Source organism: Nomascus leucogenys, chromosome X (genome assembly GCF_006542625.1).
Source record: "Nomascus leucogenys isolate Asia chromosome X, Asia_NLE_v1, whole genome shotgun sequence".
NCBI lineage: Eukaryota > Metazoa > Chordata > Mammalia > Primates > Hylobatidae > Nomascus > Nomascus leucogenys.
In genome coordinates, this window is record NC_044406.1 from 43,958,393 (window position 1) to 44,030,481 (window position 72,089).

At 43.4% G+C, this 72,089-nt stretch overlaps 1 protein-coding gene and 2 pseudogenes across 8 annotated transcripts; 2 read left to right on the forward strand and 1 right to left on the reverse strand.

Moving 5' to 3' along the window:
* The first annotated feature begins 5,043 nt into the window (after positions 1 to 5,043).
* ZNF41 (zinc finger protein 41) lies at positions 5,044 to 49,303 on the forward strand. Of its 8 annotated transcripts, none has more exons than XM_030807112.1 (5): positions 5,044 to 5,580; positions 25,444 to 25,794; positions 37,800 to 37,966; positions 38,222 to 38,317; positions 44,712 to 49,303. In XM_030807112.1, the coding sequence occupies exons 2-5, from the start codon at positions 25,733 to 25,735 to the stop codon at positions 46,754 to 46,756; spliced, it is 2,370 nt and encodes a 789-aa protein (XP_030662972.1). In that variant the 5' UTR covers positions 5,044 to 5,580; positions 25,444 to 25,732; the 3' UTR covers positions 46,757 to 49,303. The 8 variants fall into 8 exon arrangements, with proteins under 8 accessions (XP_030662972.1, XP_030662974.1, XP_030662975.1 ...); XM_030807114.1 differs by having other exon boundaries at positions 25,534 to 25,794; XM_030807115.1 differs by having other exon boundaries at positions 25,628 to 25,794.
* LOC115833451 lies at positions 13,653 to 13,824 on the reverse strand (annotated as a pseudogene).
* Positions 49,304 to 56,772: 7,469 nt separating the features above from the next.
* On the forward strand, positions 56,773 to 57,766 carry LOC115833290 (annotated as a pseudogene).
* The last annotated feature ends 14,323 nt before the right edge of the window (positions 57,767 to 72,089 follow it).

A 72,089-nucleotide genomic window follows, 5' to 3' on the forward strand; every position in this document is an offset into this window, starting at 1 on the left:
TTGGGAGGCTGAGGCAGGAGAATCACTTGAACCCACGAGGCAGAGGTTGTAGTGAGCTGAGATCACGCCACTGCACTCTAGCCTGGGCAACAGACTGAGACTCAGTCTAAAAATAACAATAATAATAAAATAAAGAGACTGGAGGGGCAGGGTGGCTCACGCCTGTAATCCCAGGACTTTGAGAGGCCAAGATGGGAGGATTACCTGAAGCCGGAAGTTTGAGACCAGACTGGGACCTCATCTCTATAAAAATAAAAATTAGCCTGGCATGGTGATGTATATCTGTAGTCCCAGCTACTCAGGAGGCTGAAGCATGAGAATCGCTTGAACCCGGGAGGTGGAGGCTGCAGTGAGCTGAGATGGCACCACTGCACTCCAGCCTGGGCGACAGAGCGAGACTCTGTTTCAAAAAAAAAAAAAAAAAAAAGAAAACTACTTAAAATGGACAACACTATTTTCTAAAATGTGCCAGAAAACTTTATACTAAATGGTAAAATGTTTAAATCATTTCCATGAACACTGGCAACAAGATAGGGATGTTTTCTATCACATCTATTACTCAACATTATTTTGAAGGCTCTATCTCAGCATTGTCCAATACAACTGAGGCTCTATTTCAGCACTGTCCAATACAGCATTGTCCATAATTCTGCAATGATGGAAATGTTTTTATATTTAGCATCATCCAATACAGTAGCCACTAGCCATATGTGGGTACTGAGCACTTGAAATGTGGCTAGGCAACTGAGAAACCAAACTTTAAGTTTTATTTAACTTAAATTTAAACAGCAGGCTAGGCAACTTAGAAACCGAATTTTAAGTTTTATTTAACTTAAATTTAAACAGCAGGCCAGGCGTGGTGGCTCATGCCTGTAACCCCAGTGCTTTGGGAGGCCAAGGCAGGTGGATCCCTTGAGGTCAAGAGTCTGAGATCAGTCTGGGCAACATGGTGAAATCAAGTCTCTACAAATACAAAAATTAGCTGGGTATGGTGGTACATGCCTGTAGTCCCAGCTACTTAGGGGGCTGAGGTGAGGGGATCACCTGAGCCTGGGAGGTAGAGGCTGCAGTGAGTAGAGCTCGTGCCACTACATTCCAGCCTAGGTGACAGAGTGAGACCCTGTCTCAAAAAATAATAATAAAAATAATAAAATAAATAGCCAATGAGCTTAGAGGCTACCTTATTAGACAGCTAATACAGTGAAAAAAGAAATAATCATATCAAATGTCAGATGGGAAATATTATCTATATCTGATATGACTGTACAATTAGAAAACCTAGGAAAAAACTGTAATAAGAAGCTACCAGAATAGGTAGATAGTTTTGATAAGGAGTTGGATACAAGATAAAATTATCACCTGTAGTCCCAGCCATTTGGGAGGTTGAGGTGGGAAGATCACGAGTCCAGGAGCTTGACACCAGCCTGGGCAACATAGGGAGAACCTATCTCTACAGAAAAATTTAAAAATTAGCTGGGTCTGGTAGTGCACACCTGTAGTCCCAGCTACTTGGGAGGCTGAGGAAGGAGGATCATTTGAGCCTGGAAGGTTGAGGCTACAGTGAGCTGTGATCATGCCAGTGAACTTCAAGGCAAGATCCTGTCTCAAAAAATAAAAATAAAAGAGAAAATTATAAAAATAGGTTATTCCTATACTAGCAGTAACCAGATGGGACTAGCAAAAATAAGTCTTAACGACAACAAAAATATAAATATGCAAAAAATAAATTTAACCAAAAAAGATAAAAAGATGATGGATTTATAAGAAGAAAAATTATAAATATCATTGCAGCATATAAGACGTAATCAAACAGACATATAAAATCCCTAGATACAAAGAAAGGCTTAATATAATAAAAACATTAAATCTCCCCAACTATTATATTAATGTAAATATAATTCCAATCAAAATCATAATAGTTTATTTATTTATTTTTTTGAGACAGTCTTACTCTGTCACCCAGGCTGGAGTGCAGTGGCACGATCTTAGCTCATTGCAACCTCTGCCTCCCGGGTTCAAGCAGTTCTCCTGCCTTAGCCTCCCGAGTAGCTGGGATTACAGGCATGCGTCACTGTGCCAATTTTTGTATTATTAGTAGAGATGGGGTTTCACCATGTTGGCCAGGCTGGTCTTAATCTCCTGACCTCAAGTGATCTGCCTGCCTGGGCCTCCCAAAGTGCTGGGATTACAGGTGTGAGCCACCTTACCCAGCAATAGTTGAGGTTTTTTTTTTTTTTTTTTGAGACAGTCTTACTCTGTTGCCCAGGCTGGAGTGCAGTGGCGTGATCTCTACTCATTGCAACCTCCACCTCCTGGGTTCAAGCAATTCTCCTGCCTCAGCCTCCCAAGTAGCTGGGATTACAGGTGCCTGCCACCACAGGTGGCTAATTTTTTTATTTTTTAGTAAAGGCAGGGTTTCGCCATGTTGGCCAGGCTGGTCTTGAACTCCTGGCCTCAAGTTATTTGCCCACCTTGGGCTCCCAAAATGCTGGGATTATAGGCATGAGCCACCTCGCCCAGTCACAACAATTTAGTTTTGTTGTGTTTTTTTGTTTTTTTTTTTTTTTTTGGGGGGGTGGGGGATGGGTTGGTAGCATTCATTCTGAAACTTGATTAAAAGATTTAAACTTCAGAGAATTCCTAGAAAATAAATTTGCAAGAACAAAAATCCCTTGAAATCAAATAGATTACAGACACAAAATAGAGTTCAGGTCAAGCTAAGTATATTTGTGACCTTATATGACAGAAGCAATATTTAATTCAGTGGTTACAAGGTGGTGTATTTCATAAATGGTGCCAACTGGCAATACTGAATTTTACCTCATCCTGGTGAGCAGTGCAGGTCAAGAAATCCTCTTACTCTAAAGGGAAAATGGCTTTTCTGGAAAATGGCTTACTGCAAAGAACCATCCTTCCCCATATGACTGAGAAGTCATGGATGTCCCCTGTTTACCTATGAGAAGGCCAGACACCCACTCTCCAAATTCTCATTCTTTGCCTCATAGATGACAAGCCTAACTGCTTGTCTCCACTAATCAATCGGAATAAAATGCTCTTTAGCCAAACTTGAACCAGGTTTCTTTCCTACAAGCTCCTAACTCTGCTTGCCCCCAAGCCTGGGCAAGCATCAAAAAAAGTCGAAATTCCTCCCCTCCCAACGGACCCTGCTTCTCAGCTTCTCCTGGGAATGGGCGCATCACTGTGGGATAATTTCCTGGCCGACCCCACTGGCCATTCCCCCTTGTTTGTGCAGCTTCCTTTCCACAAATTCTGCTTATCTCTGCCTGCCTCCTTATCCTCTACAAGAAAAGCCTTTTTCTGTTTGGTTTCAAGATGCTCTGAGGTTTGAGATGGGAGCATTCTCCCTTTTGCAATAGTCTGTCTTTCTAATTAAAGTCTCTTTTTATTTGACACAGAAAAAAGTGTGACACAGGCTTCTTGTTCAAGCTTGATCTTGATTTCATACCATATACCAGAGTAAATTCCAACTAGATTAAAGTAGAAAAAAATTAAAGCAATAAAAACACTGAAATACATGTTAAGATTATCTTTCTATCTGGAATAGGGAAGGGAAACTAGGCAAGATGGGATATACAAAAGCCATAAAACAAAGTTTAGACATATCTGATCAGAGGCTACATTTCACTAGTTACATATTACACCTAAAATTTTATTCTCTTTTTTTTTTTTGAGATGAAGTCTTGCTCTATCACCCAGGCTGGAGTGCAGTGGCCTGAGCTCAGCTCACTGCACTCTCCACTTCCCAAGTTCAAGCGATTCTCCTGCCTCAACCTCCTGAGTAGCTGGGATTACAAGCGCCCAACACCATGCCCGGCTATTTTTTTTTTTTTTAGTAGAGATACCACGCCCGGCTATTTTTTTTTTTTTATTTTTAGTAGAGATGGGTGCTGGGATTACTGTGCCCAGCCCACATAAAATTTTTCTAATTGCACATTTAAAAAAAAACATAAAATGCAAAAGACAAAAAGAGTTTGGGGAAAAATACTGCAATGTAACTGACAGATGGTTAATATCCTTAATGGACAAAGATGTTAATATCTCTAATGTAATATCCCTAATGTACAGTGTAACTGACAGACTGTTAATATCCCTAATGTACAATGTAATTTGTACACTGTTTACAAATTGATAAGAAAAGGAAAAATCACCGCAAAGAAAACTGGACAAAGGATATGAACATTTGCAAAAGAGAAAAGCCAAATGGCCAACAGACCAAAACAATCCTCAATTGCACAAGTAGTCAGAAAAATACAAAATTAAAGACAGCAGCAACATCAAGCGCTGGAGGGGATTTGCCTTAATGAACTTAATGATTTTGCTGGTAGGACTAGGAAACTTTATAATCTTTTGGGGGAAGGAATTTGGCTATATCTATTCAGTAATGAAACACTGTTACCTGCAGTTAATAATAAAACTTCAAAACATAGGAAGCAAAACATTGAATAGCACGAGGAAAACCTGCCAATACAGTCTCTCTCTCTCCTCTCTCTGTTTCTCCCCCCCTCACATCACCCCCAGTTGACAAGCTGAAGGGAATTATCAGGAAACACACATTTTAAAAGGCCCAACGCACAAGCTTGAACCAATAGAGCCGTACAGTACAATAAATCCAACAACTAGAAGATACAGTGTTTTCAATCAAGGCACAAAACCATTTTTGAAAGCCGGCCTCGTACTTGAGCCTTAAGGCAAGTTTCATCAAATTTCAAGCTCAACGTTCTTGGGCCACTAGGCAAATGGGCTTAGAAATCACTAACACAGGGATTAACTTCTTGTTCGTTTGCGGAAATGCAAAATGGTGTTAAGACCTGTAACATTTTCTGCAGTCCCTCTAAACTCCTTCTTTGAATAATCGATTCCTAGAACAGGACGCGACGGACCAAGCTGGGTCAAACTGTCGACAGCTCCATTGGGCAGCATGTCCATCCCTGATGACCAAATCTCACCAAACGTGCAGCTGGCACTCGGCCGCCTTTGTTTCCTTCCCCTAGAATAAAACTCCGCTGCTTTCCCACGTTCCTGGAGCAGCAGCCAGAATAAAGCGCCCATGGCCTTGCCCTTTGAGTCTCGGAGGATGTTTGCCACTCCGACAATGGACTTTTAAATAATTCAGGGGTCAAAAGGCGTGTGTGTGGGGGGGAGAAGAGTTACAAATCAGCACTTGAAACCGAACACAAACAAAAATCAAACAAATCCGAACTAATACAACAAATCAAAACTTGGATCTTTAGAAGAAAACTTCAACCTTAATGCTTCCAGGAGGAAAGCAGAAAGGATAATGACTGAATTGTGAAAACGAGCCAAAATGCTCCACCACTGATGTCACACACACCTATGACTCCCTGCACAGATCCGCGGTCCCGGGCGCTGAATCCCCGCAACCCTCCGCGCCCACAGAGGTTAAACTCTCGCTGCCGGCGACTTCCGCTTCCTGGCCTAAATCTGACACGCACGACTCCCCCCGCGGCAACTGCACAGGTTCGGTGACAGCCGAGACGCCGAGCGTTTCCCGCAGCCGGCCGGGGCCCAGGTCGGAGCTGTAGCCAGCGGGGCCGCCAGGTGGGCTCCAGACGGGGCGGACACGGGGTCCCGGCCGCCGCGGGAGAGGGGTCGCCGCGTCCCACAGAGCAGTGCGGCGGCGGGTGCGGGGGCGGGGCCGGGTGCGTCTCGCGACCTGCTCCTGGGGGTGGGGGGCTGGGCGATATTTAAAGAGGCGGAGGCTCCCCGGTGGGGACGGCCTGAGGCCGAGGGCGCCCTGAGGGCGGAAGAGGCAAAGCGCCTCGCCCACCGGGGCCTCGGAGGTGACTGACTCCTAAAGGCTGCGGCGGAGGGGAGAAGCCTGGTGGTACATTCCATGGCCCAGTGCCTCGGCCACTGGAAAATCCCACAGGGGTATATCAAGTAGGGGACCGCGGGCTCAGCGGCAGAAATGACCGCCCTTCCAAGATGGCGGCTCCCGTAGAGACACTCCCAAGGGGACAGCCATGTTCCTTGCCTGACAGTCACTGAAGGAAATTGGAAAGCCCGCCTCTCCTTCGACGCACACGCGCACGCGCACGCACGCACCGGCGCAGTGTAAGGGCACCAGGTGTAATTGAGGGCGAGCGGCCGCTTCAGAGCTGACACTAAGCATGTGCAGATCAAGTCCAGAAGCGCCGGGGTCCCTCGAAGCAGTTTTCAGGACTTAAGGCTCTGGGAGTGAGTTTAACAGACGGACTTAGGGCCACTTAAGCATTGAGATAAATATGGAGATGTTATGACATGGATCAAGCATTGAGATAATTATGGGGATGTTATGACATGGATTTTGTACTCGATGATGCTCAGTAGGGTGAGTAAGGAGGCTTCTCTGGGGTCATTTAGAGGGAGGTGCAGAATGAGTGATTGGGGTTTGTGGGTGAGTGATGAATCACTAGAGAAAGTTGATGGGTAGCCTGTGGGATGAGTGTTGGGGACACCGGAGTGAATGATAAGGAGGTCTGTGGGGTGAGTGATACAGGGTCTCTAGGGTGAGTGATAAGGTGTATGTGAGATGAGTGATGAGAAGTCCGTGGGGGTGAGAAGGGGCTGTGCGGGGTGACTACTGGAGGTCTGTGAGGTGTGGGATGGGGTTTATTGGGTGATTGACCAAGGTTTCTGCTGGGTGAGTGATGCGTTTATTTGGGACTAGTGATGGGGGGCTGTGGAATCAGATATGCAGCTTCCTGGGGTCAGTGATAGGTGGTCTTTAGGTCTGAGATGAGGTTATTTCAAAAAACTACTTTTGACTTTGTTGGTCCTCCTGTATCTTTGTTTCTCTGTCATTAATATCTGACCTTAACTTCATTATTTCTTTTCTGTTTTTTTCTTTTGTTCTCATTTTTAAAGTCCTGAATTTAATGCTTATCTCTTACTATCCAGTCATTTAATTTTACAATATAAACATTCAGTTTATAAATTTTTCTCTAAGAACACTTTAGCTCCATGTCACATGTTTTGTTGTTGTTGCTGCTGTTCGGTTTTATTTTGTTTTGAGACAGGGTCTCCCTCTGTCGCCCAGAGATGGAGTGCAGTGGCACGATCATGGCTCACTGCATCCTCAACCTCCTGTGCTCAGTCGATCCTCCCAACTTAGCCTCCCAAGTACCTGGAACTATAGGCATGTGCTGCCACACCCACTAATTTTTTATTTTGTGTAGACACGGGATCTCACTATGTTGCCCAGGCTGATTTTTTTTTAAGATACAAGAATCTCTCTCTGTTGCCTAGGCTGGAGTGCAGTGGAGCCATCATGGCTCATTGCAGCCTCAACCTTCTGGGCTCAAGTGACCCTCCCACCTCGGCCTCCCAAGTTGCTGGGACTACAGGCAGGCTTGCCCAGCTAATTTTTAAAATTTGTAGAGATTGGGGTCTTGCTATGTTGCCCAGGCTGGTCTTGAACTCCTTGGCCTCAAGCAATCCTCAAGTAGTCCTCCCACCTCATCCTCCCAAAGTGCTGGAACTACAGGCGTGAGCATCCGACCCACAAGTTTTGATATGTAGCATCTCCACTATAGTTTCCTTCTAATGTTTTCTAATTGCAGTTGCAATGTTCACTCTTACCACTGGGTTATTTAGATTTGAGATTTTGATTTCTCAAAACGTTGACATTTTTGTTATTGATTTCTAAATTGTGGTTAGAGGCTGTCACCTAAGTGATCATTACGTGCAGGAATGATGCTTTTAAGTTCAATACATACCACCAAACTACTTTCCAAAACTTTTGTAAAATTGGAACTCCCACCAGCAACATATAAAAAGACTTCTACCAAAATCCTGTTCCACACTGGATTTTTTTTTTAATTTACCCCATTCTGAGGGCCAAACACAAGGGTATCTAGTTTGCCTTGATGTGCTTTTTCCTGACAACTAGTGGCTGAACATTATTTCATTCTTATTGGCCATTGAAATATATATTTAAACTTTTTCATATCCTTTGCCCTTTTTTTCCTTTAGATGGTTTGTCTTTCTTACTAATTTGTGAATATTAACCTGTATTGTAACTATATTTCCTCTATCTCTATATTTTGACTTCTGAAAGATGTCTTCACATTTGATTTTTAAAAAATCATCTATTAAGATATATCTGCCTTTTTCCTTTACAGGTTCTGAGTGTCTTGTCTTGCCTAGTGACTTCCTCATTTCATGTTCAAACAAATACGCCTTAAATTTATTTTTAATATATTTATTGTTTCAATTTTTTAAAGTTAAATTTTAATCTAACTGGAATTTATTTTGGTGTATGGTATGAGATGGAATCAGTTCGTATATTCCATTTGGATAGCTAATTTGCCAGCACCAGTCGTTAAATGAATACCCTTTTCTAATTCAATTAAATGTCATTTTTGTCACATAAGTTCCCAAATGTGTATTGTTTTATTTCTGAACTCTGTTTAGTTCTTCTGATATATGTATCTACTCCTTTGTAAAAAATCATATTAACTTTAGAAATAGTTTTAATATCATGTAGAACTAGTCCCCCTTGCTTTCTTTTTGGTTGCTTTAATTAATTTTCTTGTGCGTTTCTTCTTTTTTTTTTTTTCTGAGACGGAGTCTTGCTCTGCTGTCGCCTAGGCTGGAGTGCAGTGGCGCAATCTTGGCTCACTGCGACCTCCACCTCCCGGGTTCAAGCAATTCTCCTGCCTCGGCCTCCCGAGTAGCTGAGACTATAGGTGCGTGTCACCCTGCCCAGCTAATTTTTGTATTTTTAGTAGAGACGAGGTTTCACCATATTGGCCAGACTGGTCTCAAACTCCTGACCTCGTGATCTGCCTGCCTCGGCCTCCCAAAGTGCTGGGATTACAGGCATGAGCCACCGTGCCCGGCCTTATTCTTCCATGTAAATAAAACTATTTTATCTAGTTTCAAAAATAACCATTAAAACTATAATATTTGATAGTTTTCTTATGGGTTCAGCACCTTTTTTTTTTGAACAGTTCATTCTTAGATATTTTACCTTTGTTTTTATCATCATTGTGAATAGCATATTTTTTTCTATTTTCATAGGGAAAATCTATTTTTATAATTTTATTTCGTATTCAATCCAATTATCAAATTATTGTATGAATCTAGTTGCTTTTTACAGTCTCTTACTTTTCCTAGCTATCATATTCCATCCAATTAAAAATGATACTGTCTCTTCCTTTCAAATATTTATTCTGATCACCTCATCTTCTGTTGCACTAGTTAGAGCTTTCAGAACAATGTTGAGTGACATTTAATAGAGGGTATTGCTATCTTGTTGCTAATGTTAATGAAAATAACTTGGGCATTTTTTATTTGAATGTGAAAGGTGTTTATTCATTAATCTATTCAATAAACATTTATTGAATACCTACCCCTTGCCAGATATTGACTTTGCAACCCTGCTTGGCACTTACTAGCTATGATTTTTTTTTCTAACAGCTTTATTGTATCATTCATCTACCATAAAATTCACCCATTTAAAGCTTACAGTTCAGCAGTTCTTAGCATATTCACCGAATTGTGCAACCATCATCACAATCTAATTTTAGAGTATTTTATCATCTCAAAAGGAAACATCGTACCCATTAGCAATCATTCCTCATTCCCAACCCTCACCCTTAGCCACAGGCAACCACTAATTTACTTCCTGTCTCTATAGATTGGTCTATTCTAGACATTGTATATAAATGGAATCATAAAACATGTGGTCTTTTATGATTGTCTTATTTATTTATTTTAGACAGAGTCTCACTCTGTCGCCCAGGCTGGAGTGCAGTGGCCGGATCTCAGTTCACTGCAGCTGCCGCCTCCCGGGTTCAAGCAATTCTCCCTGCCTCAGCCTCCCAAGTAGCTGGGATTACAGGCACCTGCCACCACGCCTGGCTAGCTTTTGTATTTTTAGTAGAGACATTGGCCAGGCTGGTCTTGAACTCCTGACCTCAGGTGATCCGCCCACCTCGGCCTCCCAAAGTACTGGGACTACAGGCATGATCCACTGTGTCCGGCCATGATTGTTTTCTTTAACTTAGCCTAATGTTTTCAAAGCTCATCCATGTTATAGTATGTATTAGGACCTCATTCCTTTTATTATTTTGTTTGTTGTGGTATGAACACTTAACATGAAAGCTACCCTCTTAAATTTTGTTTTTTTGTTTGTTTGTTTTGTTTCGTTTTTTTGAGACAGAGTCTCACTCTGTCACCCAGGCTGGAGTGCAGTGGCATGATCTCGGCTCACTGCAACCTCCACCTCCCAGGTTCAAGCAATTCTCCTGCCTCAGCCTCCTGCGTAGCTGGGACTATAGGTGCGTGCCACCACACCTGGCTAATTTTTTGTATTTTTAGTAGAGACAGGATTTCAACATATTGGTCAGGCTGGTCTCGAACTCCTGACCTCAGGTAATCTACCTGCCTCGGCTTCCCAAAGTGCTGGGATTACAGGTGTGAGCCACCGCATGTGGCGTATTCTCTTGAATTTTTAAGTGCACAATACAGTACTGTTAACTATAGGTGCAATGTACAGCCAATCTCTAGAACTTCCCTCTTGTATACCTGAAATTTTATACCCGTTGAATAGCAACTTCTTATCACCCCCTCCTCTCAGCCCCTGGCAACCACCATTCTACTATCTGTTTCTATCAGTTTATTTTAGAAGTACTTCATGTCTTTTTATTCCTGAATGATATTTCATTGTATGGATACACCACATTTTGTTTATCCATTCATCAGTCGATGGACATTTGGGTTGTTTCCACTTTTTAGCTATTATGAATAATGCTGCTATGAGCATTTGCGTACAAGTTTTTGTATGGACATATGTTTTCATTTCTCTTGGGTGGATACCCAGGAGTGGAATGACTGGTATAAGGAGTGAGGTAGAAATTTACCTCTTCCCTTTTAGGATTTCTTTTTGTCTGGGCCTGAAAGTTAAATTGACATAAGACAGATCAACAGAGAAAAGTGTACAGATTTATTTAATACAAGTTTTATGTGGCACAGGAGCCTTCATAAAGAAATGAAGACCCAAAGTAGTAGTTAAAGTCAATCACTTATATACTGGATTGGACAAAGAATACTTAAGTTGTGAAAAAGCAACTCAGTTATGTGGGGAGGCTTAAAACATAAGAGTTTTAAAAAATTTTTTTGGCTTATTTCTCTAAGAAAAAAAGTTATTTTTCATAAGATCTGTACACAATTCTCTTGCTCTCAATTTCCTGGCCTTGATAGTAAGAATGTGGCATTCCACCTGGGCACGGTGGCTCCGGCCTGTAATCCCAGCACTTTGGGAGGCCGAGGTGGGTGGATCACCTGAGGTCAGGAGTTTGAGACCAGCCTGGCCAACATGGTGAAACACCATCTCTATTAAAAATACAAAAACTAGCTGGGCGTGGCGGCGGGCGCCAGTAATCCCAGCTACTTGGGAGGCTGAGGCAGGAGAATCGCTTGAGCCCGGGAGGCAGAGGTTGCAGTGAGCAGAGATCGTGCCACTGCACTCCAGCCTGGGTGACAGAGCGAGACTCAGTCTCCAAAAAAAGGCCAGGTGCGGTGGCTCACGCCTGTAATCCCAACACTTTGGGAGGCCGAGGCGTGCAGATCATGAGGTCAGGAGATCGAGACCAGCCTGGCCAACATGGTGAAACCCCATCTCTACTAAAAATACAAAAATTAGCTGGGTGTGCTGGCGCGCGCCTGTAGTGAGGCAGGAGAATCACTTGAACCCGGGAAGTAGAGGCTGCAGTGAGCTGAGATTGCGCCACTGCACTCCAGCCTGGGCGACAGAGCAAGACTTTGTATCAAAAACAAAAACAAAAACAAAAAAAGAATGTGGCATTCCTTCTAGTAGAGGGAGGGCATCTTTCACGTGGGAATTTCATCTCCCACTTTTAAGAAACAGAGGGAAGGTCAGTATGATCTTCCTGCACCTGCTGCTTTTCAAGCGCCTGTAAATCAAAATAGCCAGTATTCCAGAGTGGTGTGTGTGTGTGTGTATTTTTTTTTTTTTTTTTAGATGGAGTTTCGTTCTTATTGCCCAGGCTGGAGTGCAATGGTGCGATCGTGGCTCACCACAACCTCCACCTCCTGGATTCAAGCGATTCTCCTGCCTCAGCCTCCCGAGTAGCTGGGATTATAGGCATGCACCACCACGCCTGGCTAATTTTGTATTTTTAGTAGAGATGGGGTTTCTCTATGTTGGTCAGGCTGGTCTTGAACTCCCGACCTCAGGTGATCCACCCGCCTCGGCCTTCCAAAATGCTGGGATTACAGGCTTGAGCCACCACACCCAGCCAGAGTGGTATATTTTTAACTCCTTCACTGGATCACATGGCATACCCATATGTTTAACGTTTTTTTGTTTGTTTGTTTGTTTTTTTGAGACAGAGTCTCACTCTGTCACCCAGGCTGGAGTGCAGTGGTGCTAACTCCGCTTACTGCAAGCTCCACCTCCCAGGTTCAAGCGATTCTTCTGCCTCAGTCTCCCAAGTAGCTAGGATTACAGGCACCCACCACCATGCCCAGCTAATTTTTGTACTTTTAGTAGAGACAGGGTTTCACCATGTTGGCCAGGCTGGTCTCGAACTCCTGACCTCAAGCGATCCACCCGCCTCAGCCTCCCAAAGTGCTAGGATTACAGGCATGAGCCACTGCGCCCAGCCTTCTATGTTTAACATTTTGAAGAATTGCCAAACCATTTTCCAAAACGGCTGCATCACTTTATATCCCAGCAGCAATGTATGAGGGTTCCAGTTTATCACATCCTTGCTAATGCTTATTGTCTTTTTAATTCTAGCCTTCCTAGTAGGTGTGAAGTGGTATCTTGTGGTTTTGATTTCCATTTCTCTAGTGGCCACTGATGTTGAGCATATTTTCCTGTACTTATTGCCCATCTGTATATCTTCTTTGAAGAAATAGCTATTCAAATCCTTGGCCTATTTTTAAATTGAATTGTCTTTGTATTATCAAGTTGTAAGAGCTCTTTAGATAATCTCGATAGAAGTCCCTTGTCACATATGTGATTTGCATGTATTTCCTGTCATTCTGTGGGTGTTTGTTGTTGTTGTTGTTGTTGTTGTTTTGTTTTTTTTCTGAGACAGAGTCTCACTCTGTTGCCTAGGCTGGAGCGCAGTGGTGCCATCTCGGCTCACTGCAACCTCTGCCTCCCGGGTTCAAGCAATTCTCATGCCTCAGCCTCCCAAGTAGCTGGGATTACAGGTGTGCATCACCACACGCAGCTAATTTTTGTATTTTTAGTAGAGACAGGGTTTCACCATTTCAGCCAGGCTGGTCTGGAACTCCTGGCCTCAAGTGATCCGCCTGCCTCGACCTCCCAAAGTACTGGGATTACAGATGTGAGCCACCGTGCCCAGCCTCTGTGTCTTTTCACTTTCCTGATGGTGTCCTTATAGTTTTCATGTTCCTATCTTGATTTGTATTTTTCTTAGGAATAGCTCTTGAATTATGTCAGATGCCTTTTTGATGTAATAGCCTAATGGTGTTATTTTCCTAAATTGGTTGTTGTAATGAATGATATTGATATATAATGTGGATCCATCCTTGCCTTCCTGGGATAATTCTGTTGGTCAAGGGCAATTTTTCTTATGAGTCATGGTCGGATTTGAGTTAGTAATGTATTTTTTTCTTTTTCCTCAACTCCATGTCCCCCCATTCACAATTCAGACCAGGACTAGGGCCTGGGCAGAGGTATATATAGGGTAGGAGCTCTTCTCTTTCTATACAGTCAGTATAAGAACAGAGAAGGCAGGCCCAATTCTTTTTCCATACAGTCAGTGTAAGAACACAGCCTATGGTAAGCACCAGGAGGCCTGAGTTAGTAATATTTTATTTAGAATTTTTGCAACTATAAAAAATTTGCTTACAGTTTTCTTGTTTTTACTATATTTAACAAGTGTTGGTATTAAGGTTATGCCAGTTATTAAAAGGAAATCAGGAGATTTCCTTTTTTTTTTTTTTTTTTTTTGAGACGGAGTCTCGCTCTGTCGCCCAGGCTGGAGTGCAGTGGCGCAATCTCCGCTCACTGCAAGCTCCGCCTCCCGGGTTCACGCCATTCTCCTGCCTCAGCCTCTCCGAGTAGCTGGGACTACAGGCGCCCGCCATTACACCCGGCTAATTTTTTGTATTTTTAGTAGAGACGGAGTTTCACCGTGTTAGCCAGGATGGTCTCGATCTCCTGACCTAGTGATCCACCCGCCTCGGCCTCCCAGAGTGCTGGGATTACAGGCATGAGCCACCGCGCCCGGCCGAGATTTCCGTTTTTTATCTGTTAAAATAGCATAGACATTCTCTTAAGTTCAACTATATACACATTTAGAACTGATGCCTTTTTTAAAATGCCAAATTTTAACTATTTTATTTTCTCTGATTATTGCTCTACAGATTTCTGGTGGGGGGGATTAATTTTGGTAGTGTATGTTGGCTAGGGATGTTATGTTTTTGTGCATCTGTGCATAATGCTTCATTAATTTACCTTGATCATTTCCATACCTGTGGCAATAGCTTCTTTTTTCACTCATGTGTGTGGATGTATATATACATATATATATATATTTTTTTTTTCCTTTCTCTTTTACCTTGATCAGGGTTCTCATGAATATTGTGTTATCTTCTTTTAATTTCTTTTTTTTTTCAGCCTCCCAAGTAGCTGGGATTACAGGCGCACACCACCACACTCAGCTAATTTTTTGTATTTTTAGTAGAGACGGGGTTTCACTATGTTGGCCAGACTGGTCTCGAACTTCTGACCTCGTGATCTGCCCGCCTTGGCCTCCCAAAGTGCTGAGATTACAGGCATGAGCTACTGCGCCCTGACTTTTCTTTTCCTTTTTTTGAGACAAGGTCTCCCTCTGTCATCCAGGCTAGAGTGCAGTGGTGCGATTTCGGCTCACTGCAACCTGCACCTCCTGGGCTCAAGCAATCCAGCTAATTTTTGTTGTTGTTGTCTGTTTGTTTGTTTGTTTTTTGAGATGGAGTCTCGCTCTGTTGCCCAGGCTGGAATGCAGTGGTGCGATCTCGGCTCACCTCAACCTCTGCCTCACAATTTCAAGCGATTCTTCCACCTTAGCCTCCCGAGTAGCTGAGATTGCAGGTGTGTGCCACCATGCCTGGCTAATTTTTGTATTTTTAGTAGAGACAGGGTTTCACCATGTTGGCCAGGCTGGTCTGGAATTCCTGAACTCAGGTGATCCATCCACCTCGGCCTCCCAAAGTGCTGGGATTACAGGCGTGAGCTACTGCACCTGGCCTTTTTTTTTTTTTTTTTTTAATTTCTTGGATTGAACAGCTAGTTCATTTACCTTTAGCTTTTATTTTTAAACATTAAAAATAATTAGGCCAAAATATTCTTTTTTCCTCTGCAACTCTAGCCAAAGATAAAATATTCTTTAAATATAGCTTTAGCTATGTCTCCAAATTTGTTATGAAGTCTAAAATTTTGTTATCAAATGCCATCTTCAATCTGTATATGTTTAGAGAATATTTCTTAATTGAAATCTGGATTTGGTAGTTTATCTCTTTATTACCTATTTATGACTTTACAGGATTATAGTCAATGTAGCCTGCCAAAACTCTAATTTTTAGATGTATCAAGATTTTTTGAGTCCAAATTACATAATTTTTAAAAATTTTTGTAAACTATGCCATGGGTCTAAGAGAAGAGAGTATATTCATTGGGTAAAGTTAAGTTATGTGTCTTAAGCCTAGCTTGTTGATTATATTTCTCAAATCTACTTTACTTGTTTTCTGTTTGTTTGTTTGTTTACTTGATCCATTATATCATAGAAGAGATACAATAAAATCTCCTGGCATAATTATGATTTTTCTTAAACTTTTTATTTTGAAATAATTATAAATTCATAGGAAGTTGCAAACATAGCACAGAGCCCTGTATACGCTCACCCAGTTTTCTCCAATGATTACATCTTATAAAATCACAATACAATATAAAAATGTAGAATTTGACATTGGTACAAGGTGTGTGCATAGTTCTTCTTTGTTTTTTGTGGGGTTTTTTGTTTGTTTGTTTGTTTTTTTGAGACAGAGTCTTGCTCTGTTACCCAGGCTGGAGTGCAATGCCACAATCTCTGCTCGCTGCAACCTCCGCTCACTGCAACCTCTGCCTCCCGGGTTCAAGCAGTTCTCCTGCCTCGGCCTCCCAAATAGCTGGAATTACAAGCACGCGCCACCACGCCCAGCTAATTTTTGTATTTTTAGTAGAGATGGGGTTTCACCGTGTTGGCCAGGCTGGTCTCGAACTCCTGACCTCATGATCCACCTGCTTTGGCCTCCCAAAGTGCTGGGATTACAGGTGTGAGTCACTGCACCCGGCCTAGTGTGTGCATAGTTCTATGTCGTTTTGTCATGTGCATAGATTCATGTAACAGCCACCACAATCAAGATACAGAACTACTACTCCTTTATAGTCTTCTTTTTTTTTTTTTTTTTCTGTGAGACAGAGTCTCGCTCTGTCGCCCAGGCTGGAGTGCAGTGGCGCGATCTTGGCTCACTACAAGCTCCACCTCCCGGGTTCACGCCATTCTCCTGCCTCAGCCTCCCGAGTAGCTGGGACTACAGGTACCTGCCACCACCACACCCGGCTAAATTTTTGTATTTTTAATAGACACGGGGTTTCACCGTGTTAGCCAGGATGGTCTCAATCTCCTGACCTCGTGATCTGCCCGCCTCGGCCTCCCAAAGTGCTGGGATTACAGGCATGAGCCACCGTGCCCGGCCTAGTCTTTTTTTTTTTTTTAGACAGGTTCTCACTGTGTTGCTCAGGCTGAAGTACAGTAGGGCCATCATCACTCACTGCAGCCTCAAACTCTTGGGTTCAAGTGATCCTCCCGCCTTGGCCTCCTGAGTATCTGAGACTACAGGAGCATGCCACCATGCCTGGCTACTTTCTAAATTTTTTGTAGAGATGGGGGTCTCACCATGTTGCCCAGGCTGGTCTCAAACTCCTGGCCTCAAGCGATCCGCCCACCTTGGCCTCCCAAAGTGCTGGGGTTACAGGCACAAACCACTGTGCCCAGACCTTTTATAGTCTTTACTCCCACCACCATCCCTAACCCCTGGCAACCAACCATCTGCTTCTCATTTCTCTAGTTTTGCCATTTTGAGAATGTTATATAAATGGAACCATACAGTCTGTGATTTTTTTTTTTTTTTTTTTGAGATGGAGTTTCACTCTGTCACCCAGGCTGGAGTGCAGTGGCACAATCTTGGCTCACTGCAACCTCCTCCTGGGTTCAAGTGGTTCTCCTGCCTCAGCATCCTGAGTAGCTGGGATTACAGGTGCCTGCCACCATGCCCAGCTAATTTTTGTATTTTTAGTAGAGATGGGGTTTCACCATGTTGGCCAGGCTGGTCTCAAACTCCTGATCTCAGGTGATCCGCACACCTTGGCCTCCCAAAGTGCTGGGATTACAGGCGTGAGCCACTGCGCCTGGCCCAATGTGTGTGATCTTTTGAGGCTGGTTTTTTCACTCAGCATAATGTCCTTGAAAACCATCCAAACTGTTGCTAGAACGATAATTCATTTCTTTTTGTTGCTGAATAGTATTCCATATTATAGATTTACTACAGTTTGTTTAGTCATTCACCTATTGAGGGCCATTTTGCTTGTTTCCAGTCTGAGGCTATTACATATCAAGCTGTAATGAACAATCTTGTACAGGTTTTTGTATACACATAAGATTTCCTTTCTCTGGGATGAATGCCCAGAAGTGCAATTGCTGGATCAAGTCATAAGTATTTTAGTTTTTAAAGAAGCTGCCAAACTATTTTCCAGAGTGGCTGTACCACTTTACATTCCTGCTGGCAATATGTTAGAGATCTAGTTTATCTGCATCCTCTCCAACATTTGGTAAAGACCAAAATTCGAAGAAAGGAAAATAGTTAAAATGTACCATTTTTAAAAGGCACCAGTTCTAAATGTGTTTATAGCTGAACTTTAAAGAAGATAATAGCGATGCCATTTTAACACATAAAAATAAATTTCCTGAGTTCCTTTTAAAAACTGGCATAACCTTAATAGCAACACTTGTTAAATATAATACAAAAACAATTATGATTTTTAAGATTTCATGTGGTTTAATGCATTTGTGCTGGTTTTGTTTGTATGCCTTGAATGATCCTGAAGGTTTATGCCAGTTAGTACTTCTTTGTTTCTTTTATTATTAAAAGATTTTCCCCTTTTTTGTTAATCTGTTGAATGCTTTGGACCTTAATTTCCCCCACGATAATTGTATTTTCAGACCTCCTTTCATTTTCTTGGTATTTGCCTAGTAAATTGTATAGTTTTAAATCCTCATTGAAATATAACATAATACAGAAAAGTACACACATTGTGCATATTTAGCTTGATGATTTTTTAACAGACCAGACAAACCTGCATAGCCACCACCTAGATGAAGACATGTTTCTAGCTCTCAAGAAGTCATGTTTTTTAGCTGGGTGTGGTGGCATGCACCTGTAGTCCCAGCGACTTAGGAGGCTGAGGCAGGACGATTACTTGAGCTCAGGAGTTTGAGGCTGCGGTGAGTTATGATCATGCCACTGCACTCCTGGCTGGGTGACAGAGCAGGACCCTGTCTCTGAAAAAAGATTTTTTTTTGTAGGCCAGGCGCAGTGGCTTATGCCTGTATTCCCAGCACTTTGGGGGGCCGAGGCGGATGGATCACAAGGTCAGGAGTTTGAGACCGGCCTGACAAATATGGTGAAACCCCGTGTCTACTAAAAATGTAAAAATTAGCCGGGTGTGGTGGTGGACGCCTGTAATCCCAGCTACTCAGGAGGCTGAGGCAGGAGAATTGCTTGAACTCGGGAGGCAGATGTTGCAGTGAGCCAAGATCGTGCCACTGCACTCCAGCCTGGGCGACAGAGCAAGACGCTGTCTCAAAAAAAAAAAAAAAGTTTTAAAGAAGCCATGTTTCTTTCTTTGGAGGCTGAGGCAGGCAGATCATGAGGTCGAGAGATTGAGACCATCCTGCCCAACATGGTGAAACCCCATCTCTACTAAAAATACAAACATTAGCTGGGCATGGTGGCGCAAGCCTATAGTCCCAGCTACTCAGGAGGCTGAGGCAGGAGAATCGCTTGAACCCTGGAGGTGGAGGTTGCAGTGAGCCGAGATCTCACCACTGCATGCCAGGCTGGAGACAGAGCAAGACTCTGTCTCAAAAAAAAAAAAAGAAGCCATGTTTTCTTTGAAATGTATATAAACATAATCATATGGCATTGCTTCATTGCTCTTTTGAGTCTGGCTTCTTTAGTTTAACAGAGTGTTCATGGGATGAGACTCACGCGTGTTGAGTATAGCAATTTATTCTTTCTCATTGCTGTGTGGTGTTTCCTTGTATAAATATAACACAACTTGTCTATCCATTCTGATGTTGATGGGCATTTACATAATTTTTAGTTTTGAATAAAGCTACCATGAACATTATCATCTCTTTTAGTAAACATATATTTGCATTTCTCTTGAGTGAGAGAGAACTGGAGTCAAATAGCAGGGTCATAGGATGTTGCATGTATTCACCATTAATAGATACTACCAAACAGTTTTTCAAAGTGTATGTACTAGTTTATGATCCTAACAAGCAATCTATGAGTTTTAGCTGCTCCACATCCTTGACCACTCTTGTTTATTTCCCATCTTTTTCATTTTGGCAATTTCTGGTGGGATTATCTTATTGTAGATATGGAGGATTATGTGGAGGATTATCTTATTGTAGTTTAACTTCTATTTCCTTGCCAACTGGTGAAGTCGAGCATCTTTTTATAAACTTATTTGCTGTTTGGATATTTTCTTTGTGAAACGCCTGTTCCTTTTGCCCTTTTTCTGTGGCTCTTAGTGATTTCTAGACATTCTTGATATATTTGAGATATTAATCATTTGTCAAATATAGGTATTACGATTACCTTCTGCCACTGTAGGATTTGCCTTTACATTTTTAATTTTATCCTCTGATGAACAGAAGTCCTTAATTTTAATGTAGTCCAATTTAGGTATCCTTTATCAGGACTTAATATAAAGCACATTAATTAAGACTATAACACTGGTCCAAGAATAGACAAATAAACCAATGGAAATACAGAGTTCAGGAATGGCCCCCACATATATGATCACAAGGGGACACTACAGAGCAGTGGAGAAAGGATAGTCTTTTCTTTTTTTTTCTTTTTTGGAGACAGAGTCTCACTCTATCCCCCCAGGCTGGAGTGCAGTGGTGAGATCTCGGCTCACTGTAACCCCCGCCTCCTGGGTTCAAGCAATTCTTCTGCCTCAGCCTCCCGAGTAGCTGCAATTACAGGTGTCTGCCACCATGCCTGGCTAATTTTTGTATTTTCAGTAGAGATAGGGTTTTACCGTATTGGCCAGGCTGACCTTGAACTCCTGAGCTCAGGTGATCCGCCCACCTCAGCCTCCCAAAGTGTTGGGATTACAGACATGAGCCACTGTGCCCGGCCATGGGTAGGCTTTTCAATAAATGGTGCTGGATCATCTTGCTTCCATATGAAAGAAATGAATCTTGACTCTAACACATACCACACGCTAAAATCCTTCCCAGATGCACTGTGGACCTACATGTGAAAGCTAAAATGATAAAACTTTCACATGACCCTGAGGTAGGTGAAGGTTTCCTAACAAGCCAACCATAAAGGAAAGAATGATCAACGATATGGTGTGTTTCTATCAAATGCTTCATTTCACATCTTCATCATTTTGTTTTAGACATGTTGCAACTATATTTTGTTTTTTAGCCCAGTCCCATAATCTTTGTCTTTTATAGCAGAATTCAACTCATTTCAATTTCTTTGCATTATAACATACTTGATTTTATGCCTCCTATTATTTTTTTTCCTTTTTTTCTCCTATTATTTTTTGTTTGCTTTTTTTTTTTTTGAAACAGAGTCTCACTCTGTCCCCCCAGGCTGGAGTGCAGTGGCACGATCTCGGCTCACTGCAACCTCCGCCTCCTGGGTTCAAGCAATTCTCATGCCTTAGCCTCCCGAGTAGCTGGGATTACAGGCGCCTGCCACCACGCCCGGCTAATTTTTGTATTTTTAGTAGAGATAGAGTTTCACCATGTTGACCAGGCTGGTGTCAAACTCCTGACCTCAGGTGATCTGCCTGCCTCAGCCTCCCAAAGTGCTGGGATTACAAGTGTGAGCCACTGCGCCCGGCCGGTCGTGTTTCTCTTTTTTTTTTTGAGACGGAGTTTCGCTCTGTCACCCAGGCTGGAGTGCAGTGGCACAATCTCAGCTCACTGCAACCTCCGCCTCCCGGGTTCAAGCAATTCCCCTGCCTCAACCTGCTGAGTAGCTGGGATTACAGGCACACACCACCACACGCAGCTAATTTTTGTAATTTTAGTAGAGATGGGGTTTCGCCATGTTGGCCAGGATGGTCTTGAACTCCTGACCTCGTGATTCACCTGTCTCGACCTCCCAATGTGCTGGGATTACAGGTGTGAGCCACTGCACCCGTCCTCGGTCATGTTTCTCTTAATCTCCTTTTAGGTTTTTATTACTTTTGAATTTTGATTGTTTGGAATTTTGATTATTTTTTAATCAATTTCTGCTAGTAGTTGCCTTTACCTTCCTTACAAATATGATTGTATATATTTTCTATATTACTAAATCCAAATAATATGGTACCAATATCTGCCCATGGAAATTTGTAATTTGCCTTCTCCTCATTTCACTCAGTAAATTTTCCCAGGGAATTTGTTTGTTTGTTTGTGTTTTTTTTATTATTATTATACCTTAAGTTTTAGGGTACATGTGCACAATGTGCAGGTTTGTTATGTATGTATACATGCGCCATGTTGGTGTGCTGCACCCATTAACTCGTCATTTAGCATTAGGTGTATCTCCAAATGCTATCCCTCCCCCCTCCCCCCACCCCACAACAGTCCCCGGAGTGTGTGTGATGTTCCCCTTCCTATGTCCACGTGTTCTCATTGTTCAGTTCCCACCTATGAGTGAGAACATGTGGTGTTTGGTTTTTTGTCCTTGAGATAGTTTGCTGAGAATGATGGTTTCCAGTTTCATCCATGTCCCTACAGAGGACATGAACTGATCATTTTTTATGGCTGCATAGTATTCCATGCTGTATATGTGCCACATTTTCTTAATCCAGGCTATCGTTGTTGGACATTTGGGTTGGTTCCAAGTCTTTGCTATTGTGAATAGTGCCACAATAAACGTACGTGTGCATGTGTCTTTAGAGCAGCATGATTTATAATCCTTTGGGTATATACCCAGTAATGGGATGGCTGGGTCAAATGGTATTTCTAGTTCTAGATCCCTGAGGAATTGCCACACTGACTTCCACAATGGTTGAACTAGTTTACAGTCCCACCAACAATGTAAAAGTGTTCCTATTTCTCCACATCCTCTCCAGCACCTGTTGTTTCCTGACTTTTTAATGATTGCCATTCTAACTGGTGTGAGATGGTATCTCATTGTGGTTTTGATTTGCATTTCTCTGATAAGCAACTTCAGCAAAGTCTCAGGATACAAAATCAATGTGCAAAAATCACAAGCATTCTTATACACCGGTAACAGACAGAGAGCCAAATCATGAGTGAACTCCCATTCACAATTCCTTCAAAGAGAATAAAATACTTAGGAATCCAACTTACAAGGGACGTGAAGGACCTCTTCAAGGAGAACTACAAACCACTGCTCAATGAAATAAAAGAGGATACAAACAAATGGAAGAACATTCCATGCTCATGGGTTGGAAGAATCAATATCATGAAAATGGCCATACTGCCCAAGGTAATTTATAGATTCAATGCTATCCCCATCAAGCTACCAATGACTTTCTTCACAGAATTGGAAAAAACTACTTTAATGTTCATATGGAACCAAAAAAGAGCCCGCATCGCCAAGTCAATCCTAAGCCAAAAGAACGAAGCTGGAGGCATCACACTACCTGACTTCAAACTATACTACAAGGCTACAGTAACCAAAACAGCATGGTACTGGTACCAAAACAGAGATATAGATCAATGGAACAGAAAAGAGCCCTCAGAAATAATGCCACATATCTACAACCATCTGATCTTTGACAAACCTGACAAAAACAAGCAATGGGGAAAGGATTCCCTATTTAATAAATGGTGCTGGGAAAACTGGCTAGCCATATATAGAAAGCTGAAACTGGATCCCTTCCTTACACCTTATACAAAAATTAATTCAAGATGGATTAAAGACTTACATGTTAGACCTAAAACCATAAAAACCCTAGAAGAAAACCTAGGCAATACCATTCAGGACATAGGCATGGGCAAGGACTTCATGTCTAAAACACCAAAAGCAATGGCAACAAAAGCCAAAATTGACAAATGGGATCTAATTAAACCAAAGAGCTTCTGCACAGCAAAAGAAGCTACCATCAGAGTGAACAGGCAACCTACAGAATGGGAGAAAATTTTCACAACCTACTCATCTGACAAAGGGCTAATATCCAGAATCTACAATGAACTCAAACAAATTTACAAGAGAAAAACAAACAACCCCATCAAAAAGTGGGCAAAGGACATGAACAGACACTTCTCAAAAGAAGACATTTATGCAGCCAAAAAACACATGAAAAAATGCTCATCATCACTGGCCATCAGAGAAATGCAAATCAAAACCACAATGTTTGTGTTTTTTTTGAGACAGTCTCTCTCTGTCACCCAGGCTGGAGTGCAGTGGTGCGAACCTCCGCCTCCCGGGTTCAAGCAATTCTCCTACCTCAGCCTCCCGAGTAGCTGGGACTACAGGTGCGTGCCACCACGCCCAGCTAATTTTTTATATTTTTAGTGTTTCACAGTGTTAGCCAGAATGGTCTTGATCTCCTGACTTCGTGATCCACTCACCTTGGCCTCCCAAAGTGCTGGAATTACAGGTGTGAGCCACGGCACCCGGCCAGGGAATTTTTAAATTTCCACATAGTTAATAGTAACAGCCTTATTTACTACAAATGCCCAGTTACATTGTTTTTCTTTATCCAGATATAATTATATATCAATTGCAAGAATCCTTTCTCAAAACTGCTTTCCTGTTTTGAGGTTTCTGTTTCTATTCCATTTACCATTGTTTAGACTATTCCCTTGAGTGTTCTCCTGAGATTGGAATATTGGCATGAAATGCTAAAATGCTTTTATGTCTAAAATTGTCTTTCTTTTGCTCTGACAAAAGAATGGTATCTAGCTAGGGCAGGTTTAGAATTCTTGGATCTCAGTCCTTCTGTCTCAATAATTTGTAGAGTTTTCTTCTAACATGGCTTCTGTTGTTGCAAATAAATCTAGTGCCATTGTGATCCCTTTTCCTTGTAAATGACGTGTTGGTTCTGCCTGGAAGTGTTGGAAATGTCAGTATCTGAGGTCATCGATTCAGTCCATGAGAGTTTATTGATTGGGGTGCTAAGGTGGTGAATGATTGCAAGTCTGGGATTCACAGGGATTACAAGTCAGTTTTGGGGGGCCTGGATTGGGACCTATGGACATTGGTTATTATAGTACTGTGTGAGTTGCTTTGTCATGGACTAGAACTTCTATTACTGAGGGTTTTATGGGAGTCATTGATCCTATTGATGGTGTGCTGCCTGGGTTGGTGATAATTTGAGGAGCCTGTGGAAACCAGTTGATGACACCATTTGGGACACAGTTTTTTGTCAACAGTGTGGGCTATAGGGATTTGGGAGCCTGTGCAGACCTGCAGGTTTTCAGGGCCTGATGGGAAGGGATAAGTATGAGTTTTCATCTTTGACAGAAGAGGATGGGCTCTATCCTTTGCATAGAATGTACACTGAATTACACAGAAGCTCAGTTTATACTCAAGTGGCATGGTCACCCCTCAGCCAGAGCACTTTGAAGCTAGCAGGAACCACAGTGTTTATTGTGATTCCGCCATGTATAGATAGAGTACCAAATGGCTCAGTAGTTAAGAAAGTATGCTTTGGAGCCAGGCATACCTGGGTTTGAATCCTTGTCCTTCCCCCTCATCTGAGTGATCCTTGGGCAAATTTCTTAATATTTCTGAACAGCTCTATCTGATGGTAAATGGGATTAGTAATAATAGTAATGCCTAGTCCACAGGATGAGTGTGAAAATTAAATGAGGTACCTAATAAAACATGCCTTGCACCTTGTAATAATAGCACTATTTAATATGAGTTGAGCATGTTCCAGGTACCAAGTAGGTGTGCGTAGAAGCATCATTTCATTTAATTCTAACAACCCTATGAGATAGGTATTTTCATCCTGTTATAAGATGAAACTTCACATAAAGTGACTTCCCCAAATCCTAGCTAGAACATAGAAGAGCTTAAATATAAACCCTCATTCATTTTACACCAGATCTTGCGAATTTTCCCCATGTTTTGCTTTAATACTTGGTGTGGGTTTTACCAAACTTTTCTCTTCCGCAGCATCCAGCACAGTGAGCGGCCCCTGGGCACCACCAGAAAACATTTGTGGGTGAACATGGAGTGATGACCATGTGGACACTGTCTTTCCAGGGTTTCTTGGAGCCTCTGCAGAGTCCAGGGGCCAGGCTTCTTAGTGGAAACTGCAGGATCTTGCTTCTGACCACTGCTTGCCTCGCCCCAGCAGCTCCGGTTGAGTCCACAGATTCCAGCTCAGCTTCCAGCTTGGGGAAGAGTGGGGTTGTCAGCAGGAGAGCCTGAGGGCTGAGGCCCAGCGTGAACATGGCAGCTAATGGGGACTCTCCCCCATGGTCCCCGGCCCTGGCTGCAGAGGGACGTGGCAGCTCATGTGAGGTGAGGAGGGGGAGGACCCCAGAGGCAAGAATTCATTCAGTGAGGAGATACCCTGACCTGTCCCCAGGGCCTCAGGGCAGAAGCAGGTGAGTCAGAGGAAGTGGCAGATTCCGGACCTGCCACCCTGGAGGCAGATCAGGGTCCTCCCACTGAGAGTGAGCACCACTTGGCTGATGCGGCCACATCCAGAGCCCCGTGTGTTTCAGTGGACAGTGTAACGTGGCTGATTACACTAGAGGAGAGGGAGGATGTGGAAGGTGAGCCCTACAGCCTAGGGAGTGGGGACAGCTCCCTGCAGGACAAATGAGGGTGAGGTCCAGGTAGAAGCAGCCACTATCCATAGCCAGGGAGACTCCATCCCCCACCCCAGCACCAACCCTTCCCTCTCCATCGGCTCTTTACAGATGTCAGCTGATCCCCAGCAGTGCCCCCTTCCCCCAGGTCTCTGGGGATCTGGTGATTTCTCCTCTATCCTGATTTAGGTAGAGAAAAATCCTTTTTCTTTGGAACTTAGAGACTGGCAGGGTAGTAGGGCCACCACAGTCTCTGGGGCCTTTCTGGCTGTCCCTTCTTTCAAAGATGAATAAAATGGCTGGGCACGGTGGCTCATGCCTGTAATCCCAGCACCTTTGGGAGGCCGAGGCAGGTGGATTGCTTGCAGTCAGGAGTTCAAGACCAGCCTGACCAACATGGCGAACCCCCGTCTCTACTAAAAATACAAGAAGTTAGCTGAGCGTGGTGGTGCATGCCTGTAATCCCAGCTACTTGGGAGGCTGAGGCAGGAGAATCGCTTGAACTTGGGAGGTGGAGGTTGCAGTGAGCTGAGATCATGCCACTGCATTCCAGCCTGAGTGAGACTCAAAAAAAAAAAAAAAAATGAATAAAATGCCCGAGAAGACACATGACTCGCGCAGGCCTCTCAGGTTGGCGGTGACAACACTAGACTGGAGCCAGGTCTCCTGACTGTGTCTTCCACCCTCACTGCACCACAGCTGAGATCAAGTTTCCCGCTCAGAGCTCTTTTTCAGATCAGAGTTCCCATTGAGATTCTGTAAGCCGAGGAGGACCATGAGCAAGCCAGACCCTGCCCGACAGCTCCCTCCTTTCAGACCTACCTGTGGATGCTGTTGGCTCTGGAAGGGTTCATTATCTCAGGGACTCAGGGTCATGCAGTCATTAGGATAATATTAAACTTTTAAATTTTTTTGATCATTTTATAACTTCACAATAAAATACTAGAAAGTATAGGTTAGTAAATAGAAGAAACTAAAAAATTACTTGTCATTCCAACATTATCCAAAGTTAACCAGTGTTAACATTTAGCTGTATTTCCTTTCAGTTGTTTTTTTCCTTTGTATGTGCATGTGTGTGAGTATACGTGTGGGGCCACAGTGTGCATACATACTATACACATACACATATATAGCTAAAGTTTTAAAACAGAATCATACTCTTTGGTTACCTCATTTTTAACTGGGCAGTTTAACATAATTTGCTAAGCAGCAAGTATTTTTCTTCATACACTTATGATGTCCATAATTTAGCCAGTTCACTATTTTTTCAATTTTATTTATTTATTTTAATGTTTTTTCTCTGAGGCAGTCTCCCTCTGTTGCCCAGGCTGGAGTGCAGTGGCGCCATCTCAGCTTACTGCAGCCTCAACCTCCTGGGCTCAGGCGATCCTCCCACCTTAGCCTCCCAAGTAGCTGGGACTACAGGCACATGGGACCACACCCAGCTGGTATCAAACTCCTGGGGTCAAGTGATCTTCCTGCCTTGGCCTCCCCAAGTGCTGGAATTACAGGCGTGAGTCACCACCATGCCCTGCATATTTTATTTTTAATTGACAAATAATAATTATGTATATTTATGGGGTACAATGTGATGTTTTGATATTTGTATACATTGTAGAATATTTAAATCAACCTAATTAACATATCCATTACCTCAAAGACTTATTTCTTTGGTGATGTGAACATTTAAAATCTGTTCTCTTTGCAATTTGAAGTAACATTACATCATTATTAACTGTAGCCACCAAACTGCAATAGATCTCAAAAACTTATTCCCTCTAACAAAAACTTTGTATACTTTGACCAATGTCTCCCCATCTCCCCACAACCAGTCCACTAATAATGTGCACTTAGGGTATTTCAGGTTTTCTATTGTGATTAAAACTGCTATGATAAAATTCCTACATTTAAATCTTTCTGCCAGCTGGGCATCGTGGCTCATGCCTGTAATCTCAGCACTTTGGGAGGCCAAGGCGGGCGGATCGCTTGAGCTCAGGAGTTTGAGACCAGCCTGGGCAACATAGTAAGACCCTGTCTCAACAAAAATACAAAAATTAGCCAGGTGTGGTGGTGTGCACCTGTAGTCGCAGCTACTTGAGGCTGAGGTCGGAGAATCATTTGAGTCCAGGAGGTTGAGGCTACAGTGAGCCGAGATCACACCACTGTGCTCCAGCCTGGGTGACAGAATGAGATTCCGTCTCTAAATAAATAAATAAATAAATAAATACATCTTTCTTCAAGTCATTGAAATTATGTTTTTGAGTCAAAGGTATAGGGGCATTAAATAGCAAGTGAATCAATGCTTGATGGTAGTACACTTCCACCTTGTCTAAGCTCTACTCAATCACGTCAGTCACGGACCCACAGGTTAGGGCCATGACAATGTGGTCCTCCCCACTCCTGCACATGGCCTCTTGCCCAGCCAATAGTGGGGATTTCTAGATGAATGATTCTGGGCTCTGCAAGGCACATTTCTCCATTCATCTCTTCTTTCCCAACCACAGATCTCTGACCCACCTCAAGAGATGGAAATGACCGAGACCCTGGGGGGAATATTATTTATTGACTTATTTATTTGTTAGGTTCTTGGTTTTTTCATTAACATCAGGGAGCAGGGTATAGGCAGAGATACCTAGGAACCAATAAAAATATCCCCAGGGTTTGAGGAGCAGCCAGTTGTACCAAGAAACAGTGGCTGAAGATGGAGAAGAAGCAGAGGGATCAGTAAGGTAAAGAGGGCTGGGAGGAGCCACAAGGGAATAAGGAACAGGGACCATGGTGCACTTACTAGAGATGAAGAATAGCCAAGGGGTCCAGGGTATAGGTGGAAGAATAATGAAACAAACAGGACATGAGTCAGACGCTGGAGCCAGAGACCAAGAAACAGTTTCTGAGGCTGGAGAAGTGGTGATCACTGAGGAGCAGGGAAGAGCCGAGGGTTAAAGAACAGTGAGAAGGATCGTGAAATAGGAGGAGGTACCAGGAAATAGAGGAACCAAATAGCAGCCAGACGGAGCAGTCAGTATCCAGAGGGGTGAGGAAGCAGAAGAATCAGATAAAATGGAAAAGGCAAACATATCCAAGGAACTGGGTATGAGCCTGAGGGACAAGCAACTTCCCGAGGAACCAGGAAGCAGTTCCTTGGTTTAGAAGAGAGCTTGAGGGTGTAGGCAAAAGACAGCGATACCAGGGAACAAGAAATGGGAAATACGACCCAGAGAATGGATTGCAGCCAGAGGAACCAGGAGACAATTGCTGAGGCTGTAGAATGGGCAGAGGGATCAGGGAAGGGACAGAGCCCATGGAACAGGTGGAAAGATGAGAGAAGAGCCTCTGAAGCTGCAGAATGGCCTAGAGTACTGTGGAACACCTGGAGCAAGGAACGGTCACTGAGGCTGGGGGGCAGCCAGAGGGAGCAGCCAAAATGTGCTTGGGGCTGAGGGTCCACCAGAGGCCCCAGGAAGTAACCAGAGGAACTAGGGAACAGGTCAGGTGAGCATTAAATATGTATCCAGTGTGGGGTAGCAGCCTGATTGACCAGTGGCCAGCTAGAGAGAATAGAGGAGAGCCAGAAAGAATGGTATAACTGAAGCAAGTTAACAGCCCGAGGGCCCACGCAGTAGTTACTGGGGTGAAGGCACAGTTGGAGAGGCTAGGAAACAGCCAGAGTTCCCAGGACCATCCTGGTTTGCCTGTGACTGAGGGGACATGGGACTTCCAGTGCTAAAACAGGAACATTCCTCGGCAAACTGAGACACTTGGTCACCCTACCCAGGAAGCAATCAGAGGAACCAGCCAATAGTTAGATGTAATGTGAGTAATGGAGGCAGTGGAAGTACAGAATCCAGCCATGGCATAGAACACGCAGTAGTGCACTTTAGTGGGTAAGGGCGTAAGCTAGCTAGTTAGGTACTACTCAAAGTGTGGTCCACAGACCAGATGCATGAACATCACAGGAGAGCATAGTAGAAATGTATTCAATGGCCAGGCATGGTGGTTCGCACCTGTAATCCCAACACTTTGGGAGGCCAAAGCGGGAGGATTGTTTGAGGCCAGGAGTTCAAGACCAGCCTGGGCAACATGGTGAAACCCCATGTCTACAAAATAAACAAATAAATAAATAAATAAATATGTGTGTGTGTGTGTGTATATATATATATACACACATATATATATATATACACATATATATACATACACACACACACACACACACACACACACATATATATATATACATACAAAAAAAATCAGCCGGGTAGGGTGGTACTGAGGTGGGAGGATCATCTGAGCCTGGGAGGTGGAGGCTGCAGTGAGCCATGATTGTGCCACTGCACTCCAGCCTGGGTGGCAGAGTGACGCCCTGTCTCAGAAACAGGAAGGGAGGAAGAAAAGGAAGGAAAGAATGGAGAGAAAGAAATGTACTCATGGAACTGTCCAAGGACAGGGAAGAATCAGGAGACTAGAGATTAGTCAGCAGAATCCAACAGCAGTCTGTGTGAGCCAGGAACAGCTGGAAGGAACAAGAAAGGCCCTTAGGGACCAGGGAACAGTCAGGTAGACTAGCACACAATCAGAATGGTGCCACAGAACAAGCATCAGCTGGAGGGACAACAAAGGGAGCACAGGGCAGTCAGAACAGGAAACAGGAGGCATGAATAGTTAGAGCGATCCAGGTAGAGTCAAAGAAAGCGATAAAAGAATGGGGGTACTCGGAAGGAACAAGAGACATTTAGAGGGAATAGGAAACAGAGGGACCAATGAAAAGTCAGAGGGAACAAGGACCAGCAGAGGGAGCAGGGACAGATCTGGGCAGGCAGCGAACAGCTGTACAGGAAGCAGCAAGGGAAGCACGGAAAGCCAGAGGGAGGGAAGAGCAGTTGTAGGGCTACAGAGAACAGTCCCGGGAAACAGGAAACACTCAGATGTACAGGGAGGAGTAAAAGTAAAAATACAATTTAAAAATTTAAAAATTAGCTGGGCATGGTGGGGTGCACCTATAGTCTCAGCTATTCAGGAGGCTGAGGCCAGAAGGATCCCTTGAGCCCGGGAGTTTGAGGCTGCAGAGAGCCATGATTGCACCACTGCCCTCCAGCCTGGGCAACAGAGCAAGACCCTGTCTCAAAAAAGTAAAAAAAAGAAAATATCCTTCATGTTTTTTTCACAAAGACCGAAGCAGGGTCCCTGCGTACTAGCTACCAGCTTGTCTACGTCCCATGAGACAGAAACACCCATGCATACAAGTTACATGGAGCAGGCTTATTATTTACAGGTAGGCAGCCAGGGGACAGCAGAAGCCTACGATTCATTGCAAGCTGGTCCCCCAAGGCTTAGGAAAGCTGTTTCGTGCAGCTGGAGTCTCATCTGCACATGCCCCACTTGCACCACAGCTGAGGGATCCCAGAAAGCAGCCCACCTTGGGTTTTATACCCTAGGACACCCCAACGCACACCCAACGTGCGGGGCTAAAGCACTGGACATCCTGTTCGCAGGAGAGCCCCCGGCTCTCTCTCCTGTTTGGGCCAGTCCCTCCACAGCTCAGGATGTTCCATTTCCAGCACATTCTACAGTTATTCTTGAGAACTACAAGCAAGAAAGAGGGGACAACTGGGTTGGTCCAAGGCCACCCAGAAAATTATCCTGCAAAGACCAGGGCACCTCCAGCCCAGGGGGAACCTGCAGAGCAGCTGGATCCCTCGGCCCAGGCTCACTACCAGCCATGCTCCTACGTGCCCTGGAAGCCTTTCTTAGGCCTGGGGCAGAGTGGAAAGGCAAGATCACACCAGGAGGTGACAGAAGTGTGCTGAGGCAGGAGTGAGAGCAGCCCTGAAGCAGGAGGCCTGAGCCCCCAACCAGCTGCAGGGCGGGACAGAGCAGGTGGCTAAGGGATCAGGGACAGAATGGGCAGTTGGCAGCCAGTCCTGGCAGCAGAGTATACCCCCAGGGGTGAGGGTGCAGAATGTGCTGGGACTGAGATGACCCTGAATGGAGACATTGCTGTGTGACTAGTGGAGAGCCATGAGGGACTGGGATGGGGGCCGTTACCTAGGATGAGGAAGTCCTTGTAGGAGTCCTTGTGTTGGTAGGGACACACGCCATCCTCCATGGTAGATACTGCCCAGAAAAATGACACCTTTTCATATGTGGCAGGTGAGGCTGGAATCTGGGCATGTCTGTGTTATCAGCTTTCTACCCAAATCTCTCCAGAGCCCTCTTTCACCACCCTACACATTCCTTCCCAGCCATGGTGGAGTCCAAAGCTTCTATTTTGGTGGGGGAAGAGACCAAACAGGGACATCTCTGGGCAGTGTACCTTGTCTGTATTTCTCTTGCATCTGTCAATGCTTGCAATGCCTGGCATGGTGTTTGTGCATGTGAATGTGGCATTGTTAATGTGACCTTCATGACTTCAGGGAGGGATAGACAGGTGAGGGTGGTTTTTTTGTCTACCAGCTCCCAGTGCATATAATAAAAGTTTTTACAGCCGGGTGCTGTGGCTCATGCCTGTAATCCAACTACTTACGAGGTGAAAGGGTTGCTTGAGCCTAGGAGTTTGAGGTCAGCCTGGGCAACACTGTGAGACACCCTCCCGCACCACCATCTCTACAAAAAAGTAAAAATAAAATTTAAAAATTAGCTGGGCATGGTGGTGTGCACCTGTAGTCTCAGCTACTAAGGAGGCTGAGGTGGGAAGGATCCCTCGAGCCCAGGAGTTTGAGGCTGCAGTGAGCCGTGATTGCACCACTGCATTCCAGCCTGGGCAACAGAGCAAGATCCTATCTCAAAAAAGTAAAAAAAGAGGCCAGGCACGGTGGCTCACACCTGTAATCCCAGAACTTTGGGAGGCCGAGTGGGCAGATCACTTGAGGCCAGGAATTCTAAACGAGCCTGACCAACATGGTGAAACCCCATCTCTACTAAAAATACAAAATTAGCCAGGCACTGTGGCAGGCGTCTATAATCCCAGCTACTCAGGAGGCTGAGGCATGAGAACTGCTTGAACCTGGGAGGCAGAGGTTGCAGTGAGCCAAGATTGCACCACTGCACTCCAGCCTGGTTAACAGAGTGAGATTCTGTCTCGAAAAAACAAAAAAAGGAAAAAAAGAAAGTATCCTGGCCAGGCGCAGTGGCTCAAGCCTGTAATCCCAGCACTTTGGGAGGCCAAGCCGGGTGGATCAACTGAGGTCAGGAGTTCAAGACCAGCCTGGCCAACATGGTGAAACCCTGTCTCTACTAAAAATACAAAAATTGGTTAGGCGCGATGGTGGGTGCCTGTAATCCCAGCTACTAGGGAGGCTGAGGCAGGAGGTGGAACCCAGGAGGTGGAGGTTGCAGTGAGCCAAGATCAAGCTACTGCACTCCAGCCTGGGCGACAGAGTTAAGATCCTGTCTCAAAAAAAAAAAAAAAAAAAAAGAAAAGGAAAATATCCTTAATTTTTTTTTATGAAGACAGTTGATACTGTACATATATGGAATACTGATTTTTTTGAATACTGTTTTTTTAAATCACTGTTTTTAAACCTTTTTATCATGAAATATTATACATATTTTGAATAATGCCACTATAAATATTCTCGAATGCATCTCCTGTTGTACATGTGCACATATTCCACGTGGGCATATATATTTCCATGAGTGGACTCACTGTGTCATATTGCCTGCATGTCTTCAACATTATACTTTAGGGCCAAAATACTTTCCAGCATGGTTGTAGCAATTCCCACCTCCTCCATCAGCAGTATGAGAGTTCTTGCACCATATTCTCTTCAACACTTGGTATTATCTTTTTTTTTCATTTAAGACTTTCTAGGGGTTGTGTACTGGTATCCATTGTGGTTTTAATTTGTATTCCCTGGCTACTAAGAAGGTTAAACCTTTTTTTATGTTTATTAAAGCCTTGGATTTCCTCTTTTGTAAAATGAATGCTTCACCCATTTTTCTACTAGGTGGTCTCTTTTTTTCTTATTGGTTTGTACAAGTTCTCTACATCTTCTAGCTGAGCCCTTTGTTGATAATGTATGTTGGAGATATCTTCTCCTACTCTGTGGCTTTCCCTTTGTTCTCTTTTAATGCTGTGTTTTAAATGAATAGTAGTTCTAAGCTTTGTTGTAGAAACACTTATCAGTTTTCATGGTTCATGTTTGAGAACTATTTTCCTAATTCAAGGTCATGAAGATAGCCATCTGTATTATTTTCTAAAGGCTTTATAGTTTTTGCCTTTCACATTTAAGTCTATAATACATCTGGAATTTATATATACTTTTGAAATGGGATCTCACTCTGTCACCCAGACTGGAGTACAGTGACACAAACATGGTTCACTGCAGCCTCCACCTTCCAGGCTCAAGAGATCTTCCAGCCTAGCCTCCTGAGTATCTGAGACTGCAGGCGCTTGCCACCCCACTCAGCTAATTTTTATATGTGTGCTATATCTATATATATATTTTTTTTTGTAGAGACCGACTCTCACCATATTGCCCAGGCTGGTTTTAAACCTGGACTCAAGCAATCCTCCTGCCTTGGCCTTGGCCTCCCAAAGTGCTGGGATTACAGGCATGAGCCACTGCACCTGGCCTTGGAATTGATTTTTTTTTTTTTTTTTTTTTGAGATGGAGTCTCGCTTTTGTCACCCAGGCTGGAGTGCAATGGCGTGATCTCAGCTTATTGCAACCTCCGCCTCCCAGGTTCAAACGATTTGTTATTGTTTTGGCATGTGATGTGAAATAGAGCTCAGATTTCATTTTATTTTTTCTATACACAACCTTGTCTTCTTTTCTTTCTTTCTTTCTTTTTTTTTTTTTTTTTTAGATAGGGTCTTGCTCTGTCACCCAGGCTGGAGTGCAGTGGCACAGTCATGGCTCACTGCAGCCTCAGCTTCCTGGGTTCAGGTGATTCTCCCACCTCAGCCTCCTGAGTAGCTGGGACTACAGGCACACGCAACCATGCCTGGCTAATTTTTTGTGTTTTTTGTAGAGATGGGGTTTTGCCATGTTGTCCAGGCTGGTCTCAAACTCCTGAGCTCAAGCGATCCACCTGCCTCAGCCTCCCAAAGTGCTGGGATTACAGGTGTGAGCCACTGCACCCGGCCTGTACTCTATATTCTGTTGCAATGGACTATTTGTCTATCCTAGCACCAGGACAACAATGTCTTAAATTTCCATTGCTTTGTAAGTCTTGAGGTCTTGTAAAGCATGTCCTCCCACATCGCTTTAACTATTCAAGAGCGTCTTGGCAGGCCGGGCACAGTGGCTCATGCCTGCCATCCCAGTGCTTTACGAGGCTGAGGCAGGAGGATCACTTGAGGCCAGGAGTTCTAGACCAGCCTAGGCAACATAGGGAGACCGCTGTCTCTACAAAATACAAAAAAAAAAAAAAAACCAAGCAGGGTATGGTGACGTATGCCTGTGGTTGAGGCTGCAGTGGGCTGTGGTTGCGCCACTGCACCCTTGCCTGCGTGACAAAGCGAGACCATGTCTCTGAAAATAAGATACAAAATAATTGTAAAAAAAAATGCCTTGGCTATTCCTGGCCATTTGCACTTCCACAGAAATTTTAGAATTGGTTTGTCAGATTTTACAAAAATCCTGTTGTGATTTCAGTTGGGACGGCATTGAATGTATTGATTTCTGCTTTTTAAAGATTTTTTCTCTTGGGCTTTACTCTATTGTTATTTTTATAATGTCTTTATTTTGATGCTTAATGCATGGAATTTTGGACTTTATTCTTTTGTAATATGAGCACTGAAGACCCCAATTTCCACTTTAGTCACCATTTCTTAATCCAATAAATTCTTACATGTATTGATTACATTGATATTTAGTGTATCTTCTTAGACAATCAGTTATTTCGAACTGTATTTTTAAACTTTAAAATGATTATTTCTGAAAAGTTTCGTCTTATTACTGATTTCTGACTTAAATACACTTGGTTTAGAGATGGCCTGTAAGAGATGGTTTCTGTATGGTCTCTATCTGTGTGCCCTTCCTGGTTCGTCTCATCTGTTTCCCAGCTCTATATGAGAACTCCCAAATCTTACCTCTACAATAGCCCCAAAACTCATTGTATAACTCCCTGCATGTTTTACCACCTTTATTTCAACATGGACAAAATGTAACATTATGTTTCATTCTCTTCCCCACTCCCTTCCTAATCTACTAGCCCCTCTCAGTATATAACACCACCGTCTGCATGGTTGTACAAAACCGATAACTGAGAATTGCCCTAGAATTCTTTCTTTTTCTCACTCCCATAATTCAGGCTCTTTAAAACACAGCATGAACACCTTCTTTTTGTTTGTTTGTTTGTTTGTTTGTTTTTGAGATGGAGTCTCGTTCTGTCGCCCAGGCTGGAGTGCAGTGGCGTGATCTCAGCTCACTGCAACCTCCGCCTCCTGAGTTCAAGCAATTCTCCTGCCTCAGCCTCCCAAGTAGCTGGGACTACAGACGCCCGCCATGCCCGGCTAATTTTTGTATTTTTGGTAGAGACGGGGTTTTTGTCATGTTGGCCAGGCTGGTCTCGAACTCCTGACCTCAGGTGATCCGCCTGCCTCAGCCTCCCAAAGGGCTGGGATTATAGGCATGAGCCACCGCGCCTGGCCAACACCTTCTTTTACTTGCCCATGACAACCACTGCCTTAAGTCCAGATTGTCTTATTCTGTCATGTAAACTCTGTAGAGCATCTCCAGACTGATCTGGACTCACGCATTTCAAACATTCCTCGTGATCAATCCTTTTTTTTTTTTTTTTAGACGGAGTCTCACTCTGTATCACCCAGGCTGAAGTGCAGTGATACAATCTCGGCTCACTGCAACCTCTGCCTCCTGGGTTCAAGCAATTCTCCTGTCTCAGCCTCTCAAGTAGCTGGGATTACGGGCGTGCGCCACCGCGCCCAGCTAACTTTTGTATTTTTAGTAGAGACGGGGCTTTACCATATTGGTCAGGCTGGTCTCGAACTCCTGACCTCAGGTGATCCACCCGCCTCGGCCTCTCAAAGGGCTGAGATTACAGGAGTGAGCCACCGTGCCCAGCCTGATGTATGCTGAATACTGTTTGAAATCACACAATTACAATCATGTCTTTTCCTGCATATAAATTGCAGTCCATTCTCTATTAGAAAAAAGACTTGTTCCTTTTTCTGATGCTAGTATATCTCTACTGGATTTTCCTCATAGTCACCTTCTCAATATACTACACAGACTCCTTTCCTTTATATGGTACTACTTGGAGTTCCCAGTATCCACCATGTATTTTTCTATTTTCCTTTCTCCACACTGTTGCTCATGCTTCTCCCTTCTAGATAACTCTCGCCCCACTCTGTATGAATTCTAACCTTATACCTCCTATACTTTCTTCCAAATTCCTAAAGCTCTCTTTGTGTCTTCTGTTGGTTATCCAAGTCTTTAAGTTGCTTTATATTTTATTCAACTCTTTATCACCATTGCCTAGCACATCATCTGACATAATCGGCCAGTATCTTGTTTTTAAGTTAGCTGGAGGACTTAAAGAGAGCCCATTTAAAATCCTCATTTTGAAAAGAGAATGAACGAATAAATGAATTAATGTAGTACACAACAAATGTCAAGATACTTTAATAAGTTTTTTTGCTCTCACAAAATAAAATACAAAACTAAGTACTTAGTGAAGACCCTACATGATACATTATGGTAAAAAGCATTAAAAACAACTTGCTATCTACCTTCTTCCATCCCCCAGTGCTGACCACGCTGCCTTGAACAGGATTGTGTCGTTACAGGCTTCAGTGTCATTTGAGGACGTGACTGTGGACTTCAGCAGGGAGGAGTGGCAGCACTTGGACCCTGCCCAGAGACGCCTGTACTGGGATGTGACACTAGAGAACTACAGCCACCTGCTCTCAGTGGGTAAGCACAGCCGCCCTATGCATCTGCTAATGAGGGTATTTCCATTCTCGGCTGCTGAGTGCTGCCCGACACCTAACCTATATGATGGTGTCATCCTGGATTTGTCTGGGATTCAGTTCCTTTTCACCTCTGTGATTATTACTCTGTTCCCAGTGAAATGTGTTTACTTTTCTGAAAAGCAAAGGGAAAGTGTCACTGAAAGGTCCCTGAAACCCAATCAGCTGGACCCAATCGTGTATCATGTCCTATTAACAGGGTACCAAGTTCCCAAGTCAGAGGCCACCTTCAAGTTGGAGCAAGGAGAGGGGCCATGGACGCTGGAGGGGGAAGCCCCACATCAGAGCTGTTCAGGTGAGTGAGCATGACCCAGACAGATGGGGACATGGAAGTCAGTGTCACTTTCCCTAGGAAAGCCCGATGCCTTTGAAACACTCTGAAGATAACCCATCTTGAAAGTTCTAAACTTTTGGAGTCAGTTGGAGATAGTTCACAATAGCCCTCAAATACCTAAATGCCATTTCCATGTATGACCCTTGCCACATTATTGTCTTCTTTGATTGGCCTTTTGGCAAGAGAGCTGTCTCTAGTCTCTGTACTCTGTATCACATACCACCCTGTCTTATCTAGGACCTTTTTATTCTTCCTACTGTACCCCTGCCCCCCATCTTAGTCTTTTCTTGTACATCCAAGTGTTTTAAAATTTCTGTGGCCCAGGCTGGAGTGCAGTGACATGATCTCGGCTCAGTGCAACCTCCACCTCCCAGGTTCAAGCGATCCTCCCACCTCAGCCTCCCAAATAGTGGGGACTACATGCACACGCCACCATGCCCAGCTAATTTTTGTATTTTTTGTAGAGACGTGATTTCACCATGTTGGCCAGGCTGAACTCGAACTCCTGGGCTCAACTGATCTGCCTGACTCGGCCTCCCAGAGTGCTGAGATTACAGATCTTTGCTGGGATTACAGGTCTTTTTATTTTTATTTATTTTTTTTTTTGAGACGAAGTTTCGCTGTTGTTGCCCAGGCTGGAGTGCAATGGCGTGATCTCGTTTCACTGCAACTTCCACCTCCCAGTTTCAAGCAATTCTCCTGCCTCAGCCTCCCTAGTAGCTGGGATTACAGGCATGCACCACCACGCCCAGCTAATTTTGTATTTTTAGTAGAGATGGGGTTTCTCCATGTTGGTCAGGCTGGTCTCGAACTCCTAACCTCAGGTGATCTGCCCGCCTCGGCCTGCCAAAGTGCTGGGATTACAAGCATGAACCACCGCACCCGGCCAGGTCTTTTCTTTTGTTCCAATTCTCCATATCCATTCTTTATGCCTCCTTCCATGGGCAGCTGATCTAATGTGTTTGAACCTTGAAATTGTGTGATATTCTCTTAAAGCCTGAAGTATTGGTTTATGAGTATGTATTTTTATTATATATAAAACATATTGTATTATGTTTCTCAATTCTGTTCCTTTTTTTTCACTCATTCCTATGGTCTCTCCATATTTTAGTGTGTTTGTCTGGCTTTGTTCTTCAAATTGCTACATAGTATTTCACAATGTCCCCAGCACCACATCATACTTAACCACTCACCTAGTCATGGACGCTGAGCATTGTGTCCAAGTCCCATCTAATACAAACAATTCTGCAATCAACTTCTACATAAATGTTTCCTTACAAGGTATGAGAATTTCTCAGGGATGTGTAGAGAAGAGAGGATTTGCGCCTAATCATGGAGTATCTCATCCAGAATAGGACTGAGTACCACCATATTATTCTCAGATTAGCTGCACTGTACAAGTGTTCTGGCTTCCCCAGTGTTTCTGCTAACAATTAGTAGTACCAGAGTTTCTCATTTTTTGGTCAATAGTGGGTATAAAGGGGTATCTCTCTTTTTTTTTTTAACCTCGTGATGCAACAGTAGGGTATCTCATTTTTAATTTGGACATTTCATGATTTACCTGATACCTCTTTGAGCTTCCCTCCTATGAATTACCTTGTTCATAACATTGCCCTGGTTTCTATTGTGCCTCCTCAATTGTCTGTTTCTTACTGATCTGCATCCCATTTATTATTTGCCCCTTTTTCAGCCTTCTCTTCCTCATTTTCCCCATAAGCAAGGTTTCCCTAGGGAACTTTTCTCCTGTTCAGTCTTTTTCTTTTCCTTTTTTGTTTTTTGAGACAGAGTCTCACTCTGCCACCCAGGCTGGAATGCAGTGGTGCCATTTCGGCTTACTGCAGCATATGTCTCCTGGGTTCAAGCGATTCTCCTGCCTCAGCCTCCTGAGTAGCTGGGATTACAGATGTGCACCACCATACTCTGCTAATTCTTGTATATTTAGTAGAGATGGGGTTTTGCCATGTTGGCCAGGCTGGTCTCAATCTCCTGACCTCAAGTGATCTGCCTGCCTCAGCCTCCCAAAGTGCTGGGATTATAAGTGTGACTCACCACGCCTGGCCAGTTCCATGTTTTCTGCTGCCTGAATTGTAATTATTTTATTCCTGATTTGATTTGCTGATTCCATTGTTTTTACTATTTCATATAATGCTAATGACCGATATCTTTACCTAAAACATTCTATTTCTCTCTCATGAGCATTATGAAACAAACCTACAATTGTTCTCCATTACCTAGTATATGACAATTAAACTCTTATTTCAAAGAGATAAACAACATGGCCACATATTTCCAATTCAACTCGTATCTGTATATTTTCTGTAACCTCTGCTCAACTCCATTTTTAATATTTTCTTAATGTTAACTGTATCTGATAGTCCTCCCTGAATCTGACTGTTTATTCTGTTCTCTGTCTATTCAGATGAGACATTTTCCACCTTGTGATCAGTTCTCACCTGTCTCACAAAATGGCTCTTAATTATTCCAGCCTGTATGGCTCTTTCCTTTTTCTTGTCCTCCATCCCACAAGAATTCTGAGAAAATCACAGGATTTTAGCGTATACGGTAACTGAGGCTTTTACCTCTATGTTTTTAGAAAGTCTCCGGAATTAAGAGCCTGTTTCAGGCTGAGTGTGGTAGCTCATGTCTGTAAACCCAGAACTTTGGGAGGCCAAGGCGGGAGGATCACTTGAGGCCAGGAGTTCAAGACCAGCCTGGGCAACACAACAAGATTCCATCTCTATTTCAAAAACAGAATTTAAGAAAAAAGAGCCTATTTCTTTTTATAGAAAAATCTTAATTTGACAAATAAGAATTGTATGTATTTATCACGTACAACATGGTGTTTTGAAATATGTATACATGAAGAGCCTATTTCTTATAGTATAACTCAGGGTCTTACCGAGGGAGAAACCACAGACTAATGTGAACGGAGAATGGTTAACATAAAGATTCTTTGCAGCCGGGCGTGGTGGCTCACACCTATAATCCCAGCACTTTGGGAGGATAAGGCAGGTGGATCACCTGAGGTCAAGAGTTCAAGACCAGCCTGGCCAACATGGTGAAACCCCATCTCTACTAAAAATACAAAAATTAGCTGGGTGTGGTGGCCCACGCCTGTAATCCCAGTTACTCAAGTGGCTGAAGCAGGAGAATCGCTTGAACCCAGGAGGCGGAGGTTGCAGTGAGCCATGGGACTGGAATAATGAGGGATTTGCTAGCAAAAAAAGAAACTCTGAAGAATAAAGGAATAGCAGATAGAAAGCACAGCAGGTTCTTCTAGGGTTGTGAGCGAGCATCCAAGGAAGAGGCTCCCTACTTCCCAGGGATGAAATTCAGACCTTATAGGGAGGGCACAACCATGGCTCGAGGCAGGTAGAATACTTGCTGTGGTGCTGTGCTGGTGGAACTTGCTGGAAACCTGCCCTCTAGGATTCCAGGGAAAGCTGTTGATGCGGAGGTGACTCACTGGAGCTATTCCACTACAAATCGTCTGAGAGTAAACTGGGGGGTTTTGGGTGCTGCTGACTGTGCAGCACTGTGGGGGCCTGCAGGAACTAGGTGCTTGGGAAGCCATATGAGCTGCAGGAGCTGGGTGCTGGAGAAGTCACCCACACTGCAGGAGCTGAGCTCTAGAGAAGACCGTGAGATCTGGGTACTGGGGACACTACATGTGCGTCAGGAGCCAGATATTGGCAAAGATGCCCACACTACATGAGCCTGGTGCTAGACAGCCTGCCCCTGCTGGATGAGCCCCCTAGAACCAGGAAGCAAACCCTCCTCCTCCTGCAGTGTCTCTCTAGCATCTTACACTGACAAAGTTTAATATTGTGCCAGCTGGCAGAAGAAAAAAATATTTAAAGAGATCAAGATCCACTTTTTAAATTTTTAATTTTTATGGGTACATAAGTATATATATTTATGAGGTACATGGGATATTTGGGGGTTTTGGAGTTTTTTATTTTTGAGACAGAGTCTCACTCTGTCACCTAGGCTGGAGTGCAGTGGTGCAATCTTGGCTCACTGCAACCTCCACCTCCCGGATTCAAGCGATTCTCCTGCCTCAGCCTCCCAAGTGGCTGGGATTACAGGTGCATGCCACCATGCCTGGCTAATTTTTGTATTTTTAGTAGAGATGGGGTTTTGCCATGTTGACCAGGCTGGTCTCTAACTCCTGACCTCAGGTGATCCACCCGCCTTGGCCTCCCAAAGTGCTGGGATTACAGGCACATGCCACCATGCCCAGCTAATTTTTGTATCTTTAGTAGAGACGGGATTTTGCCATGTCTCAAACTCCTGGCCTCAAGTGATCCACCCCCCTTGGCCTCCCAAAGTGCTAGGATTACAGACATGAGCCACCACACCCAGCCTGCATGGGATATTTTGATACAGGCATACGATGTGTAATAATCACATCAGGGTAACTGGGGCCAGATCCGTTTTTGTTGAGCAGGCAAAGAAGGGTGAATTTGGAACTGAGAGGCAAAACATTGATAACCAGCACACTTATTCTTCAGTTTTCTGAAGTGGAGCATGTAGAAAATATTTAGTAAATGAATTTATTGAATTTGGGGATATAGGCAAAGAAGGAGATTTTTCCTCTTTCAGATGAAATTTTCAAGTGTCTGCTCGGAGGAATTCAAAGGAACATACATTATATTTGGAAAGGGAGGATGACTGCATGAAATATTAACACTCTCACCCTTTGTGTATTTGTCCTTTCTGTTATAAAACTGTGCCAAACTGAGTATCAATATGAATGGTACAGTGTCTGCTTTACAAATTCATAGCAAACATAAGCTCCCTAGAGGTATACCAAAATTAGAGCTAATATTTAGAAAGACAATACATTTTGGATATGCATGGAGGAACAAAACAAGAGGCTAAATACAGATGTATGTCTTCCCCTACATGATAATTCTGAGGTGAATGGGTCCAGTTCAACAAGTCAGCTCTAATCCTGACGGGTCATTCAGGGACCATGTTCTAAGTCACTCCTCTGGCATCTCCTGGGGCATTGTTGTCACCTGCCTGGTTAATGATGGGTCACTGTGGAGTCCAGTGGGAAGAGGGAAGAGGAAATAGAGGAGATTTGCCCACTGTCTTAAGGCTGGCCTGCAAGTAGCATATATCACTTCTGCTCATATTCCACTGGTGAGAACACAGCGAGGCCAGTGGATGTAAGGCCCAGCTACATTCTATTCCTGTGAAAGAAGGAGAGAATAGATCTCAGGGGAGGGCCTGCAGATTCTGCCCCAGATAGCTTTCCCTTTCCTCTTTTACACGCCTTGTTATAAGCATGTATTCCTGGAACCAACAGAAACTGCAGCTGGGGCTGGCACAGTGGCTCACACCTGTAATCCCAGCACTTTGGGAGCCCAAGGTGGGCAGATCACTTGAGGTCAGGAGTTCAAGACCAGCCTGGCCAACATGGTGAAACCCCGTCTCTACTAAAAATACAAAAATTAGCTGGGCGTGGTGATGCATGCCTGTAATCCCAGCTACTTGGGAGGCTGAAGCAGGAGAACCGCTTGAACCTGGGAGGTGGAGGTTGCAGTGAGCCGAGATCACACCACCGCACTCCAGCCTGGGTGACAAAGCAAGACTCCATTTCAAAAAAAAAAAGAAAGAAAGAAAAGAAACTTGCAGCTGGTTGTAAAGTTGGAGTGCAGATGTCTATTTACTGTTTGTCTATGTCAGGATGGCGTGTTGAAACTAGTTTTCCTATAGATATAAAGGAATTGGTGTTTGAGGCATATAGATTTAATGTTCAAATTAACATTAAATTTGAAGGGCTCCACTCATAATGGTATAGAGGGAAAAGCAAGAAGAAGCAGAGAGCTTAGTAAAGTGGTGGAGCTGATATGTATTAAGAACATACATTCTGAAATATTTCTTCCATGCCAGGCTTCCCCCTCACAGGCTGCAGTTTCTTCTGGTTACTCTACTCACAATCCAGGCCTCTTACATAGTGGAGCTGGACTCCCAGGGTTCAAATCCCATCTCTCCCACTTATTTAGCTATTCGATATTCAGCAAGTTGCATGACTTCTCTGTGCCTCTGTTTTCTCAATTGTAAAACAAATGATAATCGTAGCTACCTCATAGGGTTTAGTGAGGATTAAATGGGCTGTTTCGTGTAAAGCACTTGTAACAGTCTCTCTGCATCATAAATGGTATACAGTTGTTTTGCATTTATTAAGTGTTCTATAAGAATATTGTGTTGCTACATTATTGCTACTATATTGTCCTATGGGCTCTTCCATTTATCTGTGTTCATCCTGTCTGAACTACATGTCCCCTCTAGCCTCTGCTAATTGTTCTTTGTGTCGTTTTCATTTCTTTCTTTTTCTTTTTAGGTGGGGCTATTGGGAAAATGCAGCAACAGGGAATTCCTGGAGGAATTTTCTTCCACTGTGAGAGATTTGATCAACCCATAGGAGAAGATTCATTGTGTTCTATTTTAGAAGAACTGTGGCAAGATAATAACCAGCTAGAGCAACGTCAGGAAAACCAGAATAACCTTTTAAGTCATGTGAAAGTATTGATTAAGGAGAGGGGCTATGAACCTAAAAACATTGAAAAAATAATTCATGTGACTACCAAGCTTGTTCCTTCAATTAAAGGACTCCATAACTGTGACACAATTTTGAAGCATACTTTAAACTCACATAATCATAATAGAAACAGTGCAACAAAGAACCTTGGCAAGATTTTTGGAAATAGTAACAATTTCCCCCGTAGCCCTTCCTCTACTAAGAATGAGAATTCTAAGACAGGAGCAAATTCCTGTGAACATGATCACTATGAAAAACATCTCAGCCACAAACAAGCTCCCACCCACCATCAGAAAATTCATCCTGAGGAGAAGCTTTATGTGTGTACTGAATGTGTAATGGGCTTCACTCAGAAGTCACATCTGTTTGAGCATCAGAGAATTCATGCTGGAGAAAAGTCCCATGAATGTGACAAAAGCAACAAAGTCTTCCCCCAGAAACCCCAGGTTGATGTACATCCGAGTGTTTATACAGGAGAAAAACCCTATCTGTGTACTCAATGTGGGAAAGTCTTTACCCTCAAATCAAACCTCATTACACATCAAAAAATTCATACTGGGCAGAAACCCTACAAATGCAGTGAATGTGGAAAAGCCTTTTTCCAGAGATCAGACCTCTTTAGACATCTGAGAATTCATACAGGAGAAAAACCTTATGAATGCAGTGAATGTGGAAAAGGCTTCTCCCAGAACTCAGACCTCAGTATACATCAGAAAACTCATACTGGAGAGAAACACTATGAATGCAATGAATGTGGGAAGGCTTTCACAAGAAAATCAGCACTCAGGATGCATCAGAGAATCCACACAGGAGAGAAACCTTATGTATGCGCTGACTGTGGGAAGGCCTTCATCCAGAAATCACATTTCAACACACATCAGAGAATTCATACTGGAGAAAAACCGTATGAATGCAGTGACTGCGGGAAATCCTTCACTAAGAAGTCACAACTCCATGTGCATCAAAGAATTCACACCGGAGAGAAACCCTATATATGTACGGAATGTGGAAAGGTCTTCACTCACAGGACAAACCTCACCACACATCAGAAAACTCATACTGGGGAAAAACCCTATATGTGTGCTGAATGTGGAAAGGCTTTTACTGACCAGTCAAATCTCATTAAACACCAGAAAACTCACACTGGAGAGAAACCCTATAAGTGCAACGGCTGTGGAAAAGCCTTCATATGGAAGTCACGCCTCAAAATACATCAGAAATCTCATATTGGAGAGAGACACTATGAATGCAAGGACTGCGGGAAAGCCTTCATCCAGAAATCAACACTAAGCGTGCATCAGAGAATCCATACAGGAGAGAAACCCTACGTTTGTCCTGAATGCGGGAAGGCTTTTATCCAGAAATCGCACTTCATTGCGCATCATAGAATCCATACTGGAGAGAAGCCTTATGAATGCAGCGACTGTGGGAAATGCTTCACTAAGAAGTCACAACTCCGTGTGCATCAGAAAATCCACACAGGTGAAAAGCCCAATATATGTGCTGAATGTGGAAAGGCCTTCACTGACCGATCAAACCTCATAACGCATCAGAAAATCCACGCTAGGGAGAAACCCTATGAATGCAGTGACTGCGGGAAAACCTTCACCTGGAAGTCACGCCTCAATATACATCAGAAGTCTCATACTGGAGAAAGACACTATGAATGTAGTAAATGTGGGAAAGCTTTCATCCAGAAAGCCACACTAAGTATGCATCAGATAATTCATACAGGAAAGAAACCTTATGCTTGTACAGAATGTCAGAAGGCCTTTACTGACAGATCGAATCTCATTAAACACCAGAAAACACATAGTGGAGAAAAACGCTATAAAGCCAGTGACTGAGAAAGTCTTCACCTGGAAATCACAACTGGGTATGCATCAGGTATCTAATAGTAGGGAGGAGGAAGGCCTGTTGCTGCAATCGTTGTGCAGGGGGAAATGGATATGAGAGACTGAGGCTTGAGTGAGCTGAAGGCAAACAGAGCCAAGTATCCTTCAGTCCACTGGAAAGACAAGTTCCTGCATCACCACAGTGTATATGCAATTCTATGCATGGGAAGAGCCTTTAGAGAAAGCATTTGAGTGAAAGTCATGTTTGGTGACATGATTCATACAGACCTCTTGAGCTCCTGGAAATAGTAGAATTAAGACCTGAGGAGATGACTTGTCATCTCTTATGCTTCACTTTTTGGATAAATAACTTTTTAAATTCAGTACTGATTAGTTCAGCGTATCCTGGGACATAAAAGTACTCACTACTGGGAAAAACTTTTTCAAATTTCTAGGTTGAGGAGAAGAGTTTTCATTGTCCAAACACTGGCAGGGCACTGACATCAAGGCAGAAAACCTACTTGGGAATGCAGATATCTGTTTTTGTGATCATTGGCACTTAAGACACAGAAAAGATTTCCCATGAAAAACTGTTTTTTCTCTTCCCTTGGGAAGTCCTCATGGTATATATATTTTAAGTGCAACAGAATTTTTAAATTTAAAGGTATAACTTTATGAATTGAGAAATTAGGCCTAGCTCTAGCCTATGTTACAGAAATATAGTCATTGAATGATACAGACATATAAAGGTAGTAGTTGTCTCATTATTAATTCCCTGCTGGGAGAGCAGGTGAGTCATACCGTATAAGAGGTATGCATGCCTTCTAACCTATGTCCCCAAAGCTGTCATTTGCATAAGCTGCAGGCCATAGATTCCTGATCCCCTCAGTAACTGACCCTACGACAATGGAACTGATCCACAGCACTCTAGATTTTCAGGCTAAACCACCAACACCCCTGCTTTCCTTGGGATTCCTGTTTGAAAAAGAATGGTTGAAAAATTGAGTTTCACTTCCTAATATTTTGTTTTTCTTCCTATTTGGTTAAGGTATATTCATTTCCTACATGCACATTAAGGGTGGTTTTGTGTAGACTGCTATGGGATAAAGTCATGTTGCATTGCAATTAGTTATTCTAAGACATAATTACAGTTTATCATAGTTGAATAACTGGAAGACTTCTCAAGAAAGAGCACTGCTCTTTTTTAACACTGATATATACACACGTTCTCATTTTCTCTTAAACATTTTTTACAATACTCATAAAAAGGAACTTTGTAGCATGTAATTGTATTTTATTTTATTTTAAAATCTTTTTATTAAACTATAATGTATACAGAAAATGCATATATCATAAACATACAGCTCAGTGCATTCTCAAAAACTGAACATACTCAGATCAAGAAACGGAATGTGACCAGCACCCCAGAAGCCTTCCCCACTTTCCCTTCCAGGCAAGTGCCCAAGGGTATACACTATCCTGGCTTCTCACAGCATAGATTCATTTTGCCTGTTTTGTATTTTATATAAATTGAGTCAATTATGTATCATATAATTGAGCAGTATACTCTTTAGCATCTGTCTTCTGTCATTCACATTATGTATGTGAGAGTCATCCATATGTTGCATATAGTTGTAGATAATTCATTCTCATTGTCATGTTGTATCCCATTCTGTGAATATGCTGCAATATAATTTATCCATTCTACTGTTTGTAGACATTTGGGTTGTTTGCAGCTTAGGCTATTAGGAATTGTGCTGCTGTGTATTGGTGAACATATGTATGTATTCCTGTTAGGTATGTACCTAAGTGTATCCATATGTTCAGCTATATGTTATAAAACCAGTTTTCAGGTGGTTGTACCAATGTACACTCCCGCCAACCCAGTATGCGAGTTCTAGTGCTCCACATACTTGCCACCATTTGGCATTTTCCATATTTTTTACTATAGCCATTAGTGGTGGGCATATAGTGATATGTCAGTTTTAGTTTTCGTTTTTATTTTCTTGTCCTCCAAACCATTGTAGTATCTCCCCAGGATAGATGAGTGATGGCTGAGACCTGAGACTAGGCCTGTTCCTCACATGACTGCACCATTTTACATTCTATCAATGTATGAGGGTTCCAGTTTCTCCACATCCTTACCAACTCTTATTATTATCAGTCTTTTTTATTATAGCTATCCTAGTACATGTGAAGTGATATTGTGATATTAATTTACATTGCCCTAATGATTAATAATATTGATCATCTTTTATTGAGAATCTTTGATGAAGTGTCTGTTTAAATCTTTCGCCCATTATCAATTGGGTTTGTTTTTTTTTATTGTTAAGCACTGAGAGTTTTTAAAAATATATTCTGGGTGGAACTTCACTATCAGTCCATTATCCTTGCAAAGGTTTTCTCCCAGTCTCTGGATTGTCTTTTCATTCTCTTAAGAGTGTCTTTTGAAGAACAGAACTGCTTATTTTGATGAAGTCCATTCTTTCCATTTGTTCACTTCTGGGTTGTGCTTTGAGTGCTGTATCTAAGAAATCCTTGCCTAACCAAAGATTACAATGATTTTTTCCTGTGTTTTCTTCTAAAGGTTTAAGTTTTACATCTAGATCTAGTATCTATTTTGATTTATATGGTGTGAAATATGGATCCAAGTTCTTTTTTGTTTTTGTTTTGTTTTGTTTTTGCTTATGGATATTCAAATGTTTCCACACCATTTGTTTAAAAATACTACCCTCTCTCAATATTTTGACTTTTGTCAAAAGTCACTTGTCCAGACCAGACATGGTGGCTCATGCCCTGTAATCCCAGTGTTTTGCAAGACTGACGTGGGGGGATCACTTGAGGCCAGGAGTTCAAGACCAGCTTGGGCAACATGGCAATATCCTGTCTCTAAAAATATATATTTTTTTTACATTAGCCAGGTGTAGTGGTTCATGCCTGTAGTCCCAGTTACTCAGAAGGCTGGGGTGGGAGGATTGATTGAGTCCAGGAGCTAGAGGCTGCAGGGAGCTGTGATCCACACCACTGCACTCCAGCCTGGGTGACAGAGTGAGACCCAGTCTCTTAAAAAAGAAAAAACAATCACTTGTCCAGAGGGGGAGCTTCTGGAATGGTAAGGTGAGGAGCTCTTCAAAACCCCTCCCCCAAAAGCTTTTTTTGAATGGTCAAAAACTACCAAACCTTGATAAGAATAGTGTGGTCTATGGCATTTAGACTTGGAGCTGCTCCCATCCGCAGCTCTGTGGGCATGGAAGCCTCACTGTAAATGGAGGGAGCTGACCTGACTCTGAGCTCCAGAGAAAAGCTCCATGCCTAGAGGTATTGTCATTCTCAGTAAACTATCGCAAGGACAAAAAACCAAACACCGCATGTTCTCACTCATAGGTGGGAATTGAACAATGAGAACTCATGGACACAGGAAGGGGAACATCATACTCCGGGGACTGTTGTGGGGTGAGGGGAGGGGGGAGGGACAGCATTAGGAGATATACCTAATGCTAAATGACGAGTTAATGGGTGCAGCAAACCAACATGGCACACGGATGCATATGTAACAAACCTGCACATTGTGCACATGTACCCTAAAACCTAAAGTATAATTTAAAAAAACAGCGATGTTGGTAGCAAGTAATTGAGGAAGGCCAACCTCACAGCTGTCTGAGGCTGCAACATCGTTTGAGTGAGCAGCAGACCGGACAAAAAATTAAAGGGATATGGAAAATAAGACAGCAGTAGGGGGAATTGATAAGCCCACGCATATGCATGAGGATGTGGAAGGCTGTGTACATGACCACAAAATATCAGGTACCTAGATGAATGCGAGACCCTATACAAGCCGAAATGAATGCCAGCACAGACTTACAAGCAGACCGAACTTAATATGTGTACTCAGACTCACACATTTATCCCCTTAGCAGAAGCCATACTGGTTTGAGGTGTATAATCACAACTTCTAAGCAATCATTGGATAAAAATAAGCTATGCAGACCCACAGGTGACCCCAAGGAAGCCAGGCATAAAAACGGAAAGAATTATTTAAAAACTGTGTGGTGGCTCACACCTGTAATCTCAGCACTTTGGGAGGCTGAGGCAGGCGGATCACCTGAGGTCAGGAGTTCAAGACCAGCCTGGCCAACATGGTAAAACCCCATCTCTACTAAAAATACAAAATTAGCCAGGTGTGGTGGCACATGTCTGTAATTCTAGCTACTTGGGAGGCTCAGGCAGGAGAATCACTTGAACCTGGGAGGTGGAGGTTGCAGTGAGCTGAAATCGCACCACTGCACGCCAGCCTAGGCAACAAGGGTGAAACTCCGTCTCAAAAAAAAAAAAAACTAAGCAGAGACATCAGTAACTGCACACTGAGGGATGAAAAACTCTACAGAATTAGTCCCCACGAGTCCCTAAACAAACAAAAAACAACAGCAACAATAATAACTGTGGAGGGTGGGGTCATAATCCAGAATTACTAAAATATATATTATCTACAGTGTCAACTTTTTAACAATTATGAGACATGCAAAACAAACTGCACACACGGAGAATTCTGGTCCATACACAGGGAAAAAAACATACCAGTCCACTGTCTCTGAGGATGTCCACATGTTGCATTTAACAGTTAAAGACTTGGTGTCTTTATATATTAAATAGTCACGTGTGGTGGTACATGCCTGTGGTCCCAGCTAATCAGGAGGCTGAAGCAAAAGGATCGCTTGAGCCCAGGAATTGGAGACTGCAGTAAGCCATGATAGTGTCACTGTACTCTAGCCTGGGCTACAGAGCAAGACACTGTCTCAAAAATAAAAAATAAAAAAAAATATCTAGTTAACCAAAAAAAAAAAAAGGGAGAGAGAAAAAACAAAAAAGATATGAAAGCTAAGGAAAACAAATCTCAAAATGGCAGATGTAAATCTAACCATATCAATAATTATATTGGAAATAAATGGACTAAATTCCCCAATCAAAAGGCAGAGACTGTCAGATTAGGATGAAGACAGGATCCAACCATATGCTGTCTATAAAAGCCACACTTTAGATTCAAAGTTACAAATACACTGAAAGTAAAATGATGGAAAAATATCTAACATGCAAAGAGTAACATAAATGAGCTGGAGTGGCTATACTGATTTCTGGCAAAATAGAAATTTAGTTGGAAAATGTTACTAAACACAAAAGGGTCATTTTATAATGATACTATGGTCAATTCATCAGAAAAATATTTTTTTAATTTTATATAAATTTATAAAATTGTATATCAATGTATATTTTATAAAAAATATATATTTAATAATATATATTTATAAAACTATATATATATATCTGTCTCTAACAAAGGAGCCTCGAAACACGTGGAGCAAAAAACTGACAGAAGCAAAGGGAAAAATAGACAATTCAGAAATAGCAGTTGGAGAATTCAATAACCCATTCTCAGGAATTAATAGAACAACTAGAAATAAAATCATCAAGGATATGGAAGACTTGAACAACACCATAAACCTGATGTGACCTAATTGACATCAATAGAACACTGCACTCAACAACAGCAGAATACACATTATTTTCAAATACATATGGAACACACTCCAGGATAGATCTATGCTAGACCATAAAACATGTTTCAAAACATTTTAAAGGGCTTAAATTCTACAAAATATGTTTTCTGACTATAACAGCTAGAAATCCACAAGAGAAGGAAATTGGAGAAACCCACAAATGTTTAGAAATTAACACTTTTTTTATTATACTTTAAGTTTTAGGGTACATGTGCACAATGTGCAGGTTTGTTACATATGTATACATGTGCCATGTTGGTGTGCTGCACCCATTAACTTGTCATTTAGCATTAGGTATATCTCCTAATGCTGTCCCTCCCCCGTCCCCCCACCCCACAACAGTCCCCGGAGTGTGATGTTCCCCTTCCTGTGTCCATGTGTTCTCATTGTTCAATTCCCACCTATGAGTGAGAACATGCGGTGTTTGGTTTTTTGTCCTTGCGATAGTTTACTGAGAATGATGATTTCCTGTTTCATCCATGTCCCTACAAAGGACATGAACTCATCATTTTTTATGGCTGCATAGTATTCCATGGTTTATATGTGCCACATTTTCTTAATCCAGTCTATCGTTGTTGGACATTTGGGTTGGTTCCAACTCTTTGCTATTGTGAATAGTGCTGCAATAAACATACATGTGCATGTGTCTTTATAGCAGCATGATTTATAGTCCTTTGGGTATATACCCAGTAATGGGATGGCTGGGTCAAATGGTATTTCTAGTTCTAGATCCCTGAGGAATCGCCACACCGACTTCCACAATGGTTGAACTAGTTTACAGTCCCACCAACAGTGTAAAAGTGTTCCTATTTCTCCACATCCTCTCCAGCACCTGTTGTTTCCTGACTTTTTAATGATCGCCATTCTAACTGGTGTGAGATGGTAGCTCATTGTGGTTTTGATTTGCATTTCTCTGATGGCCAGTGATGATGAGCATTTTTTCGTGTGTTTTTTGGCTGCATAAATGTCTTCTTTTGAGAAGTGTCTGTTCATGTCCTTCACCCACTTTTTGATGGGGTTGTTTGTTTTTTTCTTGTAAATTTGTTCGAGTTCATTGTAGATTCTGGATATTAGCCCTTTGTCAGATGAGTAGGTTGCAAAAATTTTCTCCTATTTTGTAGGTTGCCTGTTCACTCTGATGGTAGTTTCTTTTGCTGTGCAGAAGCTCTTTAGTTTAATTAGATCCCATTTGTCAATTTTGGCTTTTGTTGCCATTGCTTTTGGTGTTTTAGACATGAAGTCCTTGCCCATGCCTATGTCCTGAATGGTAATGCCTAGGTTTTCTTCTAGGGTTTTTATGGTTTTAGGTCTAACATGTAAGTCTTTAGTCCATCTTGAATTAATTTTTGTATAAGGTGTAAGGAAGGGATCCAGTTTCAGCTTTCTACATATGGCTAGCCAGTTTTCCCAGCACCATTTATTAAATAGGGAATCCTTTCCCCATTGCTTATTTTTGTCGGGTTTGTCTAAGATCAAATAGTTGTAGATATGCAGCGTTATTTCTGAGGGCTCTGTTCTGTTCCATTGATCTATGTCTCTGTTGTGGTACCAGTACCATGCTGTTTTGGTTACTGTAGCCTTGTAGTATAGTTTGAAGTCAGGTAGCATGATGCCTCCAGCTTTGTTCTTTTGGCTTAGGATTGACTTGGCGATGCGGGCTCTTTTTTGGTTCCATATGAACTTTAAAGTAGTTTTTTCCAATTCTGTGAAGAAAGTCATTGGTAGCTTGATGGGGATGGCATTGAATCTATAAATTACCTTGGGCAGTATGGCCATTTTCACAATATTGATTCTTCCAACCCATGAGCATGGAATGTTCTTCCATTTGTTTGTATCCTCTTTTATTTCATTGAGCAGTGGTTTGTAGTTCTCCTTGAAGAGGTCCTTCACATCCCTTGTAAGTTGGATTCTTAGGTGTTTTATTCTCTTTGAAGCAATTGTGAATGGGAGTTCACTTATGATTTTGCTCTCTGTTTGTCTGTTATTGGTGTATAAGAATGCTTGTGATTTTTGCACATTGATTTTGTATCCTGAGACTTTGCTGAAGTTGCTAATCAGTTTAAGGAGATTTTGGACTGAGACAATGGCATTTTCTAGATATACAATCATGTCATCTGCAAACAGGGACAATTTGACTTCCTCTTTTCCTAATTGAATACCCTTTATTTCCTTCTCCTGCCTAATTGCCTTGGCCAGAACTTCCAACACTATGTTGAATAGGAGTGGTGAGAGAGGGCATCCCTGTCTTGTGCCAGTTTTCAAAGGGAATGCTTCCAGTTTTTGCCCATTCAGTATGATATTGGCTGTGGGTCATTTTTGTTTTGTTTTGTTTTTTGTTTTTGAGACAGAGTGTCGCTCTGTCAGCCAGGCTGGAGTGCAGTGGCATGATCCTGGCTCACTGCAACCTCCACCACCTGGGCTCAAGCAATTCTCCTGCCCAGCCTCCTGAGTAACTGGGATTACAGGCGCCTGCCACCACACCCGGCTTATTTTTGTATTTTTATTAGAGATGAGGTTTCACCATGTTGGCCAGGCTGGTCTTGAACTCCTGATCTCAGGTGATCCACCCGCCTCGGCCTCCCAAGTAGCTGGGATTACAGGCAGCCACCGGGCCTGGCCAGAAATTAACACATTTCTAAATAAGCCATGAATGGGAAATTAGAAAGTACTGCATGAAAATGAAAACACAACATACCACAATTTATGGGATGCGACTAAAGCAGTGCTTAAAGGGAAATGTATAGCTTTAAATGCCTATATTAGAAAAGGAGAGGGTGGCACGGTAGCTCATGCCTGTAATCCCAGGACTTTGGGAGGTCAAGGCGGGCAGATTGCTCAGGAGTTCGAGATGAGCCTGGCAAGAATGGCAAAACCCCGTATCTACAAAAATTAGCCAGGTGTGGTGGCACATGCCTGTAGTCCCAGCTACTTGGGTTGCTGAAGCGGGAGGATCTCTAGAGCCCGGGAGGTGGAAGTTGCAGTGAGCTGAGATTGTGCCACTGCACTCCAGCCTGGGTGACAGAGCGAGACTCCCTCTCAAAAAGAAAGAAAAGAAAAACGGAGAAAGATTTCAAACCAATAATCTAAGCTCCCACCTTAAAAATGTAGAAATGTAGCAATCTACACTTAAAGCAAGCAGAGGTAAGGAAATGATAAAGATTTGGATGGAAATCATTGCAATGGATAAATTTAAAAAACAATAAGGAAAATTCGTGAAACCAAAAGTTGATTCTTTGAAAAGATCAACACAATTGACAAATATTTAGATGGACCAAGAAGAGAGAAGACACATCACCAAAATTAGGAGGCAAGACCACTGACCCTACAGAAAGGAAAAGAAGGACAAGATACTTCTATAAAAACCTTATGCTAATAAATTAGACAACTTGGACAAAATGGACAAATTTGTAAAAATGCACCGATTATCAAAACTGACTCAAGAAGTCATAGGAAATATGAATAGAGCCAGGCACGGTGGCTCATGCCTGTAATCTCAGCACTTTGGGAGGCTGAGGTGGGCAGATCACGAGGTCAGGAGATTGAAACCATCCTGGCCAACATGGTGAAACCCCGTCTCTACTAAAAATACAAAAATTAGCTGGGCGTGGTGGCGGGCGCCTGTAATCCCTACTACTCAGGAGGCTGAGGCAGGAGAATCGCTTGAACCCGGGAGGCAGAGGTTGCAGTGAGCCGAGATCTCGCCACTGCACACCAGCCTAGCAACAGAGCGAGACTCCATCTCAGAAAATAAAAAAAAAAGACAAAAAGAAAGAAAATATGACAAGAGTTGTAATAAGTAAGTTAAAATCTGTTCACACAAGAAAAACCCAAAGCCAGATAGTTTAACTGATTAATTTTATTAAACATTTACAGGAGAAATAATACCAACACTCTACAAAATCTTTCAGAAGATAGAGGAGGCATGAACACTCTCCAACCCTATGAAGCCAGTATTGAGACCTAAGAGACCTCTGAGATGTAAGCCAAACAAACACATCACGAGAAAACTATATAGCAAATTAAATTTAGCAACCTATCGAGAATTATGCATCATGACCAAGTGGGGTTTACTCCAGTGATTCAAGGCTGTTTGAATTTTTTTTTTTTTTTTTTTTGAGACAGGATCTCCTTCTGTCGCTCAGGCTGGAGTGCAGTGGGGTGATCACTAGGCTTACTGCAGCCTCATCTTCCTGGGTTCAAGTAATCCACCTCAGCCTCCCAAGTAGCTGGGACCACAGGCGCATGCAACCACACTCAGCTGATTTTTGTATTTTTTGTAGAGACAGGGTTTCACCATGTTGTCCAGGCTGGTCTGAATTCCTGAGCTCAATCCACCTGCCTCAGCCTCCCAAAGTGCTGGGATTACAGGTGTGCGCACCCGGCCAACCTTCAAAATTGAATAAAAGTAGCTTTCACCGATGTGATTCTGTGTAGCTGTTCTCTGGAACAGTAGTCGTTTAGCTCCATCCACCTTCCCTCCCATCTAAGTGCATGCCACCACCCCATGGAAGATTCAGTGGACATGGATATGAGCCCCCTGAGCTCCCAGAAGTATCTTTTTGGTTGCAAACTAAAGGCAGACAAAGATTGATCACTTTAAAGTGGATAATGATGAAAATGAGCACCAGTTATCTTTCAGAAAGGACAGTTTAGGGGCGGGTGCAAAGGGTGAATTGCACGTTGCTGAAGCAGAGGCAATGGATATGAAAGCAGTCCAATTGAAAGTAACACTGGTTGGCCAGGCACAATGGCTCACACGTGTAATCCCAGCACTTTGGAAGGCCGAGGCGGATGGATCACCTGAGGTGAGGAGTTCGAGACCAGCCTGGCCAACATGGTGAAACCCATCTCTACTAATAATACAAAAATTAGCCAGGCGTAGTGGCGGGTGACTGTAATCCCAGCTACTCGGGAGGTTGAGGCAGGAGAATCGCTTGCACCTGGGAGTCAGAGGTTGTAGTGAGCCAAGGTCATGCCACTGCACTCCAGTCTGGGCAGCAGAGCAAGACTGTCTCTTAAAAAAAAAAAAAGTAACACTGCAACTTCACAAATGTTGGTACAGCCAAAAGCTTCTCTTGGGGGCTTGGAAATAACACTGGCTATTGTCTTACAATTGAAGTGTGGTTTAGGGCCTATGCATATTAGTAGCACTTAGCAGCTGTGGAGGAGTCAGATGAAGAGGAGGATGCCAAATCCCTAAGTCTATCTGGAAAGCAATCTGCCCCTGGAAGCAGCAGCAAGTTTCCACATAAAAAAACTAAAACTTGCTACTGATGAAGATGAATATGTTGAGGAAGATGATGAAGATGGTGACATAATGAGGAAACCGAAGAAAAAGCCCCAGTGGAGAAATCTATACGAGGTACTCCAGCCAAAAATGCACAAAAATCAAACGAGATGAAAATGACTCACTACCATCAACATCAAGATCAGAAGTCAAGAATCCTTTCAAAAACAGGAAAAAACCTCCTAAAACATTGAAAGGACCTAGTTCTATAGAAGACATTAAAGCAAAATTGTGGCCAGGTGTGGTGGCTCACACCTGTAATCCCAGCACTCTGGGAAGCCAAGACGGGAGGATCACTTGAGCCAAGGAGTTCAAGGCTGCATTGAGCTATGATCACACCATTGCACTCCAGCCTGGGTGACAGAGTGAGACCTTGTCTCAAAAAAAAAAAAAAAATGCAGACTGGGAGAAAACACTGGCAAATCATGTATCTGATAAAGGACTTGTATCTAGAATCTATAAAGAACACAACTCAGGTTGGGCACAGTGGCTCACGCTGTAGTCCCAGCACTTTGGGAGGCCAAGGCAGGAGAATCACTTGAGCCCAGGAGATCGAGACCAGCCTGGGCAACATTAGGGAGGCCTCATCTCTAATTAAAAGAATTCAAAAAGAAGACAAACAACCCAGTTTTAAAATGGGCAAAAGAGGTTGGGTGTAGGTTTCAGTGTCCCCATGCTGAGGCCAAAGGGATTGCATAGGGCAGGGAAGTGCCAGGTTGCCCCCGCACCCCTCACGCCCACTCTGTCCCAGGCAGATGCTCCTGCGGGCCCCTGCCTGCCTCACCACCCGCTCAGCTCCAAGCAGGCGTGTCTCTGGCCGGGTCAGGTTGCTGCCTGCTAGGGTCCTGCTGAGCGACCCTGGTCTGTTCTAGTCCTCTCTGAGCCGAGACTCCTCCTTGGTCACTAGAAGATGAGAATGGCGTGGCATACCTTATACCAGAAGAATAAGAAAATAAAGTGTGTAGTGTGTAGTAGAGAAGAACTGGAAACATCCTGAATGCATAACTTGGGTATTGGTTGAGAAACTGGGGCACATCCATACGGCAGGGGCGCATGGTGACACTAATGAAGAAACATTGCCAGGAGGAAAAACCAAATTACAAAATAGTATGCACAGCAAGACCTCATTTATGTAAAAACACACAGCAAACACAGTTTTTGATGTTTGTTTCTATAAATGCACAGTGAAAGTTCTGGAAGGTCATGTCAGACTGTTAATGGGAAGAGTATGCAAGTGCACTGAGGAAGTGCTTCTCTTTATATATTTCTATACTGTTTTATTTTATTTATTTATTTCTTTATTTGTTTATGTATTTTGAGACGGCATCTCGCTCTGTCACCCAGGTTGGAGTGCAGTGGTGTGATCTCAGCTTCCTGCAACCTCCGTCTCCTGAGTTCAAGCGATTCTCCTGCCTCAGCCTCCCAAGTAGCTGGGATTACAGGCATGCACGACAAGGCCCAGCTAATTTTGGTATTTTTAGTAGAGATGGGGTTTCACCATGTTGGCCAGGCTGGTCTCGAACTCCTGACCTCAGATGATCCCTCTGCCTCAGCCTCCCAAAGTGCCGGAATTACAGACGTGAGCCACCGCGCTTGGCCAATTTCTATACTATTTAAATCCCCCTTTTTGTTACAATGGTTTGTATTACTTTTATTGTTGAAACAAAAAAAATTAAGAAAATTCCAAAATGTTTTTAAATGGACAAAAATATTGAAAAGACATTTCACCAAAGAAAATATAGAAATAAACACATGATACTTTGGGAGGCTGATGCAGGAAGAATGCTCGAGCCCAGGAGTTCGAGACCAGCCTGGGCAACAAAGCGAGACCCTGGCTCTACACAAACTAATTTAAAAATTAGCTGGGCTCGATGGCACAAGCCTGTAGTCCCAGCTACTTTGGAGGCTGAAGCGAAAGGATCCCTTGAGCCCAGGAGATCAAGGCTGCAGTGAGCTGTGATGGAGCCACTGCACTCCAGCCTGCGTGACAGAGCAAGACCTCATTTCAAAACAACAACAACCTATAACACATGAAAAGAGGCATAGCATCATAAGTCATTAGGGAAATGCCAATTAAAACCACAATGAGATACCACTTGATATACACTAAAGTAGCTTTAATTAAAAAGTCAGTTATAAGAAATGTTGGCAAGGATGTGGAGAATAAGAAACCTTCATACATTTCTGCTGTGAATGTAAAATGTAATAGCCACTTTGGAAAAGTTTGGCAGCTTCTTAGAAAATTGATCAAAAATTTGACTGGGCTCAGTGGCTCACACCTGTAATCCCAGCACTTTGAGAGGCCAAGGTGGGTGGATCACCTGAGGTCAGGAGTTCAACACCAGCCTGACCAACACGCTGAAACCCCGTCTCTACTAAAAAATACAAAAATTAGCTGGGCGTGGTGGCAGGTGCCTGTAATCCCAGCTACTTGGGAGGCTGACGCATAAGAATCGCTTCAGCCCAGGAGGCAGAGGTTGCAGTGAGCCGAGATCATGCCACTGCACTCCAGCCTGGGTGACAGAGCGAGACTCTGTCTGAAAAAACAAAGAAAGTTGATCAAAAATTTACCATATATACAACCCAGCAGTGCTACTCCGAGGTATCTATCCAAAAGAAATGTGACAAATGTTCACACAAACACTTGCACTTGAATCTTCGGAACAGCATTATTCAAACTAGCTAAAAGGCGACAACCCGGCAAATGGATAAACAAAATGTGGTACATTTACCAAGAAAAGGGAATAAAATGTTGAGAAACACAACAGGGATGAACCTCAAAAACATACTAAGCAACTAAAAATATAAAAATTAGCCGGACATGGTGGCGTGTGCCTGTAATCCCAGCTACTCAGGAGGCTGAGGCAGGAGAATTGCTTCAACCCGGGAGGCGGAGGTTGCAGTGAGCCGAGATCGTGCCACTGCACTCCACCCTGGGTGACAGAGCAAGACTGTCTAAGGAAAAAAAAAAACAAATCTATAGAGATCTGTAGATTACTGGTTGTCTGAAGGTGGGAATTATGATTAATGGATATTAACTGTAAATTAGCACAAGGTGCCAGGCACAGTAGTTCACGCCTAAAATCTCAGCGTTTTGGGAGGCTGAGGTGGGAGGATTACTGGAGCCCAGGTCTTCAAGACCAGACTGGGCAACAAAGCAAGACCCTGTCTCTATAAAAAAAATTTTTTTTTTAATTAGCGGGGCATGGTGATACATACATGGCTGCTGTCCCGGCTACTTGGGAGGCTGAGATGGGAGGATTGCTGGAGCCCAGGAGGTTGAGGCTGCAGTGAATCGTGATTGTGCCACTGCACTCCAGCCTGGGTGACAGACCGAGACCCTGTCTCAAAAAAAAAAAAATAACACACGGGATCTTATTGGGACTATATAAATGTTTTAGAACTTGAATGTAGTGACGGTTGCACAAGTAGGTAAATTTAATAAAGTCAGAGCTGTGTTGGCTGTTGTAGGTCCTTTACATTTCCATATGAATTGTAAAATAAGTTTATCCAATTCTGCAAAAAAACAAAAATGCTGTTGTGATTTTTATTGGGATTGGTTTGAATCCATAGATCAATTGGAGAGATTTGAAATCTTTTTTTGTTTTTGAGACAGGGTCTCGCTCTGTCACCCAGGCTGGAGTGCAGTGACTTGATCTCAGCTCACTGCAGCCTCAACCTCCCCGGGCTCAGAGGATCTTCCCACCGCAGCCTCCTGAGTAGCTGGGATTATAGGCATGAACCACCATGCCCAGCTAACTTTTGTATTTTTTGTAGAGATGGGGTTTCGCCATGTTGCCCAGGTTGGTCTCAAACTCCTGGGTTCAAGTGATTCACCCACCCCAGCCTTCCAAAATGCTAGGATTACAGGCCACCGCACCTGACCAGAATTGAAATCTTAACAATATTGAGTTTTCTTTTTTTCGTTTTTTTTTAATTTTTTTTTTTTTTGAGACGGAGTTTCACTCTTGTTGCCCAGCCTGGAGTTCAATGGTGTGATCTCGGCTCACTGCAACCTCCGCCTCCCGGGATGGAGCAATTCTCATGCCTCGGCCTCCCGAGTAGCTGGGATTACAGGTGCACATGACCATATCTAGCTAATTTTTTTTTTTATTTTTAGTAGAAATGGGGTTTCACTATGTTGGCCAGGCTGGTTTCAAACTCCTGACCTCAGGCGATCCACCCGCCTCAGCCTCCCAAAGTGCTGGGATTACAGGCGTGAGCCACCGCACCTGGCCAATATTGAGTTTTCTGACTCATAAATCAGGATACCTCTCCATGTCTTTCTTTTCTGTTTCTGGCTTTTTGTTTTTTGTTTTTTGTTTGTTTGTTTGTTTTTGAGACAGTTTCACTCTGTCATTCAGGCTGGAGTACAGTGGCATGATCATAGCTCACTGCAGCCTCCAACTCCTGGGCTCAAGCAGTTCTCCTGCCTCAGCCTTGAGAGTAACTGGGACTACAGGCATGTGCCACTACACCTGGCTAATTTTTTTAAAATTATTTTTTGTGGAGACGGGCATCTCGCTATATTGCCCAGGCTGGTCTCAAAATCCTGGCCTCAAGCAATCCTCCCACCTCAGCCTTCCAAAGCACTGGGCTTACAGGTGAGAGCCACTGTGCCCAGCCCCCTCTCCATTTCTTTAATTTCTCTCAGTAATATTTTGTATTTTTCAGTGTACAGAGCTTTCACATATTTTGACAAATTATCCCCTAAATATTTCATATTTTTTATGCTGTTTTACTTAGTATTGTTCTATTTCCACTTTATTGTGTGGTATTCATTTTTAAGTTCAATTTCTTATTGTTAATTGCTAGTCTATGGACAATGAATGGATGTTTGTATGTTTATCTTGTGCAAAAGTTAGAGGGAATAATCACCATACAAGACTATCCACTTCTGACACCAATTGCAAACTCAAATATCTCCAAGACCCTCAGATTCAACAATTCACTAGAGGCTGGGCTGGTGGCTCATGCCTGTAATCCCAGCACTTTGGGAGGTCGAGGCGGGTGAATCACCTGAGGTCAGGAGTTTGAGACCAGCCTGGCCAACATGGTGAAACTCCATCTCGACTACAAATACAAAAATTAGCTGGCGTGGTGGCAGGCGCCTGTAATCCCAGCTACTCGGGAGGTTGGGGCACGAGAATTGCTTGAGCCCGGGAGGCAGAGGTGCGATGAGCTGAGATTGTGCCACTGCACTCCCGCCTGAGCGACAGAGGGGAGACTCTCTCTCTAAAAAAAAAAAAAAAAAAAAAAAAAATGATCACTAGAAGGACTCACAGAACTCACTGAAAGCCATTATACCCATGGTTTCATTTTATTATGGTGAAAAGATACAGGTTAAAATCAGCCAAGGGGTGAAACACACAGGGCAGAGTCCAGGAAGGTAATAAATGCAGAGCCTCCGGTTGTCCTCTTCCACGGAATCAGAACAGCAATACTGTCCCAGCATTGTTGTGTGACAATGGCATGGAGTGTTACCAATCAGGGAAACTCACCCAAGCCTTGGTGTCCAGGGCTCCATCATGTAGGAAAAATTGACTGTCCACGTGGTTGATTTCAGTTTCCAGCCCTCAGGAGGTCAAGCCCCTACCCTAAATCACATAGCTATTATCTGGCTGGGCTAAATCCCCTACCCTAAATCACATTGCTTCAATCTGACTGGCCCAAGACCCCCAAGCAAACAAAGAGACAGACTCCTATCAAACACAACAGTCCAAGGGCTTAGAGATTACCAACTGGAATCTGATGGCAAAGGCCAGACCTCTCTTCGGATAAAGTTAAATTCCTTAATACACAGATGACCCCTGGCCTTTGGCCAAGACTCATTCACAGCAAAATGATCGTATTTGTCTGGGCATCTACTTTTAGTATAGCATTTATATGACATATAATAATAGTAAAAAACTAATTCATCCTATCAAGCCATTATATATATCTTCATATTTTTGTACTAATTTTATTTTTTGTTTGTTTTTGTTTTTGGGGGGTTTTTTTTATTTTGTTTTTGTTCTTGTTTTTGTTTTTTAAGACAGTGTCTCTGTCACCCAGGCTGGAGTGATCCTCCCATTTCAGCCTCCAGAGTAGCTGGGACTACAGTGCATGCTACCACACCCAGCTAATTCTTTGTATTTTTAGTAGAGACAGGGTTGTGCCATGTCGCCCAGGCTGGCCTCAAACTCTTGGATTCAAGCAATCCGCCCGCCTCAGCCTTGCAAAGTGCTGGGATTACAGGCGTGAGCCACCTAGCCCGGCTTTTTGAACTAATTTGATTATTCTTCCTCTTTGATCTCCCTCTATTTGTATCTTATGTAAACTTGTACAAAACTATTTAGCAGGCTGGGCGTGGTGGCTCATGCCTGTAATCTCAGCACTTTGGGAGGCCAAGGTGGGCAGATTACCCGAGATCAGGAGTTTGAGACCAGCCTGGCCAACATGGTGAAATTCTACTAAAACACAAAATTAGCCAGGCATGGTGGCATGTGCCTGTAATCCCAGCTACTTGGGAGCCTGAGGTTTGAGAATCGCTTGAACCCGGGAGGTGGAGGTTGCAGTGAGCCGAGATCATGCCGTTGCACTCCAGGCTGAGCGACAGAGCAAGACTCCATCTCAAAAAAAAAAAAAAAAAATTATGTATCATAGAAATTAGCTGATGGTTAGCCAAAACCAGTTTTTCCACAAGGCAGTCATTTTCTATTAGTATTATATCTTGAAAAGACTTTAACTCAATTTACCAATATGTTTGACCATCAATATAGATATTATAATCTTAGCAACAATGCCAGTGTTACATTATATCATGCTATGGTAGTAAATGTAACCTGCAGAGTAAGAGTCAAAAGATACTGACACATTACTGGAGTTCTGTTAACAATTGGTCCAGTTCATCTCCCAGAGCAATGCCACTGAGGTTTACAGGCATCGACCTTGTTAGGTTCTAAATGTTGAGGTTGGTTTTCGCAACATATGGTTTCATTATGGTTTCATTCTTTCTTCTTTCTTTTCTTTTCTTTTTTTTTGAGACGGAGTCTCGCTCTGTCGCCCAGGCTGAAGTGCAGTGGCACAATCTCGGCTCACTGCAAGCTCCGCCTCCCAGGTTCCTGCCATTCTCCTGCCTCAGCCTCCCAAGTAGCTGGGACTACAGGTGCCCACCACCACACCCAGCTAATTTTTTGTATTTTTAGTAGAGACGGGGTTTCACCGTGTTAGCCAGGATGGTCTTGATCTCCTGACCTCATGATCCACCCACCTCAGCCTCCCAAAGTGCTGGGATTACAGGCGTGAGCCACCATGCCTGGATTTTTTTTTTTTTTTGAGATGGAGTTTTGCTCTGTTGCCCAGGCTGGAGTGCAGTGGACTCAATCTCAGCTCACTGCAGCCTTGACCTCCCGGGCTCAAGCAATCCTCCCACCTCAGCCTCCTGAGTAACTAGGACTACAGGCATGCAGCACCATGCTTGGCTAATTTTCGTAATTTTTGTAAGCAATAGGGTTTTGCCAGGTTTCCCAGGCTGGTCTTGAACTCCTGACCTCAAGCGATCCTCCCGCCTCAGCCTCCCAAAGTGCTGGGAGTACAGGCTTGAGCCACCGCGCCTGGCCACTTCATTCTTTCAGATACCTGGTATAATTGAGCCAATAAATAAAGTCACCTCTTGTTCTTGGCCTCTTTCAAGGCATCAGTGTAATGACTTTTACTTATTGCACAACACATTTCTTCATTCTTTTATTCTCAGGTACCATTCCTCATTCTCTCCATTTATGGTTGAATTTGACCCAACTTTTCCACCTTTGGAAGGGACATTAGGTTCAGCCTCTGTGCTAGTCTAGATTATCAGCAGCAATATCAGTCTAGCAAATGCTTCCACCTCGGTCTACCCCCATCCATGGAGGGTATAGTTACATAGGTGTGGAACCAGTGGGCTACCTCAATCACTAGGTAATACAGCTGCATGCATTCACTGTCGACCCTAATTTGCCAGATGAGGTGAAGGCGCAGTCTATCACGTTAGGCCCTGTGTTAGGCTGTTCTTGCATTGCTATAAAGAAATACATGAGACTGGGTAATTTATAAAGAAGGGAGGTTTAATTGGCTCACAATTCTGCAGGCTTTTGTTTTGTTTTGACACAAGGTCTCACTCTGTCACCCAGGCTAGAGGGCAGTGGTGAAATCTCGGCTCACTGCAACCTCCAATCCCCGGGTTCAAGCGATCCTCCCACCTCAGCTTCTCAAATACCTGGGACCCAGATGCACACCATCACACCTGGCTATTTTTTTGTATTTTTAATACAGATGGGATCTCACCATGTTGTCCAGGCTGGTCGCAAACTCCTGAGCTCAGGGAATCTGCCCAACCTTGGCTTCCCAAAATACTGGGATTACAGGTGTGAGCCACTGCGCCCGGTCTAGTTCTACAGGCTTTACAGGAAGCATGGTGTTGATGTCTGCTCAGCTTCTGGGGAGGCCTCAGGAAGCTTCCAATCATGGCAGAAGGCAAAGCAGGAGCAGGCGTCTCATCTGGTGGGAGCAGGAGAGCAAGAGACAGCATGGCAGGGGGAGGTGCCACACACTTACCAACCAGATCTCAGGGGAACTCACTCACTATGGTGAGGACAGCACCAAGCCACAAGGAATCCACCGCCATGGTCCAAACATCACCCACCAGGCCCCACCTACAATACTGGCAATTACATTTCAACATGACATTTGAGGCCTGGTGTGGTGGCTCATGCCTGTAATCCCAGCACTTTGGGAGGCCGAGGTGGGTGGATCACTTAAGCCCAAGAGTTCCAGACCATCCCAGCCAACATAGCAAAACCCCATCTCTACTGAAAAACAAAACAAAACAAAACAAAACAAAACAAAAAACAGATTTAGGCAGGGACAAATATCCAAACTATATCAAACCCTTAGGAATTCTGACATAAACATATAAAAGTACAGTTCAAGTTTCTTGCTTAGGGCTTATCCCTGCTTCTGGAAGCTACAGTTGCAGTTCTGGCCCTGAGACTACTGCATCAGGTAGGGAAAAACAGAAAGATGAGGTGGTGTGGGAGGAAACCGTATATTGTACCAGCATCCACTCTGACCTCCTCTTCCCCAGATCCTTCTATAAAGTAAATGAATCCATCTGGTGGAGACCCTCCCTTGGCCCTCCTCATTTTGATGGTGAGCACACAATTGTGAAGGCATGTACATTAACCCTTCATGCCTTTATTGCCCCCAGTTTTTTTTGTTTGTTTCTGTTTTTCTTTTGTGTTGCTGTTGTTGTTGTTGTTTTGTTTTGTTTTGGTTTGGTTTGGTTTTGTTTTTGAGATGGAATTTGGCTCTGTCACCCAGGCTGGAGTGCAACAGCGTGATATTGGCTTACCACAACCTCTGCCTCCCGGGTTCAAGGGATTCTCCTTTCTCAGCCTCCCAAGTAGCTGGGGGTACAGGCATGTGCCACCACGATCGGCTAATTTTTGTATTTTTAGTAGAGACGGGGTTTCACCCTGTTGGCCAGGCTGGTCTTCAGCTCCTGACCTCAAGCAATCCACCTGCCTTGGCCTCCCAAAGTGCTGGGATTACAGGTGTGAGCCACCACACCCAGCCGATGGTTGTTGATACAGACTGAATTGTGCCCTCCCAAATTCGTATGTTGAAGCCCTAACCCTCAATGTGACGGAAAGAGATAGGGTCTTTAAGGAGATAATTAGGGTTAAATTAGGTTAAAAGGGTGGGGCCCTAATCCAATAAGACTGATGTCCTTATAAGAGGAAGATTGTGGCAAGCATTCAGTTAATTAAACATATATATATATGTATATACGTATATACATATATATACACATACGTATATATATATACACATACATATATATATACACATACGTATACATATATATACACATACATATTTTTTTTTTAAAGATAGAAACAAGAGGAAGGCCAGGCGCAGTGTCTCACGCCTGTAATCCCAACACTTTGGGAGACCAAGGCGGGTGGATCACTTGAGGTCAGGAGTTCGAGACCAGCCTGACAAACATGATGAAACCCAGTCTCTACTAAAAATACAAAATTAGCGCCGGGCGCGGTGGCTCACGCCTATAATCCCAGCACTTTGGGAGGCCGAGGCAGGTGGATCACGAGGTCAGGAGTTCAAGACCAACCTGGCCAAGATGGTGAAACCCCGTCTGTACTAAAACTACAAAAATTAGCTGGGCATGGTGGAAGGTGCCTGTAATCCCAGCTACTCAGGAGGCTGAGGCAGAGAATTGCTTGAACCTGGGAGGCGGAGGTTGCAGTGAGCTGAGGTCATGCCACTGCACTCCAGCCCGGGCAACAGAGCAAGACTCCATCTCAAAAATAGTAATAATAATACAGAATTAGCTGGATGTGGTGGCACATACCTGTAATCTCAGCTACTTGGGAGACTGATGCAGGAGAATCGCTTGAACCCGGAGGGTGGAGGTTGCAGTGAGCCGAGATTGCGCCATTGCACTCCAGTCTGGGCAACAAGCTCGAAACTCCGTCTCAAAAAAAAAGAAGAGGAAGAGACCACCCCCAAGAGTCTGTGTGTTAGGCCATTCTTGCATTGCTATTAGGAAACACCTGAGACTGCATAATTTATAAAGAAAAGAAGTTTAAACTGGGCATGGTGGCTCATGCCTGTAATCTCAGCACTTTGGGAGGCCAAGGCTGGCAGATTGCTTGAGCTCAGGAGTTCGAGACCAGCCTGGGCAACATGGCAAAACCCTGTCTCTACAAAAAAACACAAACATTAGCCAGGTCGTGCTGGTGCATGCCTGTAATCCCAGCTGCTTGAGAGGCTGAGGCAGGAGGATTCCTTGAGCCCAACAGATTGAGGCTGAAGTAAGCTGTGTCCATACCACAGCACTCCAGCCTGGGTGACAGAGCAAGACCCTGTCTAAAAAAATAAAAATAAAAGAAGTTTAATTGGCTCACAGTTCTGCAAGCTGTACAGGAAGCATGGTGCTGGCATCTGCTCAGCTTCTGGGGAGGCCTCAGGAAAATTACAATCATGCCAGAAGGTGAAGGGGGAGCAGGTGCAACACATAGCCAGAGCAGGAGCCAGGTAGGGGGAAATGCCACACTTTTATTTTTATTTTACTTTATTCTTTTTGAGATGGAGTCTCACTCCATTGTCCAGGCTGGAGTGCAGTGGTGTGATCTTGGCTCACTGCACCCTCCATCTCCCGGGTTCAAGCAGTTCTCCCTGCTTCACCCTCCTAAGTATCTGGGATTACAGGCACCTGCCACCACGCCTGGCTAATTTTCGTATATTTAGTAGAGATGGGGTCTTGCCATGTTGGCCAGGCTGGTCTCGAACTCCTAATCCCAGGTGATCCACCTGCCTCAGCCTCCCAAAGTGCAGGGATTACAGATGTGAGCCACTGCTCTCAGCCCAGAATCTTCTTATGTTTGTTTTAGAAACATCTATCCAGGATTTTTAGTTGTACTTAGTGGGAGGAACAGGGAAAAACACATCTACCTCATTTTCCCAGAAGTAGAAGTCTTATAAAGTTGATTTGGGTCTTTTACAAAGATTTCCCATGTCTCTACTAACTTTGTGAGCATATGCAATAGTTACAATAACTTTTAATATCCTTGTCTACTAATTTTAACATTTGTGTCAGCTCTGGGTCAGTTTATTGATTGATAGATTATTCTCAATTGTGTCCTGTTTTCTACTTGGAAGGCTGAGGCGGGAGGATCACTTGAGTTCGGGAGGTCAAGGCTGCAGTGAGCTGTGATGACGCCACTGCACTCCAGCCTGGGTGACAGACTGAGACTCTATCTCAAAGGAAGGGAAGGGAAGGGGAGGGGGAGGGGAGGGGGAGGGGAGGGGGAGGGGAGGGGAGGGGAGGGAGGGGGGAAGGGAAGGGGAGGGGAGGGGATGGGAGGGGAGGGGAGGGCAGGGAAGGGAAGGGAGAAGAGAGAGAGAGAAAGAAAGAGAGAAAGAGAAAGAGAGAGAGAAAGAAAAAAGAAAGAGAGAGAGAAAGAAAGAGAGAAAGAGAAAGAAAAAGAAAGAGAAAGAAAAAGAAAGAAAGAGAGAGAGAGAAAGAGAGAAAGAAAGAGAGAGAGAAAGAGAAAGAGAGAAAGAGAGAGAGAAAGAAAAAGAAAGAAAGAAGAAAGAGAAAGAAAGAAGAAAGAAAGAGAAAGAAAGAAAAAGAAAGAAAGAAAGAAGAAAGAAAGAAGGAAAGAAAGAAAGAAAAGAAATTACAAATAAGAAATATGCCAATGGGCATTCATTAACAAGAGTTTTCAGTGGAAGTCATCTATGGGCGACACGTCAATGTGTTTATTTCTAAATGGGGAGATTTGTTAGGAGGGCTCATGAATGGGATATTTTGATAGATGTTTTTGAATGGGGTGATTTTTTTTCCACAACAGGTTCATGAATGAAAGATTTGCCAATGGGTAGATATCTCTGAAAGGGGAGATTTGCCAGTCAGGGGGTCATCAATGGGGATATGTCTGTGGGGTATTAATGAAAAGGAAAGGCTCAGAAGTGGCCACAGTAGGCCGAATTCTAAGAATGTGCCACCATACCCCTCACCCCTGTATAAACTCCTTGATTGTAGGTAGAATCTGTGAATATGATGAGCTCTCACTTGTGGTTATATTACATTGTATAAAAAAGGGATCTTGCAGATATAACTAAGGTTGCTCATCAGTTGACCTTAAAATAGGGAGATTATTCAGATGAGCCTAATCTAAGCACATTAGCCCATCATAAAAGCAGAATTTTCTCCTGCTGGTGGCAGAAGAGGAAATCAGAGAGACTGGAAGCATGAGAAGCATTTGACACGTCCTAGCCAGCTTCGAAGATGAAGAGGCCCACACGGTGAGAAATTCAGTCAGCCTCTAGGAGCAGAGAACAGCCACTGGCTGACAGCCAGCAAGGAAATGGGGACATCACTCCTACATACTGCAGGGAGCTGAAGTCTGCCAATAACCTGAACAAGGTTAAAAGTGGGTCCTTTCTGAGAACCTCCAGATAAGAGTCCAGCGTAGCAAATACTTTGACCTTGGCCTTGTGAGACCATTAGGGAGAGAACCCAATACAACCTGCCAGGACTTCTGACCTACAGAACTGTGAGATAATAAATGGGTATTGTTTTAAGCTGCTAAGTTTGTGGTAATTTGTTATACATCAGTAGAAAACTAATACAGTTGGTCAGTCGAGGTGGCTCACGCCTGTAATCCTAGCAGTTTGGGAGGCCAAGGAGGGCGGATCACTTGAGGCCAGGAGTTTGAGGCCAGCCTGGTCAACATGGCAAAACCCCGTATCTACTAAAAATACAAAAATTAGCCAGGCGTGGTGGCTCACACCTATAATCCCAGCTACTCGGGAGGCTGAGACATGAGAATCACTTGAACCTGGGAGGCGGAGGTGGCAGTGAGCTGAGATTGTGCCACCGCACTCCAGCCTGGGTGACAGAATGAGACTCTGTCTCAAAAAAAATAAAAGAAGAAGGAAGGAAGGAAGGAAGGAAGGAAGGAAGGAAGGAAGGAAGGAAAGAGAAAGAAAAGAAAAGAAAGAAAAAGAAAAGAAAAGAAAGAAAAAGAAAAGAAAAGAAAGAAAAAGAAAAGTTAAAGCAAACTAATACAGTTAGTATTTGCCAGTTGGGTATTTGTAAAAGAGGACATATGTCACACTGAGGAGAGGGGGCTTTTTAAGAGAATTGTTTACCAAGGGCTTAGGGATTTGCAAGTTACCATCTTGGCAATAGTACAGATCTTTATTTATTTACATTTTGTAGAGATGGGGATCTCCCTATTGCCCAGGCTGGTTTCCAACTCCTCGCCTCAAGCAATCCTCCCACCTTGGCCTCCCAAAGTGGTGGGATTAGACTGTGCCCAGCCCAGTAGAGATATTTAAACTTGGAGATTTATCAAGTGAGGACTGCATACTGAGGAACCGTTATGGGTTGAATTGTGTCTCCCCAAAAGATGCATTGAAGTCCTAACCCCCAATACTTTAGAATGTGAAAACAGGCACATTATCATCAGGAGAATAACTGTGCTCAGAAGTCTTTGAAATGTCGCTACTTGTCAGTGGGGAGATGTTCATACTAAAAATTAGTGTACAAGCATCATAATAAGAATGAAAACATTACAGGCCAGGCCCAGTGGCTCACGCCTGTAATCCCAGAACTTTGGGAGGCCAAGGCAGATCACTTGAGGCCAGGAGTCCAACACCAACCTGGACAACATGGCGAAACCCCATCTCTACTAAAAATACAAAAATTAGGCCAGGCATGGTGGCTCACGCCTGTAATCCCAACACTTTGGGAGGCTGAGGTAGGCAGATCACCTGAGGTCAGGAGTTCGAGACCAGCCTGACCAACATGGAGAAACCCCGTCTCTACTAAAAATACAAAATTAGCCAGACGTGGTGGTGCATGCCTGTAATCCCAGCTACTCGGGAGGCTGAGGCAGGAGAATCACCTGAACCCAGGAGGCTGAGGTTGCAGTGAGCCGAGATTGAGCCATTGCAC

What these genes read in the sequence shown, in the direction of transcription:
- ZNF41 (XM_030807112.1), top strand. Translation starts at nt 25,733, where the DNA reads ATGGGGACTCTCCCCCATGGTCCCCGGCCCTGGCTGCAGAGGGACGTG. An exon ending in CAGCCACCTGCTCTCAGTGG is followed by an intron (nt 37,967 to 38,221) that starts GTAAGCACAGCC and finishes TCCTATTAACAG; the next exon opens with GGTACCAAGTTCCCAAGTCA. An exon ending in CCCACATCAGAGCTGTTCAG is followed by an intron (nt 38,318 to 44,711) that starts GTGAGTGAGCAT and finishes TTTTCTTTTTAG; the next exon opens with GTGGGGCTATTGGGAAAATG.